Source organism: Hyla sarda, chromosome 4 (assembly GCF_029499605.1).
Source record: "Hyla sarda isolate aHylSar1 chromosome 4, aHylSar1.hap1, whole genome shotgun sequence".
NCBI lineage: Eukaryota > Metazoa > Chordata > Amphibia > Anura > Hylidae > Hyla > Hyla sarda.
The window spans coordinates 400,465,813-400,537,901 of record NC_079192.1 but is presented as its reverse complement, the minus strand read 5'-3'; the positions used below and the strand labels follow the sequence as shown (position 1 = coordinate 400,537,901).

Genomic DNA, 72,089 nt, shown 5'->3' with positions numbered 1-72,089 from the left:
TCGGAGATGTCTGGACTGGACCTGACCTCAGCAGAAAGTAAAAAACAAGAGAGAGATGGTAGTACCTCCCCCTCTTATAAAGGGGGGCTGAGCAAGGAGACCATAGGCCAAATGCGGGTCACCTGGTGCTCTCTGGGTAACAAAACATATGATTTGAACATGTGACAACCCTTTTCATGTGACTAACAATCATGTGTTAGTCAAAGGTCCTTTAACCTTAATATATAACTTATACACATTATGGGGGAACACTGCAGGTGAGCCCTGAGGACGTACAGGGACTCAACCAGACAGGACTGTAGGAGCATATCCCGTACTGGGACATAAAAAAAACCCTACTTAAGCAATGTTGCCCTCGATGTCCATCCTGGAAGGCTTTGAGGAGCGGAACGGCCACGGGGCCACATGCACTCCTGGGGCATTGCAATTAACGTCCATATTCAAGCTGTTTGTTGACAAGAACTGATAATGCAATAGAGTCTCTGTAACATGCTCTGTTAGATTTGTATATCTGAAAATAGCCATGGATTACTGGAGAATAAGGACTATGTATAGTAATGACAACATACCTATGACTATGGTATAAACATGACTTATGGACTATGACTACGCATTTTATGACATTCGACTATGCATATTATGACAGCTGACTGTACATATTACATTTGATTATACATATAACACTCTATACATGACTATACATGACACTGGCAGATTGGATTGCCGGAGACTCTCTGCCCAATGCCTTGGCTACTGGGGTCTCTTGGCATTACACACTTCTCCCCAGAACACTAGATATATTTAGACATTTATTAGATAACATTTGTTACCTCTGACTTTTGAATTACGTGCTTTTGTGGGAACAGGAATACCTTCTGGCCATCAAAGTATCCTGAGCACGTGGACAAAAGAAATTAGATTAGACACTTTAGACATATAAAACATTTGCATGGACTGTGTAATTGAGAGTGTTACAGCCATAAAGTACAGTGGATATGTATACATGACTTTATCTGTACTTGTGGATTATGTGTAGTACATGACTTTACTCTGTACATAATGGCCCTCCTTTACTATTGCAAACCTGACATGTTTTGTCGGGTTGTGCTCCATGATTCTGGCGCATTGTACCAGAAATTCTGTCTGTGCCAGATTTTGTACCAGAAATTGACAAAACCCGGAAAGGGGGCGGAAAGGGGGCATGGCCATTGGGAAAAGGGATCATGGTCACCGAAAAGGGGCTTGTTCCCGACATTTTCACAAAAACCCAACATATTTACTGAGGTTTCCACAGAAAATGTGGTGGATTTCAGCTGAGGAAAACCCGACAGATCAGAACATGTGTAAAAAAAAAAAAAAGCAAAATGTAAGGAAAGAGGAAAATGTAGGGAAACGATAGTAAATACCGAGGGAAATAAATTGTAGGGAATTAAAATCCACAAAGAAACCTACACAACACTCTTAGTAAATAAGGGCCAATGTTAGCGATGGGGTGATATGTGGCTTCTCCTGATTGGTTCACTACTAAGTTAACTTTCTGAGTCTTCAAGGCCAAAATGGGCTGTGTCCTTAATTCTATGAAGGGTTTGTTACAGTTTGTTATCAGAAAGGTAATTTGTTACAGTGTGTGCTCTTGAGTGACATTCACCCAGGGCCGTCACCACCACATTAGGAATGCAGCCGCCCACTACCACTTTAACAGGGCAATGGCTGCTGGGAGTAGACGTGCTGACACTGAGTCACATTTACTAGAATACATCGGGCCCTCCGCTGCCCACCAATGAGGAGCAGAACAGCCACTACTGTGGAGTCGGACAGTGATGGTAACTAACTTTGGTTGGGGCCCACTGCCATATAGGGGCTATACAGGAGGGCTGGTAATCTCTACAGGGGGACATTATTACTGTTTGGGACACTATAGGTGCTGTAAAAGTGCGGAGCCTAAAATGTTTGTCTTGCAGGTTCTGTGGAGACGAGTTGTATCTGAAATTAATCGTCATGACATTCTGGGTCAGATGGAGAAGAAAAAGGAAAGTAACCGACTCAGAGATCAGAGAAGACGTCACGTGCGAGTCACCTGATGTAACTGTATGTAATCGCTTATATGGTCTGCAGAGCCTGTGTGCAGCTGATATCTACCATTATATGGTCACCAAATGTGGGAATATTTGTAGAAGTGGGATAGGGGGCAGTAGTTACCTCTGTTCTCTCCTTCTCTGGTTCCTATATATGGTCCTATATATTCACATCATAATTTAACCTTACACTTAGGGTATATATTCTGTCAAACAGAGATGTCAACATATACTGCAGTGTTGTGGCAATGCCCCCATTTACTTTAGTGCCCTAAACATAGTCAAGAGCTAGGGTCTATGTTTAGTCCATTTACTGCATGTATGATTATTTATTGTGACTAAAAAGTGTGGTCTGTTGTGCTTTACAGTGCTGCAAGGTAAACATATATGTGGTGGACCACCGGTGTATGGCGGGACCATGGGTGTAGCAGTGTAAGTGGTGGGGTCAGATGGTATTAACCCCGGGGGCAAGATGTTATTAACCCCTTGTGTTCGTGACGCCAGAGTGGTTTTTGGTACCGGAACCACACGAACGGTATCTCCGCTATTCCAATGGCTAGTTAAGGAAAGGCGAGTCCACAATCAGTTGTGGTTTAACGGAGGCTTTGCTGAGTTTAAGACAGATGGTATTATCTTCACAGCTAGGCCAGAATCCCAGAGAGGTGGCCAGGAACTCAGAAGACCTCGCAGCTTTCTGGGACGATTTATACTTGTAATAAACTTGAGACAACAATCTAGATGCTTGACTATATGCAGGACTTGACTATTTGTAGTGACAGCAGGCATAGACTTTTGACTTACTGGAATGACTGTAGCTTTTGGGGACCTCCAGATTCTGATCACTTGCACTGAGATCTGTACTGTTAGGCTCTCAGTAAAAGAAGAGAGTGAATTATAATGGCCGCCCCTTTATATAGTGGGGGGCTGGATTAAGGCCCATTGGTCAAGCTGCAGGTCATAGGTTAAGCTGATGCTCTCTGGGAGAACATGTGACAACAAATCATGTGACAGCATAACATAACATGTGACAGACTTACACCGTTCTTTTGTACTACCTATACATAAGGATACTGTCTAGGCATTAAAGTGATATATACAACATTCTGGAAACAACAGGGGGAGGCCCTGCAGGGGTCACTGAGGGTCTAAACCTGACAGGGTCAAAGGGTAGTACAGGACCATTAGAAATCTTGGGTGAGTTCCCACACTTTTTTTTCCTGGACTTGACCCCTGGATATGAGGACGGGATATGAGGTTAGCATATGAGGACAAGATATGAGGACAAAATATGAGGATGGAGATATGAGGACGGGATATGGTTGCTTTTCCTCTCCCACAATGTATAGGTAGAAAGATCGGGCTATGCTGGGTACTCTACTAGTATATATGTATTTGTGTGTACAGTATTAGTGCACATTATATAGCACTATTATTTATTACATACTGCATATGTCTAATACCCCCATGTGCATGAGTCCTTACTATTGTGATCTTATCCCAGTTTTATAAAGAAAAATATTTTGGTTATGTCATAGGTGGAAGGGGGGGGGGGGGGGGTTAGGGGCGCAAGCTACGGCTCAGTTGCTAGTTCAGTAAAGATTGGGATATTGGATAAGAACACATTGGAGTCTTTAGAGATCGGAATGCAGGGAACAGGCTATTTGGCTGCATCACAACTCAACTCCTCTCCTATGTTTTCGTTCGGCCCCCACATAGTCCTAGGAAATTGAAGATGAAATAAGAGGCCACGTATTGCTCCATGGTCATAAACTTCTGCAAAAAAGGAAGTGAGTGTGGTGGCGGGGTGTGTGGTGCAGGGCAGATGTTGTTACCCTAGGGGCAGATGGCATTAACCCCTTGTATTCGTGATGCCAGGGCATGGTTTAGCCTAAAACCACCCAATGGTATACCGCTGTATCCTGGGGTAGGCACGGGGGCAATAAAGACTCCGACGCCAAGTTACAGATAACGGTGGCTTTACTGAGGGTAGACAGATGGTAAAGTCTATACAGTTCAGCCAGGGCCCAAGGAGGTGAATAATGATGCAGAGACCATAAGGGCTTGCTGGGACTTGTAGTAGGACTGGACAATTGAATGCAGACCACGCTGACTTGACTTGACTCATAAAGCTGTGACTTTATCTTACTTGACTTGATGGTGGCTGCAGGACTTGACTTTGAGGTCTCCAACACTCTGGATACACACACTAGGGACGACTGCACTGGACCTCAGCAAAGACTTGTAAGGAAAGAAAGAGAGAGAGCTAGCTCCATCCCGGGCTTATATGGGGGATACTAGCACTCTTGGGATCACCTTGTCACTGGTACCTCCTGGGTAGCAATCACATGACATATCACATGGTATAACTCTTAAAGCAACATTACATTTTATAACACTTTACATGGTAAAACATATTTACAATGGGGAAACAAGTGCAGGGGGCCTTGGGGACACTGAAGGAGGCTGCCTGACCAGACAGCAGGAGCACGGGGTATCATCTCCAGTACTGGGCCACCACAAACTCCCCCTCTTAATTAAAGCCATCCTCGATGCCCAGTCCTGGAGGGCGGAGGACTGAAGTGGCCACAGAGGCATAATGACAGTTCCTGGGGGATTTATGCACAATGTCCTTCTCAGGTCTGGATTATAAAACAAGATAAGGATGAGTCCATGTGGCATGGTGAATGTCCATACATGCTCTTTAAACATATTGGGTTAATTTGACTTTGTAACTGCTTTCTGAAGACACTCAAGACAACAATATACATAGATTCACAGATTGGGCTGCCATGGTTGCTGGGGGCCCTTGGTTCTCAACTCTTCTCCCCAGAACTCAATATACGTTGTTACACTATACAATAGTGTTACCTTTACATATATCAATTCTCTCACTCTACGTGCATTATCTAGATATCAGGTGAACCCTCTGGTCAGTAGAGAACCTGTACACGTAGACAGGAGAGAAAACATTAGACACATAACTGTATATATTTAGAACATGTGGACTGGGATGACAAATAATGTTACAGTCCTATCTTAACTATTTGCATATGTGTGGACTACTTTAACTATATGTGAACTGACTATGTGTGGTACATAACTTTACTTTATGAGTTAATATTTGTACCTGGTGGGAATTTGTCCTTGTGTTGACCGTTGGGACCTACGCAACACCACTTCAGGGGAATCTGGAACTCTTCGGGAGCCCTTGGAGTTTCTGAAGCTGCAGCTAACTCCTCGACGAATTCAAGCACAGGTATTGGTCCAGGGCTGGTGGGACCCAGAGATGCTGGCTTCTGCACTGGAGAGGCTGGAGACTGAGTTGGTACTCTAGAGACTGGCGTATAGGCCAGAGCCAATAGTGACCTGACTGGGACCGGTGTGGAGACTAGTGTTGGTTGAACCGGCCCCGGGATTGATGAGACACAGAAGATCGCAGGTTGAGTTGGAGAAAACATGGGGAAATCCATGGATTGGAGGATTTCCTCACATGGGACATATTCTCTCACAGGTCTGACAGCTGGAGGAGATGGTGCTGAGAGCACTGACAGATCTTCTTTCAGATTCAACTTGATTCGGTTTCGGTGAACAACTTTTGCTCATACCCAGACTTTTGTACTTCGTATACATCAGAGTCCGGATAGGGTACGGCCGTCACCGTGTACAGTTCTGTCTCCCAGATAGAGTCTAACTTGTGGGTCCTTGGAAACTTCCGCAGCCACAATATAGTGCCCAATTGAAGTGGTTTGGCAGAGGCATGACGGTTATAGTCCTCTTGTCTCTGCTGGGCCTCGCCCATCTTCTAGCTTGGATTCTTCTCTGGTGGTCAGAGATGCACTCCAGGGAGGCTTGCGGAGAGTTGTTGAATGGAGCTTGAAGCCCAAATGTTCGGTCTTTAGGCAGCTGTCCATGGTGCCCCATCATTAAGTAGAAAGGGGTGTACCCCGTAGAACAGTGGACTGTGTTATTATAGAACTCCAATAGTTTGAGCGGCAGTCGGGGCCACTCTTCTTGTCTTGACACAGAAGCTGCTTGCAACATGTGGATAAGGGCTTGATTGATGCACTCACAGAGCCCGTTCCCCTGGGAGGTGATCAGCAGTATTCCGGAGTTTTCTTGCAGGCATGGAATTGACACAGCTCTTGCAAGAGTTGGGCCTCGAAGGCCATTCCATGGTCCATTAGGACAGACTCCGGAAACCCATGGGTTCACACCCAATTGGAGTAGAACATCTGGGCCGCTGTCTTGGCTGTAAGATCTTTGACGGGGACAACAACAACCCATTTAGAGTAGTGATCCACCAGGGCTTGATGGGACTTGTAGTAGGACTGGACAATTGAATGCAGACCACGCTGACTTGACAGATGACAGGGACTGACTTGACTTGACTCATAAAGCTGTGACTTTATCTTACTTGACTTGATGGTGGCTGCAGGACTGGACTTTGAGGCCTCCAACACTCTGGACACACACACTAGGCACGACTGACCTCAGCAAAGACTTATCTCCAAGAGAGAGAAGCTCCACCCAGGGATTATATGGGGGAGACTAGCAGGGAGCCCATAGGTCACTCTTGGGATCACCTGGTCACTGATACCTCCTGGGTAACAATCACATGACATATCACATGGTATAACTCTTAAAGCAACATTACATTTTATAACACTTTACATGGTAAAACATATTTACAATGGGGAAACAAGTGCAGGGGACACTGAAGGAGGCTGCCTGACAGGACAGCAGGAGCACGGGGTAACATCTCCCGTACTGGGCCACTACATGAGGATCATCGAAGGTCATTATAAACAAATACTATGACAGATCTGCTTTCCCATTTTAGGAAATGGTGTAATCATAGCTGAGCTCATGGATGAAATCTGCTTCACTGATGTGGAGATATTATTTCAGCATAAAATATCAACTGAGTAGTTATTTAAAGGGGTAATCCAGGAATAGAAAATCAGAGTAATTTTTTTCCAATAACAGCACCACACCTGTCCTCGGGTTGTGTGTGGTATTACAGCCTGGCTCTATTTATTTTAACACCTTAAGGCAGTGTTTTCCAAACAGTGTGTCTCCAGCTGTTGCAAAACTACAACTCCCAGCATACCTGGCTGCCTGGGCATGCTGGGAATTGTAGTTTGGCCGCAGCTGGAGACACTGGGCCACTCCGCTGGAAAAAATTTATTTATTTATTTATTTTATCAACTGGTGCCAAAAAGTTAAATAGATTTGTAAATTACTTCTATTTAAAAATCTTAATCCTTCCAGGACTTATCAGCTGCTGTATGCTCCACAGGAAGTTCTTTATTTTTTTAATTTAATTTCTGTCTGACCACAGTGCTCTCTGCTGACACCTCTGTCCGTGTCAGGAACTATCCAGAGCAGGAGAAAATCCCATAGCAAACCAATCCTGCTCCGGTCAGTTCCTAACATGGGCAGAGGTGTCAGCAGAGAGCACTGTGGTCAGACTGAAAAGAACCACACAATTTCCTCTGTAGTATACAGCAACTGATAAGTACTTTTTAAATAGAAGTAATTTACAAATCCAGCTATCCCCTACCCACCAGTTATATCATGAAAGGGATGATGCACCAAACTTGGTTCCCAACATGGTGCCCTATAAGTGAAAATTCTCCAATTGGTGCTCTGTTTCTCCTTGTCTATGAAGCCACTAAAGGAATCCATACACATTAGGAAATGTTGGTTTCGGTAGTATAAGTTGGCTAGGGGGCTTCCCACCTGATGCGGGAGAGAAGCATTGGGCACATTGGATTTTACCTGCTTAGTCATTTTATTTTTAGAGAGATAAGACATTACCAAAAGTCTGGCAGCAGTTCACCCCTCCTTTCTCCAATAAGACCACGTGAACGCTCGGCCGAGCTGAACATTTGTGTGTATTGAGGGATCGGGAGAGAAAGCAGTCGGCCGAATGAGCGTGTGTTAATACCTTTCGTGTAGAACATCGGCCTGAGAGAGTAGTAGATGGAGGTTAATGGACATTTCTCAGTATAGTTCCCAAATACCGTATTTACGTACATACGTATGGGACGATGGGCCATTTGCAATGGGAAAAAAAACACTATGAAAACTGCTTGACTGCACAAAACAATGATCATTGTTATATCCATGTATGGTGTGTATTGTTTGGTATCACCTCTGATGGTGGACAGAAGCAGCAGAATCAATAACCAAGGTGTTGCACAGACCTCCCTGCCTTCCAATCTAAACATTCCAGTATTAGTAAATGGCAATGAGCCTACATAACACATGGTGGGTCATCATAGGCCGCAAATAACATAATAAAAAGTACAATACAAATAGAGAAACACAGCCGCACATCCACCATTTGTATTTGATCTACTTGCTTCTCAGCATAATTTAAAAAACTAACAGGTTGTCAGTATACATTTTGATCAAAAAGTACAAGCCCACTTGCCACGTCAAGGCCACCTGGTCAGAGTGAGTCCCTAAACTAACACTGGCATAGCGCCGGGGGGCGACCACCGCCTCCTTGACACCATGCCCACAGGGATAACGGCCCAGTGGCCAGGCAGCCCCACTGCGACCCGACCAAGCCCCTGGCTCTGGGCCGCACCACCCCACAGACAAAGCATCAAGGAAACAATGGCCACCACAGACAACCACACCAGTGTGAAACCTACCATGTGCTCCCTGCCAGAGGGCTAGGAGAATGTAGGAAAGAATGGCCATGGCCAGCACTCCACTCCACCCATTCGGCCCAGGTATTTTTTAATTAGCAGGAGACTGCATAAGGGTTTCTTCCTTACATTCTCTCAGTCCTCTGGCAGGGAGCCCATGGTAGGGGTTCACACTTGTGTGGTGCTCTGTGGCAGCCATTATTTTTGTGATGCTTTGTCTGTGGGGTGGTGCGGCCCAGAGCCAGGGGCTTGGTCGGGCAGCAGTGGGGCTGCCTGGCCACTGGGTTGTTCCCCCTGTCGGCATGGTGTCTCAGAGGCAGTGGTCGCCACCCGGCGCTACGCCAGTGTTAGGTTAGGGACCCACTCTGACTAGGTGGCCTTGACGTGGCAAGTGGGCTGGTACTTTTTGATCAAAATGTATACTGACAACCTGTTAGTCTTTTAAATTATGCTGAGAAGCAAGTAGATCAAATACAAATGGTGGATGTGCGGCTGTGTTTCTCTATTTGTGTTGTACAATAATAATAAAAAAACCTGTTAAAAAAAAAAAACAGAATGTGCGTCTTTGCCTGTGCGTACAGGAATGATCTAACTCCTGACTAATCATCCATTCCCGCCTGGTTACTGGCACAGTTAGGCGAAACTGCTGATTGTACAAAGAGACCCTGAAAACGTATCCCCTTAATATTTTATGAGGTAGGATTATGAGATTGTTCACGGGTATTTGGATAGATGCAGTTTAGTGCTCTCCGTATAATTCCCCTTCACTTCTCTATGCGGCGAGATCATTGTTGGGAGACAATTCCACCTTTCAATCAATGTTCCAAGGCCACCTAATGTGAGTGGGTCCCTAAACTAACACTGGCGTAGCGCCGGGCGGCGACCACCGCCTTCTTGACACCATGCCCACAGGGATAACGGCCCAGTGGCCAGACAGCCCCACTGTGGCCTGACCAAGCCCCTAGCTTTGGGCCGCACCACCCCACAGACAAAGCATCACAGAAACAATGGCCGCCACAGAGAACCACACCAGTGTGAAACCTACCATGTGCTCCCTGCCAGAGGGTTGGGAGAATGTAAGAAAAAATGGCCATGGCCATCAATCCACTCCACCCATTTGGCCCAGGTATTTTTTTTAATTAGCAGAAGACTGCATAAGGGTTTCTTCCTTACATTCTCCCAGCCCTCTGGTAGGGAGAACATGATAGGTATTCACACTTGTGTGGTGCTCTGTGGCAGCCATTGTTTTTGTGATGCTTTGTCTTTGGGGTGGTGCCAGGGGCTTGGTCGGGCAGCAGTGGGGCTGCCAAGCCACTGGGTTGTTCCCCCTGTCGGCATGGTGTCTCGGAGGCAGTGATCGCCGCCTGGCACTACGCCAGTGTTAGGTTAGGGACCTACTCTAAATAGGTGGCCTTGACGTGGCAAGTGGGCTGGTACTTTTTGACCAAAATGTATACTGACAACCTGTTAGTTTTATAAATTATGCTGAGAAGCAAGTAGATCAAAATACAAATGGTGGATGTGCGGCTATGTTTCTCTATTTGTGTTGTACAATAATAATAAAAAGATCTGTTAAAAAAAGCAGAATGTGCGTCTTTGCCTGTGCGTACAGGAATGATCTAACCCCTGACTAATCATCCATTCCCGCCTGGTTACTGGCACAGTTAGGCGAAACTGCTGATTGTACAAAGAGACCCTGAAAACGTGTCCCCTTAATATTTTATGAGGTAGGATTATGAGATTGTTCATGGGTATTTGGATAGATGCAGTTTAGTGCTCTCCGTATAATTCCTCTTCACTTCTCTATGCGGCAAGATCATTGTTGGTAGACAATTCCACCTTTCAATCAATGTTCTTCCTCCGTTCTAATGAAGACGTGAAGCCGAGATTGCAGGGCGCACTTTTCCCCCTATAAACAGGCAGCTTCATGGGAATAATGCAAATATCCTGTTATTATGTTATTGGGTCCTGCGTTGACTTACAGGAAATAGAAATCTTCTGATACTTATCACTAAAATTAGAAAATGCACTAAACAATAACAAAATAGTAATAATAGCGCCAATAGAATAGCACCAGCATAATCTGCAGTGCTTTTACATCTTTATAACTCACGGTTTTAGTGGCTGCTGGTTCCTTAGGCTTTGGCCTAGTTGAGATGAATTGAGAAATGCTGATTGTGCTTGCTTTGTATCCGGGAGATAAGAGAGTGCAGGAACAAGAGAGTGAATTTAGAGACTGCAGCCCCTTATATACTGAGGAGGCTGGACAACAGCCCATTGGTTAGAAAAGCCTGTAGGTCCTGAACCCAGAGAACTCTGGGTACATTACATCACATCATCACATGACCCAGGAAGGTCCTGAACATTTGTACTACCTCTATATACAGACTGAACAATAAACAGGAACACATTTATACGAGGCGAACAAAGGGCAAGCCCTGCAGGAGAGCCCTGTGGAATGGAGGGACTCTAACTGAGGGGACTTAAGACAGGGACAGGACAAGGTCCTGTACCGGGACACCACAACTGCCGTGGGTGCACCCTCTATGACTGCCATGGGTGCATCCGCAGCATGACTCTTACCTAAAAGAAATAAATAAAAGTTTACTCTGTATATGTATTTACTCTATATCATGGAAAACATAACAAATGGAACTATTAACATAATGTCCCTGATTTACTAAGAGTGGGGGTTTTTTCTGCGTTTTACTAAGGTTTCTCTACATTTTGCACTTTTTCCTACATTTTGCTTTTTTTTTTTTTTACACATGCTCTAAACTTTCGGGTTTCCCTCAGCTCAAATCCACCACATTTTCTTTGGAAACCTTAGTAAATATGTTTTGATATGTCGGAGACCCTTTCCCTGGTGGAGACACCCCTTTTTGGGGGTTTTATGAATAAAATGGTGAGTTGGTTGGGTTTTTACTTTTTTTTGCCGCCAAATTCTGGCGCACAACCTGACAAAACATGTCAGGTTTACAATAGTAAATCAGGGCCAATGTATAGATATTTTAGTATTCCAAGGTTTTCCTGAGACATTGCGGCAAAAGTTGGATAAAATTTAAATAGGAAAAAACTAACAACAGTCAATCTGAGACATAGTTACTATGGAACTATTGTTAGGAGTTTATCTAGTGTAGGATCCGCAGGGGCGGAGCATAATACAGGAATAGGAATAGTAAGATAGGAAACAGAAATAGATTTTGCCAATGTTTTTTTAAGTTCTTTTCTCACACAATTGCCATACAAGTGACCACAGAACATGATTTTTACCCTAAAACAAGCTTTCTTCTTAGCCATCGGTCAACATTTTTTATGACAAAAAGAATTTATAGGAATTAACTCTAATAGGAATATTTCTCAATCTGAAAAGTGGCTACAGCCTACTGCACCAACAATATCTATCCTTATTCTTCTCTCCATGGTGTATTTTCCTGTCGGTTTGGAATTTCCCTTTAAATCTAGCATAGCTCCACCCCTGAAGATCTACCGAAGGAAACTTTGATCATTATATAGCCCTACTGTCATTGGATTTCAGTTCAACAGAACTGTGTGGGTGTCTGTGTGTCCCGGCCATAAAACTAAATGTTAAAATGCACAAGTATTGCATCCATGTGACGCCAATTTTATATTATTGGGAAAAAGGGGGTCTTTGTTGCAAAGCGTTAACCACTGGGCCTGCCTGAGAATGCAATTTGAACACACGAAAAGTGGACATACTGTACATTGACCGAACACTGTTTCTTGTTCTTGCACCGATGCAGGCAGCGTCTCTTCTGATGTCTCCGTAAATCACTGTTGTCAATGTGAACAGATGAGTAGATGTCTACCGCAGGCTATTTCTTCTATGGTCACCTCTTGGGAGATCTCAATACAGTTCTTGCTATCCATAAACGTATCCATCTTGTCTACAAGCAGAGTCTCATATTTGACTGATAGGTCACTATTTCAGGATTCACCAATGAATACATCATTCACCATAGGTAGGACAATTTACGTAATAAACGTTTAATATCGCCACCTCTTCTTGGACGTTGTACCTGATTGATTACTTGATACCGTAACTGAGAGATATTATGGCCCATTTTATCAAAATGGTGCGGGATGGGATACAATAAGTTTACACCTGATGGACGATTTATGTCTATTTATGCGGTCTCCTACACGCTGGGTGGTCTCCCCAACTTATAGGAGACCGCACGGACACTTAATGGTGTAAATCACATTCTTGGAATAACAGGTACTGAAGTGTTTGATGATCTCACCAGTGTGTGGATGTTGTATGCTGTGTCCCCTTTAATGCAAGCACGCAAATGTACCCTTAAAGGGGTTATCCAGGAAAAAACTTTTTTTATACATATATCAATTGGCTCCAGAAAGTTAAACAGATTTGTAAATTACTTCTATTAAAAAATCTTAATCCTTTCAGTATTTATGAGCTTCTGATATAAGGTTGTTCTTTTCTGTCTAAGTGCTCTCTGATGACACGTGTCTCGGGAACCGCCCAGTTTAGAAGAAAATCCCCATAGCAAACTTCTTCTAAACTGGGCGGTTCCCGAGACAATTGTTATCAGATAGCACTTAGACAGAAAAAACAACCTTAACTTCAGAAGCTCATAAGTACTGAAAGGATTAAGATTTTTTTAATAGAAGTTATTTACAAATCTGTTTAACTTTCTGGAGCCAGTTGATATATAAAAAAAAGCTTTTTCCTGGATAACCCCTTTAAGTTGGCTCTTAGGGTACGTTTACACGAGCGGATTTACAGCATATTTTACGCTGTTGATCCGCTGGTGAAGGCCCGCTCTATGCTGTCTTTACATGTGTCTGCTTGTAGCGGCAATACGCTGCAACGAGCAGACACCCTGCAGCGATGTGCGCGCGTACTGGCACATCGTGGCTACTCTCCCTGCACTGAGCTAGGCAGGGAGCTCCCGCAATGTGCGAGTATACTGCAACTCGCACATCGCAGTGTGTCTGCTCGTAGCGGGATATTGCCGCCACGAGCAGGCACATGTAAAGACAGCATAGAGTGGGCCTTCACCAGGACCCTTAAGGATCGTTTGTCTCCATTCTTTTTTTTCTGCGTCCCCACATCTGCCCAAACAAGTTTGTCCCTTAAATTGGGGGCCCTTTTATTAAAGATAAGTGGGGGGGTCCTGAACTCCGGAATGTTGGGGTAGGATCTGGTTAATATCTGCCAGTGGTCTCTAATCACTGCATCAATCTTTTGTGTAATGGGATGGAACTGTCTTATGAATGGTATCCTAGGTGGCTTAACCTGGGTTCTTTCACTATTCTGGGGGGTTCTAGCTGCTTCTCGTATCCTATCCGTATAGCCTCGCTGACGGAATTTAGCATCCAACTCACCAAGTTGCTATTCTCTGACCACCGGATCTGATACTATCCTTTGTATACGTTGTGACTGAGCACGTGGTATAGATTTTTTTTTATAGACATAGGATGTAAGCTGGTATAATGTAACAAGCTGTTCCGGTCAGTAGCCTTACAAAATAAACCCGTCTGTAGGCCTCCCGTCATCTTTTTGTACCATTGTATCAAAATAATTTCCTTGTTTTTGATCGAATACTAATGTGAATTTTAATTCCTCCCTTACATTATCCAGGTAGTCCATAAACTTTAAAAGGAGAGAATGTGGCCCCTCCCAAAAGCAAAAGACGTCGTCAATGAACCTTTTCCATGTTTTCACATTCCATTCCATAGCGAGCCCTGCAATACAAGTCGTAACCTCTGGACAGGTGTTGGGCTGTTTTCACAACTGTGGATTCTATAAAGGTAACGGCGTACCAACCGTGGAGGAAAACCATGGTATGGCTACGGTTTCTGTGGCAAAAAAATGGGCCTGGCATTGGATGTATAAAGTATTATACAGCTTTCAATGATTTTAGATAGTAATCGGCCAAATTAGTTATCTCCCCCCCCCACCCCCACCTATGTACATGCATGCTCAGCTAAGTTGAGCATGCTTCTACTGTGTACAGAGAGAAAGCCACTGTCAGACAGCTCTGGCTGCAGTTTATTCAACTCAAAAACAAAAGAATCACACAGGCCAGTTGCCTTCAAGCTGTAGTAAAAGTCCAACTCCAAGCACGGCTGGGCATGCTGGGAGGTGTAGTCTTGCAACAGCTGGAGGGCCACAATTTGGAGACGACTGAACTAGACCAGCCAGTCGGGGCAGTGGCGTTGCTAGGGTTGGTGTCACCCAGTGCGGTAGAAAATGGTGTCACCCCCATACCTACCCCCTCCCCCCAGTAAGTTTTTAGCCTGTTGTGACAGACACCACTGTTGTAGCGCATTGTGAGAAATTCCAGTATAATAATCAGATATACCAGTTGCTACAGAATGGGAAAGTGTTAAAGAAGTTTTCACCATTTAACCCCTTAAGGACCGTTTTTTTTTCCGTTTTTGCATTTTCGTTTTTTGCTCCTTGCCTTTAAAAAATCATAACTCTTTCAATTTTGCACCTAAAAATCCATATGATTGCTTATTTTTTGCGCCAGGAATTCTACTTTGTAATGACATCAGTCATTTTGCCCAATAATCTACGGTGAAACAAAAAAAATTATCATTGTGCGACAAAATTGAAAAAAAAACGCAGTTTTGTAACTTTTGGGGGCTTCCGTTTCTACGTAGTGCATTTTTCGGTAAAAATGACACCTTATCTTTATTCTGTAGGTCCATATGGGTAAAATGATCCCCTACTTATATAGGTTTGATTTTGTCGGACTTCTGGAAAAAATCATAACTACATGCAGGAAAATTAATACGTTTAAAATTGTCATTTCTGACCCCTATAACTTTTTATTTTTCCGTGTATGGGGCGATATGAGGGCTCATTTTTTGCGCCGTGATCTGAAGTTTTTAACGGTACCATTTTTGCATTGATAGGACTTATTGATCATTTTATTCATCTTTTTATTCATTTTTAAATGATATAAAAAGTGACCAAAAATGCACTATTTTGGACTTTGGAATTTTTTTGCGCGCACGCCATTGACCGAGCGGTTTAATTAATGATATATTTTTATAATTCGTACATTTCCGCACGCGGTGATACCATATATGTTTATTTTTATTTACGCTGTGTTTTTTTTTTATGGGGTGATTCAAACTTTTAATAGGGGAGGAGTTAAATGATATTAATTCACTTTTTTTTTTGTAGTGTTATAGCTCCCATAGGGACCTATAACACTGCACACACTGATCATTGTTATCCCATAGGGACCTATAACACTGCACACACTGATCATTGTTATCCCATAGGGACCTATAACACTGCACACACTGATCATTGTTATCCCATAGGGACCTATAACACTGCACACTCTGATCTTTATCATTGATCACTGGTTTCTCATAGGAAACCAGTGATCGACGATTCTGCCGCATGACTGCTCATGCCTGGATCTCAGGCACTGAGCAGTCATTCGGCGATCGGACAGCGAGGAGGCAGGTAGGGGCCCTCCCGCTGTCCTGTAAGCTGTTCGGGATGCCGGGATTTCGCCGCGGCTATCCCGAACAGCCCACTGAGTTAACGGCAGCTTTCACTTTCGGTTTTAGCCTGAGCGCGCGGCTAAAGGGTTAATAGCGTCGGCGCTGCACGCTATTAGCGGCGGATCCCGGCCTCACTATGACTCCGGGCCCGCCGTGATATGATGCGGGGTTACCGTGTAACCCCGCGTTATATCACGGGAGCAGGACCAAGGACGTACCGGTACGTCCTTGGTCCTTAAGGGGTTAAATATACAGCTCCCAGAATTACTTAAAGTGGTGCTCCACTGGAAAACATTTACTTTTATATCAACTGGTGCCAGAAAGTTAAACAGATTTTTAAATCACTTCTATTTAAAATCTTAATACTTACAGTACTTATAAGCTGGTGTATGCTTGACAGGAAGTTGTGTAGTTCTTTACAGTCTGACCACAGTGCTATTTGCTGACACCTCTGTCCATGTCAGGAACTGTCCAGAGCAGGATAGGTTTGCTATGGGGATTTGCTCCTACTATGGACAGTTCTTGACATGGACAGAGGTGTCAGCACAGAGCACTGTGGTCAGACAGAAAAGAAATTAAAAAAGAAAATAACTTCCTGTGAATCGCTTATACAGCAGCTAATAAGTACTGGAAGGATTAAGATTTTTAAATAGAAGTAATTTACAAATCTGCTTAACTTTGTAGCACCAGTTGATTAAAAAAATGGTTTCCAGTAGAGTACCCCTTTGAGCAGTGGTGAGGTTATGCTGGGAGTTGTAGTTTCACTGACCTAACTGTAGAACTGACAATTGACTACAGCTCTGATAGGACACAGAGAGGAGAATGTACAATGATATCAGTGACTACAGGTGATGTCTTCTCTATAGTCTTTCATTATCTAATTCAGATGGTACATACCGCCAGGACTTGTTCCAGCTAAAACTTCTCTCTGCAGAATGTGATGCCCAGACGTCTCCTCACTATGTCAGTGCATTCTCAGCCTCTATATGAAAACAAGTATTATTATAAACCTTCCATACACCATACCCACTGAATATAATACTACCACACACTGTACATTCTGAATATAATACCAACACATACTGTACACTCTGAATATAAATCTGCCACATACTGTACCCCTGAATATAATACCGCCACACACTGTACCCACTGAAGATAATACTAGCACATACTGTACCCTCTGAATATAATACTACCACCCACTGCACCCTCTGAATATAATACTACCACAAACTGCGCCCTCTGAATATAGTACTACCAGATACTGTACCCTCTGAATATAAATCTGCCACATACTGTACCCCTGAATATAATACCACCACCCACTGCACCCTCTGAATATAATACTTAGAGATGAGCGAACTACAGTAAATTCAACTCGTCACGAACTTCTTGGCTCGACAGTTGATGACTTTTCCTGCATAAATTAGTTCAGCTTTCAGGTGCTCCCGTGGGCTGGAAAAGGTGGATACAGTCCTAGGAGACTCTTTCCTAGGACTGTATCCACTTTTTCCAGCCCACGGGAGCACCTGAAGGCTGAACTAATTTACGCAGGATAAGTCATCAACTGCCGAGCCAAGAAGTTCGTGACGAATCGAATTTACTGTAAGTTCGCTCATCTCTAATAATACTACCACAAACTGCGCCCTCTGAATATAATACTACCACCCACTGCACCCTCTGAATATAATACTGCCACAAACTGCGCCCTCTGAATATAACGTTGCCATACAGTGCACCCTCTGAATACCACAACCGCAGTAACACCCCTCAACATCCGTTAGCTGATGCTATTACCACGGGAGGGGGGTATTGGTGGTGTTGCTAGTGGATGATGGGGGTGCTACTACTGGGGGGTGTTGCTGGAGGATGATGAGGGTGCTACTGGCCATCCCCCCTGGCAGTATCCCCCCATCATCCATCGGCAGGATCTGCTGATGGAGGTGCTGCTGCTGGGGGGGGGGGGGGGCAGTTGATGGTGGATGATGAGGGTGCTACTGCCAGGGGGGGGGGCATTAGGTAGGCAGCAGTTCCCCCACATTAGGTAGGTAGCAGTTTCCCTACATTAGGTAGCATCTTTTCCCCACATTAGGCAGCATAGATTCCCCACATTTGGTACCAGTTCCCCCACATTAGGTAGGTACCAGTTACCCCACATTAGGTAGCAATTTCCCCACATTAGGTAGTGCAGATTCCCCACATTAGGTAGCAATTTCCCCACATTAGGTAGCACAGATTCCCCACATTAGGTAGCAGTTTCCCCACATTAGGTAGCATAGATTCCCCACATTTGGTAGCACAGATTCCCCACATTTGGTAGCACAGATTCCCCACATTAGGTAGCATAGACTCCCCACATTAGGTAGCATAGACTCCGCACAATTGGTAGTAGATTCCCCACATTAGGCCGCAGGTTCCCCACAATGGGTCAAAGTCTCCCCACATTAGATCGCTGGTTCAAACCCCCCCCCCCCCCCCACACACACACAAAGAAACACATACAACACAGAGAGACACACACACACACAGTCAGAGAGACACACACACACACACACACACACACAGAGTCACACACTCAGAGTCAGACTGTCACACACACAGAGTCACACAGAGTCGCACAAACACACACACAGAGTCACACACACAAACATAGATAGATAGAGACAGACACACACACACACACTCACCCATCCAGCGCAGCGCTCCTTCTCACCGTGCGCCCTGCGAGCGACGTAACTGACGTCCTCCTGCGCGGCCATGCAGTGTGACGTCAGGCCGACGCAGACGTGGGAGCGGAGGCCGGGCACAATGCTGGTGAAAGCGAGGGGGGGGGGTGATGACGGACGGGCGCACAGTGCAGGTGAAAGAGGGGGGGTTTCTGACGGACGGGCGCACCGCACACACAGCGCAGGGCAGGGGGGTGCTGACGGATGGGAGGCCGGGCACAGATGGGGTGTCTGTGTAGCTGGGGGGAGGGGGGTGCTGCGGAGCATCTTGGTGTCACCCCATTAGGTTGGTGTCACCCGGTGCGGGCCGCAACCCCCGCACCCGGGTCGCAACGCCACTGAGTCGGGGCACTCTCATACACACTTGATAGTGGGTGGATCCCAATGAAATTGTCTGGTCAGCTGACTTTACCCTTATGTGTATGTCTGGTGTAAAAGTGGTGGTCCAGTTTAGAGAATTAGGGTATCCTGAATTAATAATAGGGGGGCTCAGTTCAGGATCCTCATTTCATGGCCGGAGTGAAGGGACGTTACAAAGATACGATTACGCAGATAGCACAGTGATGTGAATAAAACCCTTGTAATGCCTCATTTCACCTGTGGGAGCACTGCAGGGATACTAAACACTTGCTGCCAGGTTTATCCCACAGATTAACGCGACACTTTGTGATCACTTTCTTGCTGTGGGATCCTTTTATATATATATATATGTGTGTGTGTAGAGTATTATCCAAAGTGGAGAAGCCCTTTAACCTATATGTAGGTAGGGGCACACTTCTCTGCGTATTTTACTTTTAAATGTAATTCCACAGTTAGGCAACTTTGTACATAAATTAGGAACATAGTAAAATAAACAATTGCGTCATTTACACTCATTACGGTTTTCTCCATCACCTGAAGCTGCATCCCTGGCTGCAATAAAATAAAGGATTACATAAAAACCACTGGTGCCCTAAAGTCACAAACAAGCCGAGAGTTAACAGGAAGAATTTTTGGATTACTGTGACCGCAATGAAACAGATGAGCGACAATGACATAAAACTAGAAATCTCGTGTACGTGACAGGCGCTTTGTCATGAGGTCCTTCTGTAGTACAACACCACCATCTAGTGCCAGTCTTTTGGTATTACATCTCCAGCAGTATTCTGCTTGCCTTACCTTCTGTCATGGTGATATACTCTTTAACAGTGGTCTCCAAACTGTGGCCCTCCAGATTTTGCAAAACAACAACTCCCAGCATGTACTATACATGTATTTATGTATAGTATATGTTTATATACAAAACATGGGGGCACAGATCCGCCCAGGGGCCTGTAACTATATAATATATGTATAATATATATTTATATGCAAAATATGGGGGCACAGAGCTGGGGCCTATAAATATATAACATATTTTTAATATACAGTGACCTACGATGGCCCCGACTAGAGATGAGCGAACTTACAGTAAATTCGATTCGTCATGAACTTCTCGGCTCGGCAGTTGATGACTTATCCTGCATAAATTAGTTCAGCTTTCAGGTGCTCCGGTGGGCTGGAAAAGGTGGATACAGTCCTAGGAGACTCTTTCCTAGGACTGTATCCACCTTTTCCAGCCCACCGGAGCACCTGAAGGCTGAACTAATTTACGCAGAACAAGTCATCAACTGCCGAGCCGAGAAGTTCGTGACGAATCAAATTTACTGTAAGTTCGCTCATCTCTAGCCCCGACATACGATCATTTCCCCATACGATGACCTCTCAGAGGCCATCGCATGTTGAAGGCAGCATCAACATACGATGCTTTTGTATGTAGGGGACATCGCATAAACGGCTATCCGGCAGTGCAGACTGCTTCAGCTGCTGCCGGATAGCCATTTAAAGGATAACTCCGCTCTGGAAAATAAAAAAAATAAAATTTCTCATATTAAAGATATTGCTCTTACCTCTCCATGAAGCTTCATATTGCGAAAATCGTCCAGCCGTTCATTCAGAATCGCCGCCGAAAGTGCCTGTGACATCATCAATATGGCCGCCACGTCCCATCATTCCCTGCATTAGCTTCCTGTAAGAATTTCACCACCCTCCTGCTCTTGCTCACTTGAAAACCGCTGTAACATACACCCTCCCCGCTCCCCCGTCCTGTACAGCGTTCTGTACTCAAGGCACAAAGCTCCGGGAGATGTCTGAGAAGTTTGGAAGCAGCTTGCTTACAGAGCGCATGCGTCTGGGGAGAAACCTGATTGGCTCACTGCTCTTACACTGACGTAAGAGCAGTGATCCTTGTGCGGCTGCGCTGCGGCGCCACAGCCATTGGACAGGGGGTAATTTTCTTATCCTGGAGGTCTCCTTTAAGGTGCCCCGTGCCTCCCCTGTCCCCGACGTTCCGGACCGTCCTCTTCAGGATCCCCTGCATGGCCGTCGCTCCCCGTTGACGTCATCACGCTGCCGCTTACGCCGTCCCATCATCCAATAGGAACAGCACGCGCAGCGACGTGATGAAGGCGAAGAAGAGCGACGATCCCAGCAGAGACGGTCCGGAACAGCGGGGACACCCCGGGGACGCGGTGACAGCGATTGAGGGCGACATCCAGGGCAGCGGTGACAGTCCGGAGCGGCGGGGACAGGTGAGTATAACTTCCTATACTTTACATTGCACGGATCCCTCAACAAACGATGGTTCATTTGGAAGGAATTACCATCGTATGTTGAGGGACCACTGTATTATGCTGTTACACAGTTAATATTCTCATTATTGTAGATGGAATTCACAGTTTATTCTTTGATCCATTTCCTATGGATTTTTCTATGGTTATTTGCTGCCACCTTGTGGCCTTTTTGGTAATGCTCATGTTTCTCTCTCCTGAAAGCGATGACTCATTTCCCTTGTAGGTAACCACACCCCTGCTTAGTGCATCACTTCCTGTGTCATGGCTGCCTGCATCTGCCACATGTAACAGGGACTCATGTATTCTGCATGCTAAGCTAAGGAAAGCATCAACTTTTGACCGCATAATACTGAATTCCATTAATTCTGCTGTATTCCTGTTTGGTGTATAGAATAAACCAGCTTGTGGATGAAAACAGTATTGGCGAGTTCAGTTATCTGATCAGGATCGCTATCACAACAATCTGAGTCAGAATAGTCAAAAGATGCGTAGAATTCCTACCGCCTGCTGTGTACATGTGTGCGCCTAATCTGCAATCCAGCTCAGTGCCATCCGCCATCTTGTGGAGCACATGGTTGCTGCACTTCACGTGAATGTTGAAAACTGTTTCTCTACACTGAACTGTGTTACCTCACCTGTCTAAGCTGCTGTTCGTCTTCTTAAAGGGGTACTATGGCGCTAAGACATCTTATCCCCTATCCAAAGGATAGGGGATAAGATGCCTGATCGCGGGGGTCCCGCCGCTGGGGAGCCCCGTGATCTTGCACACCGCACCCCGTTTAAAATCAGTCCCCGGAGCGTGTTCGCTCCGGGTCTGATTCCTTTCGACCATGGGAACGGAAGATCGTGACGTCATGACTCCGCTGCCGTGTGACGTCACGCTCCGCACCCTCAATGCAAGCCAATGGGAGGGGCGTTACAACTGTCACACCCCTCCCATAGACTTGCATTGAGGGAGCGGAGCGTGACGTCACGATCTTCCATTCTCATGGTCGGGAGCCAGAACCTCCAGCGCTGCCGGAAGCAGATACAGGTGGGTGCTTCGTGCTATACTGCGGGGGTCCCCAGTGGCGGGACCCCCGCGATCAGACATCTTATCCCCTATCCGTTGGATAGGGGATAAGATGTCTAGGGGTGGAGCACCCCTTTAACCCCTTAAGGACCGGGGGGTTTTCCGTTTTTGCATTTTCATTTTTTGCTTCTTGCCTTTAAAAAAATCACAACTCTTTCAATTTTGCACCTAAAAATCCATATGATGGCTTAATTTTTTGCGCCACCAATTCTACTTTGTAATGACGTCAGTCATTGTGCCCAAAAATCTACGGTGAAACGTTAAAAAAAATCATTGTGAGACAAAATTGAAAAACAAAAACGCCGTTTTGAAACTTTTGGGGGCTTCCGTTTCTATGTAGTACATTTTTCGGTAAAAATGACACCTGATATGTATTCTGTAGGTCCATACAATTAAAATGATACCCTACTTATATAGGTTTGATTTTGTCGGACTTCTGGAAAAAATCATAACTTCATGCAGGAAAATTGATACGTTTAAAATTGTCATTTCTGACCCCTATAACTTTTTTATTTTTCCGTGTATGGGGCAGAATGAGGGCTATTTTTTTTTGAGCCGTGATCTGAAGTTTTTATCGGTACCATTTTTGCATTGCTAGGACTTATTGATTTTTTCATGATATAAAAAGTGACCAAAAATGCACTATTTTGGACTTTGGAATTTTTTTGCGCGCACGCCATTGACCGTGCGGTTTAATTAACGATATATTTGGACATTTCCACACACGGTGATACCATATATGTTTATTTTATTTTTTTGGGAAAAGGGGGGTGATTCAAACTTTTAATAGGGAAGGGGTTAAATGATATTTATTCACTTTTTTTCCACTTTATTTTTTGCAGTGTTATAGCTCCCATAGGGACCTATAACACTGCACACACTGATCATTTTTATCCCATAGGGACCTATAGCACTGCACACACTGATCATTGTTATCCCATAGGGACCTATAACACTGCACACACTGATCATTATTATCCCATAGGGACCTATAGCACTGCACACACTGATCATTATTATCCCATAGGGACCTATAACACTGCACACACTGATCATTATTATCCCATAGGGACCTATAACACTGCACACACTGATCATTATTATCCCATAGGGACCTATAACACTGCACACACTGATCTTTCACATTGATCACTGGTTTCTCATAAGAAACCAGTGATCGATGATTCTGCCGCTTGACTGCTCATGCCTGGATCTCAGGCACTGAGCAGTCATTCGGTGATCGGACAGCGAGGAGGCAGGTAGTGTCCCGCTGTCCTGTAAGCTGTTCGGGATGCCGCGATTTTGCAGCGGCTATCCCGAACAGCCCACTGAGCTAACCGGCATACTTTCACTTTAGACGCTGCGTTAAAAGTTGAAGGCCGCGTCTATGCTGCACGCCATCAATGCCACGCGATATTAGCCACGGGTCCCGGGCAGTTGTTAGAGGCCGGGCCTGGCCCGCTATGACGGCCATGGCCCTGCGTTATAGATCGGGAGCGGACACATGATGTTCCAGTACGTCATGTGTCCTTAAGGGGTTTACCCCTTAAGGACTCAGCCCATTTTGGCCTTAAGGACTCAGACAATTTAATTTTTACGTTTTCATTTTTTCCTCCTCGCCTTCTAAAAATCATAACTCTTTTATATTTTCATCCACAGACTAGTATGAGGGCTTGTTTTTTGCGTGACCAGTTGTCCTTTGTAATGACATCACTCATTATATCATAAAATGTATGGCGCAACCAAAAAACACTATTTTTGTGGGGAAATTAAAACGAAAAACGCAATTTTGCTAATTTTGGAAGGTTTTGTTTTCACGCCGTACAATTTCTGGTAAAAATGACATGTGTTCTTTATTCTGAGGGTCAATACGATTAAAATGATACCCATTATTATATACTTTTATATTATTGTTGCGCTTAAAAAAAATCACAAACTTTTTAACCAAATTAGTACGTTTATAATCCCTTTATTTTGATGACCTATAACTTTTTATTTTTCCGTATAAGCGGCGGTATGGGGGCTCATTTTTTGCGCCATGATCTGTACTTTTTTTTGATACCACATTTGTATATAAAAAACTTTTAATACATTTTTTATAATTTTTTTTTTAATAAAATGTATTAAAAAAGTAGGAATTTTGGACTTTTTAAATTTTTTTTCGTTCACGCCGTTCACCGTACGGGATCATTAACATTTTATTTTAATAGTTCGGACATTTACGCACGCGGCGATACCAAATATGTCTATAAAAAAATGTTTTTTGCGCTTTTTGGGGGTAAAATAGGAAAAAACGGACGTTTTACTTTTTTATTGGGGGAGGGGATTTTTCACTTTTTTTTTACTTTTACATTTTTTTTTACACTTGAATAGTCCCCATAGGGGACTATTCATAGCAATACCATGATTGCTAATACTGATCTGTTCTATGTATAGGACATAGAACAGATCAGTATTATCGGTCATCTCCTGCTCTGGTCTGTTCGATCACAGACCAGAGCAGGAGACGCCGGGAGCCGCACGGAGGAAGGAGAGGGGACCTCCGTGCGGCGTTATGAATGATCGGATCCCCGCAGCAGCGCTGCGGGCGATCCGATCGTTCATTTTAATCGCGAACTGCCGCAGATGCCGGGATCTGTATTGATCCCGGCACCTGAGGGGTTAATGGCAGACGCCCGCGAGATCGCGGGCGTCGGCCATTGCCGGCGGGTCCCTGGCTGCGATCAGCAGCCGCGATCAGCCGCGCATGACACGGGCATCGCTCCGATGCCCGCGGTTATGCTTAGGACGTAAATGTACGTCCTGGTGCGTTAAGTACCACCTCACCAGGACGTACATTTACGTCCTGCGTCCTTAAGGGGTTAAAGGGGTACTCCGGTGAACTTTTTTTTTTTTTTTTTAAATCAACTGGCGCCAGAAAGTTAAACAGATTTGTAAATTACTTCTATTAAAAAATCTTAATCCTTCCTGTACTTATTAGCTGCTGAATACTACAGTAGAAATTATTTTCAGTTTGAAACACTGAGCTCTCTGCTGACATCACGAGCACAGTGCCCTCTGCTGACACCTCAGTCCATTTTAGGAACTGTCCAGAACAGCATATGTTTGCTATGGGGATTTCCTTTTACTCTGGACAGTTCCTAAAATGGACAGAGATGTCAGCAGAGAGCACTGTGCTCATGATGTCAGCAGAGAGCTCTGTGTTTCAAACGGAAAAAAATTTCCACTGTAGTATTCAGCAGCTAATAAGTACAGGAATGATTAAGATTTTTTAATAGAAGTAATTTACAAATCTGTTTAACTTTCTGGCACCAGTTGATTTAAAAAAAAAAAAAAAAGTTTTCACCAGAGTGCTCCTTTAACCCCTGAACGACGAAGGACGTATATTTACGAAGACTGCTCGGTGCCTGGGATCCAGGCAGGAGCAGTCAAGCGCCGATAAAACTGATACACGCCAGTGATCAGCATGAGAGATCAGTGTGTGCAGTGTTATAGGTCCCTATAGGTGTTAATAAAGGTCATTTAACCCCTTACCTAATAAAAGTTTGAATCACCCCCCTTTTCCCATAAAAAAAAAAAACAGTGTAAATAAAAATAAACATGTGGTATCTCTGCGTGCGTAAATGTCCGAACTATAAAAATATATTGTTAATTAAATCACACGGTCAATGGCGTACACGTAAAAAAAATTACAAAGTAAAAAAAAAAAAAGCATTTTTTAATGGTATAAAAAGTGACCAAAAATACGAATAAAAAGTGATCAAAAAGTCCAATAAAAATAAAAATGGTACCGATAAAAACTTCCGATCACGGCGCAAAAAATGAGTCCTCATATCGCCCTGTACGTGGAAAAATAAAAAAGTTATAGGGGTCAGAAGATGACATTTTTAAACGTATAAATTTTCCTGCATGTAGTTATGATTTTTTCCAAAAGTGCGACAATATCGAACCTATATAAGTAGGGGATCATTTTAACCGTATGGACCTACAGAATAATAAGGTGTAATTTTTACAGAAATATGCACTGCGTAGAAACGGAAGCCCCCAAAAGTTACAAAATGGCGTTTCTTCTTCGATTCTGACGCACAATTTTTTTTTCAATTTCGACGTGAATGTCTGGGTAAAATGACTAATGTCACTGCAAAGTATAATTGATGACGCAAAAAATAAGCCATAATATGGATTTTTAGGTGGAAAATTGAAAGGGTTATGATTTTTAAATGTAAGGAGGAAAAAACAAAAAGTGCAAAAACTGAAAAACCCTGCGTCCTTAAGGGGTTAAGGCAGAACTCCGCATTTCTGAACTGCTGGAGACTAGTTCTCATAGATCCACCTCAACCAAGCGCACTGCACTTTCTTCTAGATCCTCTCGTTCCAGAAATTCAACATTAAGCGACAAGCTAATAGAGGCCCGCACTGATGCTGAAGCTAAAAAGGCGCAAAGCTCTTTTAGCAGAAAGCAAGCAGAGGTAGAAGCACAGCAGATTCCCAAATAAAGATTCTGCAAATGGAAAGGGAGGAAGCAGCTTCCCTGGCAAGGCTGAAAGTCCTTGAACAAGCATTGGGACAAAGCACTAATTCGGACTGTCTTATCCCAGCAGAAATGGAAGATCCAGTTGAACGCACCAGTGAATACGTACTAAGGCATAACATTTGCAAAGAGATACAGAGTCATCTCCTACTAACAGTGTTCTGAATCTCAACGCCATATGCCTGAGCCTCTTCCATTCTGCAACACAAGTACATCTATGCAGAAAACCACATCTACGCCTACTAATAACAACGTGACTTCCGGTGACAAGCTGCAACTCAAGCCACAGCCATCACAAGTCTTAGAGACTACACCACAGTTAAAAGGGTACTCCAGTGGAAAACTTTTTTTTTTTACATCAACTGGTGCCAGAAAGTTTAACAGATTTGTAAATAACTTCTAATAAAAAAATCTTAATCCTTCCAGTACCTTTTGGGGGCTGTATACTAAAGAGAAATCCAAAAAAAGAAATGCATTTCCTCTGATGTCATGACCACAGTGCTCTCTGCTGACCTCTGCTGTCCATTTTAGGAACTGTCCAGAGCAGGAGAAAATCCCCATAGCAAACATATGCTGCTCTGGACAGTTCCTAAAATGGACAGCAGAGGTCAGCAGAGAGCACTGTGGTCATGACATCAGAGGAAATGAATTTCTTTTTTGGATTTCTCTTTAGTATATAGCCCCTAAAAAGTACTGGAAGGATTAAGATTTTTTAATGGAAGTGATTTACAAATCTGTTTAACTTTCTGGCACCAGTTGATTTAAAAAAAAAAAAAAAAAGTTTTCAACGGGAGTACCCCTTTAAATGCTTATGCTACATCATTTCACCCCGGTAAACCTCACCCTACAACACCAGAGAACTTTCACCTTCAAGGGGTTCCACAAGTTACTTTGGTACTAAAGAGTGAGAAATCAGATTTGAATGACTTTGCCAGATATATGGTACGCCATGAGCTTGTTAACACTAGCCTCTCAAGGTTTGACGAGTGTGCAGAGAGCTACAGGGCCTGGAGATCAACCTACAAGGCTGCTATTGCTGATCTCAACCTTACTGCTAAGGAAGAACTTTATTTGCTCATAAAATGTCTGGGACCAGAATCTGCAGATCGTGTTAAAAGACTGCAAACAGTACACGTTGTCCACCCAGATGCAGGTCTTACTGCTGCATGGGTAAGACTTGAGCAAACCTATCTCTGAAGCCATAGAAAGCGCTCTATTCAAGAGACTGCAAAACTTCACAAAATTAGTAAACAAAGACGGAAGCTGCAAGATCTAAGTGACCCCCTCATGGAGCTAGAGTTGGCAAAGACAGATCCACGTCTACCTGGACTAAGCTTCCTGGACACCGCTCATGGTGTCAACCCAGTGGTGTCTAAACTGCCATACGGCCTACAAGAGAAATGGGCACAACAGGGCTCAAAGTATGAGACTATAACATATCTTTTCCTCCGTTCTCATACTTTTACTTAAGAAATGTCGTGGGCTTAGGGCAAAGACTTTACAAGAGCGCGTGGAGATTCTCCAGAAACCTGGAATATGGTTCAAGTGCTGTGCTTCTTATAGCCATCTTGCTAAAGACTATAAAGTCGTCATTAAGTGCACAGAATGCAGTAGCGACAAACACTTTACAGCTATGCATTATACTCCACTTCCAGACAAACTACAGCAGTCACCTACCTCCTTCCCTCCCTCAAGTCATGGTGGGGAGCAACAAGGTCATGCTCCAGCCAAAGATAATGTTCCCTCTTCATGCACAGAAGTCTGTAGAGAGGGCTTGGATCACAAATGCTGCACCAAGGTATTACTAGTCAAGATATACCGGAAGGACCACCCTGAGAAACCTACTAGGATGTATGCCATAATAGATGAAAAGAGCAATAGATCCCTGGTTAAGCCTAAATTCTTTGAGATCTTTGGGAGAGAGGGTCACGCCACACCGTATACTCTCAGAACCTGTTCTGGTCGTGTAGAGACCTTTGGCAGAAGGGTCGATGGGTTCATGGTCTCTCACATCAAGGGGGAGAGGGCATACCCCTACCAACATTAGTTGAGTGTGACCAGATATCAGACAAAAGGGAAGCGATTCCGACTCCAGAAGCCGCAGATCACCATCCTCACTTAGAGAGATTCCTACAATGGACACGAGTGCTGAAATTTTGGTCCTGCTAGGAAGAGACATTTTCAGAGTACATAAAGTACGTGACCAGTGTGATGGACCTGACAGCGCCCCCTTATGCACAAAGACTTGACCTAGGCTGGGAAATAGTGGGCGATGTATGCCTGGGCAGGAAGCGTACATCATCTGATATCCGCTCCTTCAAAACTTACGTGTTGGGGAATGGACATGCCTCCCACTTCAAATGATTCCCTCACCATTATGAAGTAAAGGAGAAGCCTCTTGACATCATCCAAGTACAGCATGTTACTCCTGTCCTTTGTTATGACAACCTAGGTGCTGCAGTGTTTAGTACTACAAGTGATGACAACAAAATAGCCTTGTCAGTTGAAGACAGAGTTCATCAAAATAATGGACAAAGAATTCTTCCAGGATGAGTCTAACAGCTGGGTCGCGCCATTACCTCTTCGTGCTGAAAGGGCCAAACTCCCAACCAATCGCGAACAGGCTCTATCCAGATTCAATTCACTTCAACGAACACTAAAGAACAGATCTGAAATGATGGATCACTTCATAACCTTTATTTAAAGGATTTCTGACAATGATCACGCTGAACTAGCGCCACCACTTCAAAGACACGATGAGAGCTGGTACCTGCCTTTCTTCGGAGTGCATCACCCACGCAAGCCTAAACAAATCAGGGCAGTATTTGACTCCAGTGCCAAGTATCAAGGGGTATCCCTGAACGATGTTCTACTCGCGGGCCCAAATCTAACAAACAACCTGGTAGGTGTACTTATGAGGTTTAGAAGAGAGCCAGTTGCAAAAACTGCCGACATTGAGCAAATGTTTCATTGCTTCATTGTACACAACCATAAGAACTTCCTAAGGTTTCTGTTGCACCGTAACAACAAGGACAATGAGATCATGGAATGCCACATGAAAGTACATGTATTCGGGAATAGTCCCTCATCCGCTGTTGCAACATATGGTTTAAGAAGGACTGCCCTTGTTGGAGAAAAGGAGTATGGTGTGGACTGTCGACACTTTGTTTAGAGAGACTTTTATGTAGGTGATGGACTTAAGTCTTCACCTACAGATGAAGAAGCCATAGATCTGCTCCAAAGGACACAAGATATGCTCTCTGAGGCTAACCTCAGACTACACAAGATTGCCTAAAATAATGTTGCCATTATGAAAGCCTTTCAAATTGACAACCATGCCGCAGGGTTTAAAGATCTAAACCTGGGGATGGACATGCCACCTGAACAGAGTAGTCTGGGCCTATGATGGGACTTATGAAAGGACACCTTCGGCTTTCAAGTCAGCTCTGCAGACAAGCCATTTACCAAGCGTGGTGTTCTGTCAGTAGTGAACAGCCTATACGATCCAATGGGATTTGTGGCTCCCATCACCATACAAGGCAAATCCTTGCTTAGACAGTTCTCAGAGACTATTAAAGATTGGGACACTCCACTGCCAACAGGCAAGCTTTCCAAGTGGGAGTCCTGGAAACAATCTCTACGTGCCTTAGATGGAATCCATATACCACGCTGCTTCACCTCAGCTTCCCTTGCTACAAGTCAGAGAAAAGAGCTTCACATCTCAGATGAATCTACTGAGGCCATGGCAGCTGTTGCCTACCTCAAGGTAAGAGACTCTTCTAATCAAACCCACATAGGGTTTCTGTTTGGGAAAGCTAAGTTAGCACCTTAGCAAGAGCACACAATCTCTAAGCTTGAACTTTGTGGGACTGTTCTATTTGTAGAAATTGCAGATTTTATACTACGTGACCTGGACATACTGATAGAGGACACCAAATTCTACACAGACAGCAAAGTTGTTCTGGGCTATATATATATATACCAGACTAAACGTTTCTATGTGTACAAAGAATCAGGAAATCATCTAAACCCGAACAATGGCATTATGTCCCATCTGAAATGAATCCTGCAGATCATTCCGCCAGGCCAGTGCCTACAAGTGCCTTCACTATTTCTTCTTGGATAACAGGTCCTGAAGTCCTGTTGGATCATCCAGAAGAAACCACAGCTGATGTCTTCAGTATTCTAGAACCTGACAAAGATCCAGACACCCAAACTATCCGTACCCCAGCTACTCTGCTTACCCAGAAGCTTGGGTCCAATCCTGTTCCACCTGGAAACTTTAAATCAGGAAATCTTTGCTATGACCAGTGGAAACATGTACAACACCTCGCCAACTGCTTCTGGAATCGTTGGAAGATGGAGTATCTTTCTACTCTGTAAGGACACAGGAAATGGCAACGCCTGAACCCTAACATAACAATTGGAGATCTCATTCTGCTCAATGATCAACAAGCCAAAAGAATACAGTGGCCTATGGGCTTATTGTAAAGAGCGTTCCTAGTGATGACAGTAAAGTACGCAAGGTGGAGGTGAAAGTTGCAAGTAAAAGACTGTAAAGACTTTCATCAGACCTATCACGTTGCTTATTTTGTTCTTGCCCTTTGGAGAATGAATTTGCTTGTGTATGCTGCTGGTTCCTACCGTTGACTTGAAGAAAGTATTGAACTTTATTGTTATAACTTTAAGTCTTGTTGCATTATTTGCATGTTCTTCTTTATGTCTTCCAGGTTCTCAAGACATCAAGCAAATTGCACTGTTTATTTTCAATTGTAAAACTACGGTTATGGTATAAAATAGTGACATTTAAAATGCCAGACGGGGAGTGTGCTGTTACACAGTTAATATTCTCATTATTGTAGATGGAATTCACATAGTTTATTCTTTGATCCATTTCCTATGGATTTTTCTATGGTTAGTTATTGTGGCCTTTTTGGTAATGCTCATGTTTCTCTCTCCTGAAAGCTATGACTCATTTCCTTTTAGGTAACCACACCCCTGCTTAGTGCATCACTTCCTGTGTCATGGCTGCCTGCATCTGCCACATGTAACAGGGACTCATGTATTCTGCATGCTAAGCTAAGGAAAGCATCAACTTTTGACCGCATAATACTGAATTCCATTAATTCTGCTGTATTCATGTTTGGTGTATAGAATAAACCAGCTTGTGGATGAAAACAGTATTGGTGAGTTCAGTTATCTGATAAGGATTGTCCACAGTGGTTATATCTGCTTATACAGGCCAGACATAGAGGTCTTACAAGGGATAGATCAATATCACAACAATCTGAGTCAGAATGTATATACGTGTGTGTGTGTATGTATATATGTATATATATATATATATATATATATATATATATATTTATGAAATATGAGGCATAGAGCTGGGGGGCCTTTAACTATATATGTAAAGTACAGGGTGGCCATTTATATGGCTACACCTTAATAAAATGGGAATGGTTGGTGATATACTAATGTGCCACAAACAGGAAGTTAATATGTGAGAGGGGGGGGGGGGGGGGGTGACCATGGCGGTCAGATCGGGAGACCTTGGGGGCCATTCAACTGGCCCACGATGACCAATCCACTTTCCAGGAAACTGTTCATCTAGGAATGCTCACACTTGACACCCATAATGTAAGCAAGATGGTGACCACCACATTATGGGTGTCAGGTCCGAGCATTCCTAGATGAACAGTTTCCTGGAAAGTGGATTGGTCGTCGTGGGCCAGTTGAATGGCCCCCAAGGTCTCCCGATCTGCCCCTCTTAGACTTTTATCTTTGGGGTCATCTGAAGGCAATTGTCCATGCTGTGAAGATACGAGATGTGCAGCACCTGAAACTACGGATACTGGAAGCCTGTGCTAGCATTTCTCCTGCGGTGTATATAGTAGTATATAGCAGTGTATACGGATACTGGAAGCCTGTGCTAGCATTTCTCCTGTGGTGTATATAGTAGTATACAGCAGTGTATACGGATACTGGAAGCCTGTGCTAGCATTTCTCCTGCGGTGTTGCTATCAGTGTGTGAAGAGTGGGAGAAGAGGGCTGCATTGACAATCCAACACAATGGGCAGCACATTGAACACATTTTATAAGTGGTCAGAAACTTGTAAATAACTCAAGAAAGAATAAAGTTACGTTAAAACCAAGCACATCATTGTTTTTCTTGTGAAATTCCCAATAAGTTTGATGTGTCACATGACCCTCTTCCTATTGAAAAAAGAAAAGTTGGTTTCAAAATAGCCGACTTCAAAATGGCCGCTATGGTCCCCACCCATCTTGAAAAGTTTCCCCCCTCACATATACTAATGTGCCACAAACAGGAAGTTAATATCACCAACCATTTCCATTTTATTAAGGTGTATCCATAGAAATGGCAGACTGTGTGCTGATAATTTGTAGGAGCATCACGTTTATTAAATGGTCGCTAGGCTTTTAGTTTTTTTTTTTTTTTTTTCTGAGTAGAGACACATTTACTGAAATTTCACTCTACACATACACACCAAAAAGCTAAGATAAGTCTGGGCTGATGGATTTTTGTGACTTTTTGGTGGTTTTGTGGAAAGGTTGGAAAAGTAGGCAAAAAAATAGGAACTTTTATAGCGCTGGATCCCTTCCAAAGCAAAAAAAAAACTTGTAGGATGAAGCAGTTTATAATATAATCTATATTCATAACACATGCACGCGTTTGTGGTCCGAATTGGCCCCTTTCTCAAGATAAATGATGCACTTTTATCCTGAGAAAGGGGCCAATCCGGACCAGAAACGCGTGGATGTGTTATGAATAAATAGATTATATTATAAACTGCTTCATATCCTACAAGTTTTTTTTGCTTTGGAAGGGATCCAGCGCTATAAAAGTTCCTATTTTTTTTGCCTACTTTTCCAACCTTTCCACAAATCACCAAAAAGTTGCAAAAATCCAGCAGCCCAGACTTATCTTAGCTTTTTGGTGTGTATGTGTAGAGTGAAATTTCAGTAAATGTGTCTCTACACTTAAAAAAAAAAAAAAAATGTAAATAAAAAAGTCAAATGCCCTGCGACCATTTAATAAATTTGATGCACCTACACATTACGAGCACACAAAAAAAGTGGACAAAAATCTCCAGGTTGTGTGTGGTATTACAACTTGGCTCCATTCACGACAATGGAAATGAGCCGCAGAACCACACCCAACCTAGAGACAGACGGGGAGCGGTTTTGTAAGAAATTAGTTCTGTTTTTCTATTCCTGGATAACGCTTTTAAAAGGGGTACTCCGATGGAAAACTTTTTTGTTGTTGTTTTTAAATCAACTGAAGCAAGAAAGTTCCTTTGAATTTCCTTTGTAGTATACAGCCGCTAATAAGTACTGGAAGGGTTAAGAATTTTTAATTGAAGTAATTTACAAATCTGTTTAACTTTCTGGCACCAGTTGATTTAAAAAATAAAATAAAATAATAAGTCTTCCACCGGAGTACCCCCTTTAAAGGAGATGTCCTGCCCGGGCTGCAAAAAAAGACAAAACAAACTTTCACTTACCTCCGTATGTTGCCCCGGAGCTCCGCAACAGCTGATCGGTCGGCCGGGCTGTTTACTTCCTACTTCCTTTAGCCCGGTACATCACACGGCGCTTCAGGCCATCCCCGGTGATCACCGTGTGACGGCTATTAGAAAATCCCATTATAGTCTAGTCTATGGGATTTTTCTAATGGACGTTTAATGGCCGATTTAAAAGATTTTTATGATGGACGTTCATTACGGATGATTTTTTATAGTGAATTTTTATAGCAGGCTAAATGAAAAAATGTCTTTAAAAAAACATTAAAAAAAAAAAAAAGGTGAATATCATTCACGCTCATGAACTTAAGAACAAATGACAATATACTTCAGAACAAGCCCTGCGGCATGTTTAAATATAATTTATTAAGACATTCAGCTATGTCTGTCAGTCTACATCCAAATGTACCACTTTAAAAAAAAAAAAAAAAAAAAAAAAAAAAGCCAAATAAAATCTCTAAAAACTCACATCAGTGAGGCCGACAGCTCAGCCTCCCGTCACAGCCAATGTATGCTAGTATAAATTAATGCTTTTTCCTTTTTTTTTGTATTTTATATCAAAATTCACATAAAAAAATGTTTTTATTTTATCTTTTTTCTTTTTTTTTTTTCCCCACCTAAAGCCATAATCAAATGTTAAAATGTTAAAAACACAACATTTTCTGGCCAGGGCAAAATAAAGAAAAAAAAAAAAAAAAGAAGAAACGAACAGAAAAACAAAGCAAAGCTATATAATCAAAGTGCTAGCTCTACCTTACTATGGCAGCATTTGCCGTATTTGATCGTACACCCGAGGCGCGTACTCATTTCCAAAAAGTGCAAATAATCGCCATTGTTTTTAACACTGTTTTTTCATAGACTGCAGAAATGTGATTCGTGCGCCCCCTTTTCGGTGCAGTGGAGCTCATCCCATAGTCACATGATCACCTGAGCTCCAGTTATACTTCATATAAAGGGCTGTACAGAACTGCAATGCAATACTACAAAAAATAAAAAAACAACCAAGAAATAAAAAATATTTGCAGGGTCCATCATTTTAAAATTCCAGTGATGCCCCCATTTTTTTTTAAAGATTTTCCCAGATTGTGTATATTCCGAGTGCGAGCAAGTGAGCATGCAAGCGTGCAGCCTCCCTTTTTTCACACCAGCCGAGTCAACCTTTCCCCCTACCCCCGCCATGCTTTTAGGTTACTTCTCAGAAAGCCAAAGAATGATATTTTTTAGAGATGAGCGAACTTACAGTAAATTCGATTCGTCACAAACTTCTCGGCTCGGCAGTTGATGACTTTAGTCTGCATAAATTAGTTCAGCTTTCCGGTGCTCCCGTGGGCTGGAAAAGGTGGATATAGTCCTAGGAGACTCTTTCCTAGGACTGTATCCACCTTTTCCAGCCCACCGGAGCACCGGAAAGCTGAACTAATTTATGCAGGAAAAGTCATCAACTGCCGAGCCGAGAAGTTTGTGACGAATCGAATTTACTGTAAGTTCGCTCATCTCTAATATTTTTTTTGCCTGTGTAAACGTTGATGGCCTAATATCCTCCCGAGTTGGAAGAATTATTTTCCAAAATTTTGAGAAAAATTAAAAAAAGGGGGAAAAAAAATTCCCGCACCATGGAAAGCACCCAGCGGCGTAAGCAGTACTCTGTGTGTCCATTGGCAGTGGCTGACAGCGATGAGAATTATTCTGTTCGCTTTACTTCTCTTCTTCAGATACTGAAACGTTAAGAGAAAAAATAAAAATAAATGTACATGGGGGCGGGGAACACACACACACAAAAAAAAATTTTTTTGCATACGCTTTTGATGAGTGTCAGTGCTAAAGTCCTCACATCCTCTCCGGGAACTGCAGAACGCCGCACGTGGCAAGGATGGGATTTTGGCTTAGAAATGGCAAGTCCCAGTACGTGGATGACATTCAGATCCCTGCACGGACCTCACTGCCTTTGGAAAAACTGTTCTCTCTGAAGTCCTCGGCCTGCTCCTCCCTGCTATCAGGCCTGCTCCCCCCCGTGTCGTTAGGTAGACTGTTCTCTGTCTGTTCTGGATTTGTCTCTGTAGGTTCTGTGGACTGAGTGTCTCTGTTCTGTGCAGACTCTGCACTGCTGTTTGCAGGATCTGCCTCTACGGGGACCACGTTGTTTTCAACGCCCCTAGAGGGGTTTTCGGGTTGTGGATTGGGTGCGCTGGCATCTGGTGCGGAGTTGACAACGGTTCCAGACTCGGCGCCCGGTTGCTGAGACAGGGATTTTAGCTGGCAGTGACATAGGGGACACGACTCCTGCACGTACAGCCACTTTTTAAGGCATCCAGCATGGAAAATATGGCTGCAGGGGGTGATGACCGCAGAAGTCATGTCCTGCAAAACACAGAGAAAACACAGTGAGAAGAGGTCTTAAATGGGTACTCCGCTGCTCAGCGTTTGGAACAAACTGTTCCGAACGCTGGAGCCAGGAGCTCGTGAAGTCATAGCTCCGCCCCCTCAATGCAAGTCTATGGGAGGGGGCGTGACGGCAGTCACGCCCCCTCCCATAGACTTGCATTGAGGGGGCGGGTGTGACGTCATGAGGGAGCAGGGCTATGACGTCCCGAGCTCCCGGCTCCAGTGTTTGGAACAGTTGGTTCCAAACGCCGAGCAGCGGAGTACCCCTTTAAGAGCTGGAAACAAATATTTTTCCAAATTCGTAAATATTTTACGCCCCATCCACATCATTGTCTGGCTGCATTTTTGAATATACAACGCATTTGGTAAGTCACATTTTGTTACGTTGCTGCCTTTTTACATGCTAAAATGGTTGAAGTTAAAACTAATATTATGTATGGTCATAATGGACTACGGTTAATCCATTTCCTGAACTCCAGCACTTTTTAAGCCCTGCACAGAAGAGTATACTTTCGGAAAATGGACCATACAAGTCTCCAGTAGCATTCAGTTTATAAAATACCATAGTACAGTGACCCCCCGACCTACGATGGCCCCGACATATGATCAAATCGACATACGATGACCTCTCAGAGGCCATCGCATGTCGATGTCAGCATCGACATACGATGCTTTTTTTATGTCGGGGCCATCGCATTAAGTGCTATCCGGCAGCGCCAAATGCTTAAGCTTCTGCCGGGTAGCAGCTTAATGTTCCCCGTGTGGTGCGGTAGGTATTACTTACCCCTCCACGATGCACCGGGGTGCCCTCCGGGTCCAGCGCTGGTCTTCCGGTGTCTTCTCGGCCCTCTCCGATGACATCAATACGCTGCTGCGCACGCCGTCCCGTCATCCAATAGGAATGGCGTACGCAGCAGCGTAATGACGTCGCTACGTAGGCCCAGTAAGGCCTTGTGGGAGACAGCAGAGGACCGGAGAAGACAGCGGAGGACCGGAGAAGACCAGCAGAGCCCAGCGGAGGCCCGGGGTCACCATCGGGAGCGGCGGGGACAGGTGAGTACATCTTTCTATACTTTACATTGCACGAATCCCTCAACATACGATGGATTCCACAAACGATGGCTCGTTTGGAATGAATTACCATCGTATGTTGAGGGGCCACTGGATCATGATAGAGCTTCTGTTCACAGGAGGAGGAGGGACACATGACCAAGTTGTGCTCTGAAAGCTTGCCCCCCACAGGAGAAGTGAAACATTACATGCCACCCACTGAAATGTACCTGTAATGCTCATCTCCCACCTGACTTTCAGATTGGGCAATCGTATGACGCCCAGCAGGATTTAAGCATGGGTCCCATTCACGGCTATTAGGACCCATTCATAAAATTAGCTTGGGAGTCGTATGATTGTGACCGAATTTCCAGGAAAAATAAAGACTGGTCACCTCTCTAGTTTCTTAATTGAAGGAACATTTCCTCCCTTAATCTCCTTCTTTCCTTTGATCCTATTTTGGCTCACATTACAAGTAAAACTGCGCTCACTTCTATGATTCTTGTAGCCGATGCACAGGCAAGTATGGCATATATACCAAGTAACCGATGCAGACAAAAATAATAAAAGTAAACTAGGATTTATTAGTAAAACAAACGGACTACGCTTTTCAAGGGGCTTGGTCCTCTCTTCCTCAGGACCTGAGGAAGAGGGGATAAGCCCCTTGAAACGCGTAGTCCGTTTGTTTTACTAATAAATCCTAGTTTACTTTTATTATTTTTTTAAGTGAGCGCCGGAACGAGGTTCTTTTGCCACGCCGTGCATACGGATTACCTTCAAGCTTCTGACCACCGTATTGAGGCACTCCGATACGGGAACACCTCGGGCAGCTCCTTCCCTCCTACCCCGGAATCGAGTGAACATGCTATTAGATGTTATGCTCTCAGCATAACACTACCAGGTGAGCACAACATTGCTACTCACATATTTGACTAATTATACATCGGAGTAATGGCACAGGTTGCGCCGTTTGTCTGTCTCCCTCTTTTTTTTTTCCTATCTTCAACTCTACAAGTAAAACTGAGAATACTTATAAAAGAAATCCTCTGTGTGCCCCAGGAGCTTAACCATGTCTCCTCTCCTCCTCCTCTCTGTCCTGCATCTGGCTGTAAGTCAACTGGCTGCAGCAGGAGCCTCCCCCCCTTGTTCCCTGCTGCAGTATAAAGGGGTATGTTCACTTCTGTATGAACATACCCTGTCAGTGTCTATTATTTCTGAGGATTCTGCTCGGAAACGCATTGTGGTCTATGAGAAAATACACATTTCCGAGCGGTTCTAGCACCTGCTGGATCATTCAAAAGTGCCGAATGTCTGTCTGTCATGTTTTTCTGGGGTGACATTCTACACATTTTCAGCCATGTGAACCCGACCTAAGGGTATGTTTATACTACAGAATTTTAGGAATTCTGCTGCATGGACCTTTACATTAGTGTGAATGGGTTTTTTGCTGACCCATTCACGCTGCAGAATTTGGGCAGTAGAAAATGATCCGCTAGAAAAAGGAGCATTTTCATTCTTTTGGCGGAATCCACAAACAGAATTCCTTTTTTAAAAGTAGAGACTTCTCTGCCACTTAAAAAAAAATAAAAAATAAAAATTATATTATATATATATATACATACACAAATATACAGTGACCCCCTCAACTTACAATGGCCTCAACATACAATATTTTCACCATACAAGGGTCTTTTCTGGACCATTGTAACTTGAACCCAGACTCAACATACAATGTACAGACAGTCCAGACCTGTGAAATGTGTCAATAGCTGGAAGATCTGACCAATCAGAATGGGGCATTTCACTGATAAAACCCCTGTATTACTGAAGCGTATGCACTGAATTTCTGTCTGGTAGCGCCCCCTACAGTACAGGGAGGTATTACATGTTCTGTACTCTTTACCTGTACCAGGGTTAGCTGCTCCATGTTACTTTTTTTTTAAGACTATGCATGCACTGTACAGGACCCTGAAGAAGCTCCTGTCCTCTACATAGACAGTGAATACAGCTCCCAGCAGATCTTTCTTAGGCTGGGTTCACACCACATTTTTGCAATACAGTTCCCGTATACGTTTTCCATTTGAAAACTTTATGGAACTGTATGAATCCGTTTTGCATCATACGGTTTTGTCCTTTTTCTCACCGTACCCAAAACCGTAGCCTACCATGGTTTTTGGTCCAGGTGAAAAACCGTATTGAAATGTATACGTTTTTTTTCTTTTTTAACATGGGAGTCAATGGGAACCGTACGTACAGAACAGTATGTGCGTACGGTTCCATCCGGTTTATGACTTGGAAATTCCAAGAAAAAAAACTATGCAAACAAGTGAAACTTTATTCATAATGGAATGAAAAGTTAAAAACGTATACTTTACTTTTTTTTTTTTCTTTAAAAAAAAACTAAAACGGATGCAACCAGACATCATTTTTCAAACCGTATGTGGATTGTAATTTGGACACACGTTTTGATACAGTTTAGTCAGGTTTTGAGGAATCCGTTTTTTTCCTTTAAATCAAAAACCTAATACAAGACCTGTATTGCAAAAACGTGGTGTGAACCCAGCCTAACTTTTATATGTAATAATTTGCTTTATCTATATTCGTTATCTACTTGTTTTTCTTTAATCATCACTTTTTCCTATTTTTTGGATGACATTTTGGTGGCTTCAGAACCAATTACCAGGTTTCCATAGAGTTATGGTCTCAACATACAATGGTTGTCCTGGAACCGATTGATATTGTAACTTGAGGGACCACTGTACATAATATAGCTCCTGTAGACTTATAGTGCTGCTGATGAACTGGAGGTGGTGGTTTCCCTGGGCCACTCCTGTCTTCTACTGTAACCCAGCCAGAGTCGCCTCTCAGCAGTGACGTAGAGCCATGTGACTGTTACGTCACTGTTGAGTGGCAGTGTGAATGGGTCAGCGGAAGATCCATTCACACCAATGTTTAATTTCATGCAGCGGAAATTCTGTAGTGTGAACATACCCTTATATTGCAAAAGGGAATGAGGGGGGGAGGCTCCTGCTGCAGCCAGTTGACTTACAGCCAGATGCTGGACATAGGAGTGGTCAGGGCGACTTCTCCCCAGTACACCAATGGGACTGTAACCATGCAGGATAACTAAAGCTATACTGATTGCAGCGGAAATAAACGCTGATTCTGTATAATTTCTGCTCCATTTACCATGAAGCACAAAGGTGTGAGTCTCAAGAGGAATTCTCTATACAGTATCCAAAGTGGTTCCCTAAAAGCCTCTTATAGGTTAGTGGTCTCAAAACATAGCCCTCTGGATGTTGCAAAACGACAACTCCCAGCATGCCTGGACAGCCGTTGGCTGTCCGGGCATGCTGGGAGTTGTAGTTTTGCAACATCTGGAGGGCTACAGTATATTACAATATTCTACAGTCTGTCTGGTACCCACCTGATAGCATATAGAACAGATGTCATTGTGTTGCAACAGTTGTACATTGGTGGCAATGGGTAAAGACTTGATCTTATTGACCGCATCCCTGCGTAAAAGGAAACTCTTCCATCCGAGCTGAGCCCGCAGCCAGACGTTATAGTACGAGTGAATGAAGATTATCATGGATCCCATTACGGTCCACTCTCCGAACACTGTCTCCGAGACCCCGTAGGCCACCACGCACAGAGCCACGAGGAATTCTAGCAGGCGGTAAGTGCCGTTCACATAGTAAATGACGTCGTCCATGTTTTCCACTGGCTCCTTGCGAAACTCCTCAATCATAAAGAGAACGTAGATAAAGAGCGTGCCCAGTACCTGTGGGGAGAGGGTGCAATGTTACCAACATTGGTTACAGCAGGGGAAGAAAAAAAAAAAAAAAAGGTAAGCTGGTCTGAGGTGAATCTTCACCATGTGTCATTAGAGAGCATAAGCATAGAAAGAACAACTATATGAACGTATGCACAAAAAACTACATGAGCATATGCACAAAACAAACTATATGAGCGTATGTCCAGAACAAACTATATGAACGTATGTCCAGAACAAACTATATGAACGTATGTCCAGAACAAACTATATGATCGTATGTCCACAACAAACTATATGAGCGTATGTAGAGAACAAACTATATGAACGTATGTCCAGAACAAACTATTTGAACGTATGTCCAGAGCAAACTATATGGGGGAGATTTATCAAAGGATTTAGACTGGTTTTTCCTGTCTAAATTTGTCTCTCAGAAAGTCGCAGTCTAAATATGTGCGACTTTTCAGCGACTTTTGCTCTAGAGTATTTTTAGAACATGATGCATGCAAGTCTATTTTTGCAGAAATGCATTGGAAAATGCATTGGTGCTGAATTTATCAAGTGCGACTTTTGGGCGACAAGTCGCATCTGCCCAAAATACGCTGAAATGTCAGACCATGTTGGAGCAGGTCTAAATGCAGTTTAAGCTGTAGACCCTGAAGTCTGAGCACAGAATTTATCAAGGGCTGTGAGACCTTTGATAAATTAGGAGCACAAAAGACAGGAGACTACCACATACGCTGGTCTATAGGCATACCCAGAATAGACTAGATTAGGAAATGTCCCCCTATGAGCGTATGTCCAGAACTAACTATATGAGCATATGTCCAAAACAAACTATATGAACGAATACACAGAACAAACTATATGAGTGTATGCACAGAACAAACTATATGGGAGGAGATTTATTAAAACCTGTCCAGAGGAAAAGTTGCTGAGTTACCCATAGCAACCAATCAGATCGCTTCTTTCATTTTTCACAAGGCCTCTGCAACTCAGCAACTTTTCCTCTGGACAGGTTTTGATAAATCTCCCCGAGTGTATGCACAGAACAAACTATATGCACAGAACACATTATATGCGCGTATACACAGAACAAACTATATGCACAGAACAAACTATATGAGCGTATGCCCAGAACAAACTATATGCGCTTATGCCCAGAACAAATTATATGCGCTTATGCACAGAACAAACTATATGAGCGTATGCACAGAACAAACTATATGCGCTTATGCACAGAACAAACTATATGCGCTTATGCACAGAACAAACTATATGCGCTTATGCACAGAACAAACTATATGCGCTTATGCCCAGAACAAACTATATGCGCTTATGCCCAGAACAAACTATATGAGCGTATGCACAGAACAAACTATATGCGCTTATGCACAGAACAAACTATATGCGCTTATGCACAGAACAAACTATATGCGCTTATGCACAGAACAAACTATATGCGCTTATGCACAGAACAAATTATATGAGCGTATGCACAGAACAAACGCTTGTACAGCATAACTGCTATGGGCGTATGTACAGTATAGACTGAGTGTATGAACAACATTAATGCTACGAGCGTATGTACAGTATAAATGCTACGAGCATATGTACAGTACAAAAGCTACCAGTGCACGTACAGCACCAACCCTACAAACGTATGCACCGCACAAACGCTACAAGTGCATGCCCAGCAAAAATGCAAGACACTCCCTGCCTGCAAGCAGGAGAGCCATGTCGTATCTCCAAACAAACTAAGAGCATATGCACCGAATAACTATATGACCGTATACATGAAACAAACTATGAACATATGCAGAGAATCAACCCTCATAGCTTATGCCGATGTCATGAACTAAGAATTCCATATCCATGACAATAAGAGCGTGGTAAGTCTGAATAGATAGTCACTCCCCTCTTGCAGAGGACTGATGCTACTACTGCGAGGATGAAAGAAATATAACATACAAAAAGGAGGGGAGAGCGAAGATAACAACCCCCTGCGACCCTGTAATATCTCTACAATAGGCTATAAAAGAAGCAATGTGTACATCAGAATGCTTAACCCCTGACACAGACAGGGGGCCGAGCCAGTCTTGCCCATGAACAGTGATGGAGACCCAGTGGCGACAGCATAGACCCATAAGGATACGTGCCGGATCTGCACCGCCGCTGCCCAGGACCCAGCCTCTTAACCCCAATAATCACCTGCTCGTCCAATACCACCTACCCTCTGCCTGTGCCGGCTCAAGCTGAACTTTATGTTGGGCTCTGAAGTACGCACCCGCTGTACGTAAATACCGACAGCGCAACCGGCGGGCCGAGGCTGGTGCAGAACGAGGTGTTGAATACATCCGCCCGGCTCCCGGTCTCCACCGTAACTCATACTTACCACCCGATGATCGTAGTTGCGGGAATCGGGAGCGCAGACAGACATACTCACCACCCGGATGGATGCCACTTCCTCCTTCCCATCAGCTGACTTGCGAACATCATGTGACGAACGCACCGTGTGGAGTACTAGAACAGCCGCGGGTTCTTAAAAGGTACATCCGCCCCTCCCACAAATACAGGCTAACGAATTAGTATAATTAATATATATATATATATATATATATATATATATATATATATATATATATATATATATTATATATAATATATATATATAAATATATAATAAATATATATATATATATATATATATATATTTGAGGTATACATATATACATACACATATATATTTTATACATAAAAAATCTACTGCAGTGTTTCCCAAGCAGGGTGCCCCCAGCTGTTGCAAAACTACAACTCCAAGCATGCCCGGACAGCCAAAGGCTGTCCGGGCATGCTGGGAATTGTAGTTTTGCAACAGCCGGAGGAACCCGGTTTGGACAACACTGATCTACTGTATAATGTAAAAAGTAACAGACACAGAGAGGAGTCTCCTCTGCAAATACATTGTCCGCAATAAAGAATATTGTTTCCTCTATCACTACTGCTCGTATGTGATCCAGCTGTACTGCAATAACCTTGGTTCAAGGAATTCTGCCAGATTCCCAGTCCAGCTTTCTATTACCAGTATCAGATTATTGAGGTTTTCTACCGTTTAGCTAAAAGGGGCTGTGGTGCTCCAGAAAGAGAGTGTCCTCTTTGTTCAAAAGGCACAGCACCAAACCTCTACATTTGAGTACTGCAGATGAGTGCTATTAACCTAAATAGGACTGAGCTCCAGTACCAGGTAGTTACAAGCAAATGAATGGCAAACAGCAAAGAATGTGCAGCATCACAGCCCCATCCATCAGCTGATCAGATGGGGTGCCGGGAGTCACACTCCCATCTGTCGCACATTTATGATGATAGGGGGAATACAGTAATCCCTCAATTTACAATGGCCTCAACATACAATAGTTCCAACATACAATGATCTTTTCTGGACCATTGTAACTTGAAACCAGACTCAACATACAATGATACGGACAGTCCAGATCTGTGAGACATGTCAATGGCTGGAAGAACCGACCAATCAGAATGGGCATTTCACTGGTAAAACCCCTGTAATTACTGAAGTGCATGCACGGACTGGTGTCTGGTAGCGCCCCCTACAGTACAGGGAGGTATTACATGTTCTGTACTCTTTACCTGTATAACTGAAGTGTATGCACTGACTGGTGTCTGGTAGCGCCCCCTACAGTACAGGGAGGTATTACATGTTCTGTACTCTTTACCTGTATTACTGAAGTGCATGCACTGACTGGCTGTCTGGTAGCGCCTCCTACAGTACGGGGAGGTATTACATGTTCTGTACTCTTTACCTGTCCCAGGGTTAGCTGCTCCTTTGGACACCAGGTGGGGGCGGCTCCATGTTATTTTTAGGACACTGTGTTCTGTACAGGACCCTGAAGGAGCTCCTGTCCCCTACATAGACAGTGATTACAGCTCCAGCAGATCTTTATTACTTTTATATGTAAGGATTTGCTTTATCGCTATTAGTGATCTACTTATTTGTCTTTAATCCTCACTTTTTCCTATTTTTGGATGACATTTTGGGCTTCAGAACCAATTACCAGGTTTCCATAGAGTTATGGTCTCAATATACAATGGATTCACCATACAATGGTCGTCCTGGAACCAACTACTATTGTAACTTGAGGGACCACTGTAGTTTTTCACTGGAAAACCCCTTTAAAGTGTTACTCCAGAGAAGTAACTAATGCCAGAAAATTATACAGATTTGTAAATGACTTCTATTCAAAAATCTTAATCCTTCCAGTACTTATCAGCTGCTGTATGCTCCAGAGGAAGTTGTGTAGTTCTTTAGTCTGACCACAGTGCTCTTTGCTGCCACCTCTGTCCTTGCCAGGAACGGTTTGCCATGGGGATATTTTCCTGCTCTGGACAGTTACTGACACAAACAGAGGTGTCAGCAGAGAGCACTATGGTCAGACAGAAAAGAACTACACATCTTCCTCTGGAACATACAGCAGCTTATAAGTACTGGAAGGATTAAGATATTTTTTTAAATAGTAGAAGTAATTTATAAATCTGTACAACTTTCTGGCACCAATTGATTTGAACTTAACTTTTTCCCCCCTCCAGAGTACCCCTTTAAGGATCGCAAATTCCAATTCCTTTCAGGGTCGAAGACCCATCCGGGACAAAGACCCCTATAGTGTCCTATACCTTGATAAAGCTGGGTCTCTCCAGCGAAACATCGGGGGGATGCTAGGGAGTAATTAATTGTAACTAGCAATATTGGGAATTGGTAGATATAGAATATAGGAAGCTCTATGTGGTGTGGACCGTTGAAATTGGAGTCTTGGGACCCAGATAAATGGGATAAAGAGTCCCTAACATAGAAGCCTGAGTGAAAATTAAATTAGTGGAACCATTATTGGACCAATCCAATCCCATATATTGTGCTTTAAAAACACACTTCTTTTTGTATTACTTTTGCACTATAATTTGGTTTAATTTTAATATAATAAATAAAAGTGAAGTTTTAAAAGGGTGATCCTAGTTGGGGGGTCTTTGTCCCGGATGGGTCTTCGACCCTGAAAGGAATTGGAATTTGTGATTTAAATACCCTGGGTACCCTATGGGGGATTTTTGTGTATATGAGACCTTTAAGGATCGCACACAGAAAAGACATTACCTGTAGAGAAGTAAGGATACTGCTGGAAATGATTATCAGGAGCCAGAAATCCATATGGAAGAACTGACAGATCATGTAGGCCATGTAAGAAGGGAAAATCAGGAGGAACAAGCAGAGGCTGACCGCTCGGAAATGCTTCCACAGACTCCTACAGGATAAAAATAAAACATAAAAAGGCGCGTAACTCAGCCTGGCACTTACCAGACATAAGCAGAAAGTAACTCTACTTACTTGTCTCGAGACGCTCCCAGGGCCAGGACAATAGGATCGGCAATCTCCAGCATAGACTGCAGAATGGAGGCCACCACTATGAAGAGGATAATGCTGAGGAGGAAAGCACGATGGACCACCTGTAACTCGATCAGTCCGGTCTGTACAGCGAGGATGAGCAGGGTCACCCCCTCAGTCATTCCTCTAGAGAAAGAGAAGTAATGAACAATCATGAAGACATTCCCCTCAAACAAACGTGCGACCCCATAGTACTACCCCCTAATGGTGTAACAATGTAAAGCAGGGTTTCCCAACCAGGGTGCCTCCAGCTGTTGCAAAACTACAACTCCAGCATGCCCGACAGCCTTCGGCTGTCGGGCATGCTGGGAGTTGTAGTTTTGCAACAGCTGGAGGCGCACTAGTTGGGTAACACTGATGTAAAGAGACACAAGATGGAAGGGCACCGTCTACTCACCTGTTCATTGTAGGATCATTCATAAATGCACGATATCCTTGCAGATAAAACTTGCAGAGGGTCAGCACTCCAAGAGCCATGAAGGAAACGGTAAAAACCAAACCGAGGAGAGAGTACGGAGTACTACAACACTCAGCAATACTGTCAGGACACAAAATGTAGAGATTATTAATAATAATAATAATAATAATAATAATAATAATGGTGATAATAGAGATGAGCGAACTTACAGTAAATACGATTCGTCACGAACTTCTCGGCTCGGCAGTTGATGACTTATCCTGCATAAATTAGTTCAGCTTTCAGGTGCTCTGGTGGGCTGGAAAAGGTGGATACAGTCCTAGGAAAGAGTCTCCTAGGACTGTATTCACCTTTTCCAGCCCACCGGAGCACCGGAAAGCTGAACTAATTTATGTCAGGATAAGTAATCAACTGCCGAGCCGAGAAGTTCGTGACGAATCGAATTTACTGTAAGTTCGCTCATCTCTAATAATAATGGTAATAATAATAAATGATGATGATAATAATGATAATGATGATAATAATGGTAATGATAATGATGATGATAATAATAATGGTAATAATAATGATGATAATAATAATGATAATTATAATAATAATGGTGGTTATAATAATGGTGATAATAATGATAAAAATGATAATAAAAATGATAATAAAAATAATGATTAGAGATGAGCGAACTTACAGTAAATTCTATTCGTCACGAACTTGTCGGCTCGGCGGTTGCTGACTTTTCCTGCATAAATTTGTTCAGCTTTCCGGTGCTCCGGTGGGCTGGAAAAGGTGGATACAGTCCTAGGAGCAACCGCCGAGCCAAGAAGTTCTTGACGAATCGAATTTACTGTAAGTTCGCTCATCGCTAATAATGATGATAATAATGATAATTGATAATGATAATAATAATGATAATAATGATAATGATGATAATAATGATGATAATAATGATGATAATGATGATGATGATAATAATAATAATGATAATAATGATAATAAAAACACACACACACACACACACACGTTTATTAGAAAGTTGTAGAATTGGGTGTCCAGAAATTGGAGTAATTTATTACCATTATAAGATCTCTGCTGTCAGTGAACTGAAACATTTACATGATAAAGCCGAAATAAAAACCCCTACAGAACAGAATGACTTACAGCTAAAGTTTTGTACAATTGGATCCAGTCCAGACAATCCTGCACTGAATATATATATATATATATATATATATATATATATATATATATATATATATATATATAAACTGGCTCCAGAAAGTTAAAGGGGTATTCCAGGCAAAAACATTTTTTTATATATCAACTGGCTCCGGAAAGTTAAACAGATTTGTAAATTACTTCTATTAAAAAAATCTTAATCCTTCCAATAGTTATTAGCTTCTGAAGTTGAGTTTTGTTTTCTGTCTAACTGCTTTCTGATTACTCACGTCCTGGGAGCTGTCCAGCTCCTATGGGGATATTCTCCCATCATGCAAGGGATATTCTCCCATCATGCACAGCTCCCGTGACGTGACATCATCATTGAGCAGTTAGACAGAAAACTTCAGAAGCTAATAACTATTGGAAGGATTAAGATTAAGAAGTAATTTACAAATCTGTTTAACTTTCCGGAGCCAGTTGATATATATATAAAAAAGTTTTTGCCTGGAATACCCCTTTAAACAGATATATAAATTACTTCTATTAAAAAATCTTAATCCTTTCAGTACTTATGAGCTTCTGAAGTTGAGTTGTTCTTTTCTGTCTAAGTGCTCTCTGATGACACGTGTCTCGGGAACTGTCCAGTTTAGAAGCAAATCCCCATAGCAAACCTCTTCTACTCTGTGCAGTTCCCGAGACAAACAAACAGATGTCAGCAGAGAGCACTGTTGCCAGACCGAAAAGAACTACTCAACTTCAGCAGCTGATAATTACTGAAAGGATTAAGATTTTTTAATAAAAGTAATTTACAAATCTGCTTAACTTTCTGGAGCCAGTTGATATAAAGAAAAAAGTTTTTTCCTGGAATACCCCTTTAAGACCATTGTCTAGACCAGGCGCAGGCAACCTTAGGCATTGCAGATGTTTTGGACTACATCTCCCATGATGCTTCGTCAGCATTTTGGCTGAAAGAGCTTCATGGGAGATGTAGTCCAAAACATCTGCAGTGCCGAAGGTTGCCTGCGCCTGGTCTAGACCAGCATTTCCAAAAAGTGTGCCACCAGCTGTTGCAAAACTACAACTCCCAGCATGCCCGGACAGCCTCCCACACATAAAGATGACTATGAAATAAAACTGGAGATATTTTCTATGATAATAATAATAATCAGAATGATAATCTAAATTATTATTATTAGTAACTAATAATTACATTAACCCCTTAAGGACTCAGCCCATTTGGACCTTAAGGACAATTTTATTTTAACGTTTTCGTTTTTTCCTCCTCGCCTTCTAAAAATCATAACTCTTATGTTTTCATCCACAGACTAGTATGAGGGATTGTTTTTTGTGTGACCAGTTGTCCTTTGTAATGACATCATTCATTTTACCATAAAATTTATGGCACAACCAAAAAAAATACTACTATTTGTATGGGGAAATTGATAAGAAAACCGCAATTTAGCAAATTTTGGAAGGTTCTGCTTTCATGCTGTACATTTTACGGTAAAATGGATGTTTTCTTTATTCCGTTCGGATATTTAGGCATGCATCGATACCAAATATGTTTGTTTATTAAAAAAAAAAATTTTAAATACTTTTTTGGGGTAAGATGGGGAAAAAAGGACAATTTACATTTTTATTGGGGGAGGGGATTTTTAAATTTTTTTTCACTTTAATTTTTTACTTTTATTTTTACACTTTAATAGTCCCCATATGGAACTATCTATAGCAATCATTTGATTGCTAATACTGTTCAGTGCCATGCATAGGGCATAGCACTGATCAGTGTTATCGGTCATCTTCTGCTCTGGTCTGCTCGATCTCAGAAGACCTGTTGAAGGCAGCGGAGGCAGGTGAGGGGACCTCCGGCTGCCATTTTAGATGATCGGATCTGTATTGATCATGGCATCTGAGGGGTTAATGGCAGACATCTGCTCGAACGCAGATGTCCGCCATTACCGGCGGGTCCCTGGCTGTTATCAGCAGCCGGGACCTGCCACGCATGACCCGAGCATCACTCCAATGATGCAGTTATGTATAGGACGTAAATGTACGTCCTGGTGCGTTAAGTACCACCGCGCCAGGACGTACATTTACATCCTGCGTCGTTAAGGGGGTTAAAGTGGCACTGTCATTGTGAAAAACTTATTATTTTGTAGTACTACTGATTAGATTAATTTTTTTAAATCTATATTTAAAAAAAATGGAAATAGCCGCCACTAGGGGTCATCTGTCTTTATGTAGACAGACTATTCTGTATTTTGCAGCATACTGGATACCGGCCATATAGTGTTTTGGTATCCAGTATAGGAGATCACCTTTGTACCAGTACAGGATTTGTAGTTTTGCAACAGCTGGGGGTACAATCTTTGTAAAACTGTTTTAGAGCTGTGTATTCTCCAGCTGTGTGCCTCTAGCTCTTGCAAAACTACAGACAAAAGGATGTGTGGGCATGCTGGGAGTTGTAATTTTGCAACAGCTAAAGGAAACACTGCTATAACAGTGCTTTACAAGCACTGCAGCTCCAGCTGTTGCAATGCAAAACTACAACTCCCAGCATACTTGAACAGACAAAGCTTCCTCTGACTCCTGAATGACAAAGAAGCTGATCAGAGTCTGTGAAAGCTGAATGACACACACAATGACAGCTATGTTGAGTAGCATTCAGCTTTACTAGGAACAGATAGAAATGTAGGCATAAAAACTACTGTGCAGTGATTTGCAGACTGCCAGGCTGCTCCCAGACTCAGAGCAGATGAGTCATCACAGTGAGGGAGAGAGATGGACACGCCCCCCTCCACAAGGCAAGACAAAAAAGCAAGTGAGCAACATATAAATGATATTTGTTAGGCATATATTAGTCCAAGACATAAAATTATATGCACATGATCAGGATTGGATACTGGATAAGCCCTTTTTTTTGGCAATATGACCGTACGCTTTAAATAGATATAGTAAAACCATAAATAAAAATAAATAAGTAGTAATGATTAAATAAATACATTACATAAATACATTAAATAAATACATTAAATAAATACATTAAATAAATCTTAAAACAAAAGCACGATAGATGCATCATAGAAATGTAGAGGCCGGCCTGACAAAGTGCTAAGCGGCGTGACACGGTCCGTGGCCAGTGTCTGAACTCCCCCGTTACCATCTACCGCCTCCCTGCTAACATCAGAAGATGATAGAATTCGGATTTTAACTGGAACAAGAAGCGACCGGGTGAGTGCTCCATGCTACTTTCTGTATGTTTTCTAGTTTCAGTGGTAGTATAGTCTTTATTGCGGGCGTACAAGTGAATCCCAGGTGCATTCAGGCGTATTACTATTGCAGGAGCGGCTGCAGTGCCGGTAACCTTTCTTTTTTGGATTAGTTTGCATCATAGAAATGTATTTGCAATATAACAGGTCTGACTCTCTCGGTTCCCATCTGGTTTGTCAGATGTCAGAATTTTTAGGTGGAAAATGAGTGAACATTTGCTGAACAGTAAATGGGTCACGTACAGCGCGTAGCGCATGGAAACCAGGACTGTTTACTGTCAAAACCCAGGACCACACAACAGATTTGAAGAATTTATTGCTGGAGCTATGTTGAATCTTACAAGATAAGATTCTGTGAATCCCTGTGGTGCAATACAGCATGTGAGGTGGGCACTGACTGGGGGCGAGCGTTTCAGAAAAATATTATTAAAAGTCAAGACTTTTACTAAGGATCACATCAATCACAGAATATAAATATATATATATATATATTTATTAGTGCTGGGCGATATGACCAAAAATGAGTATCACGTTTTTTTCTAAAGTATCACGGTATTTCACGGTATTTTTTTTTTTTGTACATTGAGACTTGCATTGAGGTGGCGTAGCGGAACTAAATGGGCTTTTGGAACTAAATGATCTGAACACTGGGGCAGTGGAGAACCCTTTTAAATAGATGTAACAAACAACCCTACAGCCCCAGCTGTTGCAAAACTACAACTCCCAGCATGTTGGACTATATAGTAGTGTATATTATATGTCAGTGTTTCCCAACTAGGGGTGCCTCCAGCTGTTGCAAAACTACAACTCCCAGCATGTTGGACTATATAGTAGTGTCTAGTATATGTCAGTGTTTCCCAACTAGGGGTGCCTCCAGCTGTTGCAAAACTACTACTCCCAGCATGCCCGGACAGCCGTTGGCTGTCCGGGCATGCTAGGAGTTGTAGTTTTGCAACAGCTTGAGGGCCTCAACAGGTGGAGGGCCTACTGTAGGTATAGTATATTATACAGACCCCAGTCCATCCCAGACCTCTGTCCATCCCAGAACCCTGACTCCCCTTCCCAGTTGCTGCATTCCGGGTGGAGGGTGAACCGATCCGGGCTGTCCTTCTCCGGGGGTCCTCTTCTCCACTCCGGGCAGGCTCTGGCCTAGTAACGCTGCATAGACGCTGCTGCGCAGTGACGTCCGTGCGCAGCGACGCACCTGACGTAGACTGCGTCTATGCAGCGTACTAGGCCGGAGCCTGCCCGGAGTGGAGAAGAGGACCCCCGGAGAAGAAGGACAGCCCGGACCGGTTCACCCTCCACCCGGAATGCCGCCGGACACTACAGGAAGGATGGATGGCCCGGACCACCCCCATTACGGGTAAGTTTAATTTTTTTTATTGACTCGGAGGGTGGGGCAGGGGCCCGACCGGTATAGCGGTATGGGCAAAAATTCATACCGTGTGAGAAAAAAAAAAAAAAAAACGGTATCCGGTTCATACCTGTATACCCCCCAGCACTAATATTATATATATATATATTATATATATATATATATATATATACACACACACACACACACATACATACATATATATATATATATATATATATATATATACATACACATACATACATACACACACACACACCAACATCTGCAGAATCTACCGCAGGGTGGCAGAGAAGAGTCACGGGCTACCGCACAGTTCTTGACCCTCTAAAAAGATAGTAAAATTCAAATAAAAGTCTATGCCCTCCTTCTAGAACAATTTTACATATAATTTACACAACATGTTAACTAACTTTGTGCATTGCTATTGTTTTAATCCTAAATTACAGCTTGTATTTGACTTCAGAGCTACAATCACAATTCTGTCAGCTGTCAATGGAATCGGTCAACAAGTATGCTGTTATGCACACCCCCTAAGGCTATGTTCACATGATGGAATTTCCGTGCTGGATTTCAATGGGATTTTGCTGCACTGTTCACATAGCAGAATTTCTGCGCTGGAAACATCTGCTGCTGTAGAAATTCAAATTCCAGACTCCGCAGAAAAAAGGAACATGTCAATTCTTTCTGCGGAATCAGCTCAGAAATGCATTGCCATCTATGGAGACAGCGCATTTCCAAGTGGTGTTCAAGGACATCTGCATTGATATGACACTTATCCCCTATACACAGGATAGGAGATAAGTGTTTGATCGCGGGGGTCCGACTGCTGGGACCCCCCGCGATCTCCGGCACTGGGCCACAGCCCTGCCACCTACTCCATGTAGTTCTATGGGAGATGCCTCCCCGCCTCTCCCATTGAGGTGTATGGGGAGGGGGGCGTACATTAGCCAGCGCACAACGAGGCAGTGCCGGGGCCCCGTTAGTCTGTGGATGAAAATATAAAAAAGATTTATGATTTTTTGAAGGCGGGGAGGAAAAAACGAAAAGGTAAAAATAAAATTGTCCTTAAGGCCCAAATGGGCGGAGTCCATAAGGGGTTAAAGGTCCCTGTTGGATGATCCAAGCCACAAAACAAGCTAGATCAGTAAATCTCATAGATCTGCATTCATTTAAAGAGCCTAATAAGGCTGCACAAACAATTACTAGAGTCACTGGATGCAACTCCCCTATTACATAGTAAGATGTGTGGGCAATGAGCGATGATGCTCATTTGTCGGCTGAACACTGACCCTATTACACAAGGTGATACCAGCCTGTGTGCCCGATAATCATCTTGTGTAATAGGGCCCTTAGTTTTGTAAATTATAATGTGCAACCTCCATGTAATGGGCCAACATTCACATAACTGCCAGGGCCCATGGTTTCCTAGTAGAAAATTGTGCATCCTGGTGTCATTTCTTCTACAGGTTAGTGACGTACAGGTACCCAGCCGTCCACATGATGTAAAGGAAAACGTGATTGATCAGACCGGGCCACCTGATATGGCTGAACTGTAGGATATGGTGTTCAGAGCCCCTGCTGCGCCTCAAACAGACTGTAAAAGCCGAGCGCCGATATCACTGATCATTGCTATGCAATTGCATAACCCTGAACAGTAAATGTAATTAAATGATTGCTAGTAATGATAAATAACCAACCAACCAAATAACCAACCAACCAACCAAATAACCAACCAACCAACCAACCAAATAACCAACCAACCAACCAAATAACCAACCAACCAACCAAATAACCAACCAACCAAATAACCAACCAACCAAATAACCAACCAACCAACCAAATAACCAACCAACCAACCAAATAACCAACCAACCAACCAAATAACCAACCAACCAACCAACCAAATAACCAACCAACCAACTAACCAACCAACCAACCAAATAACCAACCAACCAACCAAATAACCAACCAACCAAATAACCAACCAACCAAATAACCAACCAACCAACCAAATAACCAACCAACCAACCAAATAACCAACCAACCAAATAACCAACCAACCAAATAACCAACCAACCAAATAACCAACCAAATAACCAACCAAATAACCAACCAACCAACATGCCAACCAACCAACATGCCAACCAACCAACATGCCAACCAAATAACCAACCAAATAAACTAACCAACTAAATAACTAAACTAACTACATAACTAACGACATAACTAACTAAACAACTAAAGCTAACTAAACAAACAAACTGTTTTAAAAGTAAACCTCTGGTATAACCTACCAGGGGTGCACGCTAATATATACAAAAGAAAAATAAACCCTGAAATAACATGTAAGAAATATTAGTAGGATAATGTTCCTGTGTATGTTACCATTGAATGACTGCATGTACTTAGGTCCTGGTTAGTTTATAAGTCGTCGTGTAGGTTCATCTCCTGGATATTTCTGGAATGTGAGAAGTAGCATTCCAGGCCGGGAACTGAGGTCGGTGTCTGACAGGTCACTTATGTTATCTGCTTTACATCAGCTACACCTTAGCAACTAATATAAATATAAGGCAAATTATCCGTGATGGATATGAGGAGTGACATCAGAAGGACCCCTCACCCATCTTCTGGATAGATTAATATCAACACACAGAATACCAGGCCTATTGGATATATAACTTATGAAGAAACTATATGGCCGTGTCCAAATTGATTTCTTGCATGCATACACACACATACATATATACATACATACATACATATATATATATACACACACACACACACACACACACACACACACATATATATACACATACATACATACACACACACACATACAGTGATCCCCAACCTACGATGGCCCCGACGTACGATCATTTCCCCATACGATGGTCTCTCAGAGGCAGCATCAACATACGATGCTTTTGTATGTCGGGGCCATCGCATAAATGGCTATCCGGCAGCGCAGACTGCTTCAGCTGCCACCGGATAGCCATTTAAGGTGCCCCGTGTGCTCCGGTGATGATAACTCACCTGTCCCCGACGTACCGGACCGTCCTCTTCGGGCACCACTGCATCACCGTTGCTCTCTGTCGTCATCATATCACCGCGCACGCCGTTCCGTCATCCAATAGGAGCGGCGTGCGCAGCGACATGATGACGGCGATGAAGAGCGACGATCCCGGCCAGCAGAGACAGTCCGGAGCGGCGGGGACACCCCGGGGACGCGGCAACAGCGATGGAGGGCGACATCCAGGGCAGCGGTGACGGTCCGGAGCGGCAGGGACAGGTGAGTATAACTTCCTATACTTTACATTGCACAGATCCCTCAACATACAATGGTTTCAACTAACGATGGTTCATTTGGAACGGATTACCATCATATGTTGAGGGACTAGGGCTGGGTGGTATACCGGTTCATACCGAATCCTAAAATTTTTGTGCTGCACAATATGAATTTTTCCCATACCGCAATACCGGTTGGGCCCCTCCCCCTTGGGAATGAATTAGCAGCCCAGCGCTGTGCTGTCCCCACATCGGGGAACTAATTCTATGTGACCTGCCAGCGCTGTTCTGCTGCCCCCAAATCATGTTACCTGCCAGCGCTGTTCTGTTCCCCCCCCCCCAATTAATTATCAGCCCAGCGGGGTACTACTCACATGTGTCACCCACAAGCACTGCCCTCCTCCTCTTTGTTGTTGGAACTCTATACTGGCGCTGGAACTCTATACTGTACGTCAGTGGTCTCCAACCTGCAGACCTCCAGATGTTGCAAAACTACAACTCCCAGCATGCCCGGCGCAACAGCTGGAGGTCCGCAGGTTGGAGACCACTGCTGTACGCTGTATCCCTATGCCCGGGCTGCAAAAGATAAACAAAATAAACTTTTACCTACGTCGGCCTCCCGCTGTTCCTGGGGACTGGAACGTCTGAGAGCCGTCAGCCTATCACCGGCCACAGCCACGTCCCGCCCCGGCCAGTGATAGGCTGAGCACACTGTCATGTAAGGAGCAGAACAGCGCTGGCGGGTAACATGATTGGGGGGTGAAAGAAATACTGCTATATACCGTGGAACCGCCATAAGTTACAAAAATACCGTGATACACATATTTGGTATCACGGTATTTATGAGGGACCACTGTGTAATATATATATATATATATATATATATATATATATATATATATATATATATATATATATATATATATATATATATATATATATATATATATCTCACAGGTGACTGGATCTCAGCGTGGACGCATGATGGTTGCGCTCAGAGGCAACGCCAGCAGTTTTGCACGTGAGTACGTGCTTCTTCCGGCCTCGGAGCCCGGAAGAAGCCCCGCACTCACGTGCTAAACTGCCGGCGTTGTCTCTGGGCGCTACCATCATGCGTCCACGCTGAGATCCGGACCTTGGAATGCAGTGACAAATACAGTGTGGTGGGTGAGTGTGTGTGTGTGTATCTCAATATCCTAAATTCCAAGGGGTACTCTGGTGGAAAACATTCCCATCAGAAAACAAGTGACTGTATACCTTTTCATTACTTTTCAACCTGTATTATACTCCAGAGCTGCACTCTTAATTCTGCTTGCATTGGAAACAGTTGACAAGCTTGTTGTTAAAAAGGAGTTACCCAGGAATAGACACACAGAGCCAACTTCACCTGTCCTCATGCTGTGTGTGGTATTACAACATGGCTCCATTTACCTCAAAGGAACAGTGCTGCAATACCACACATAACCTGAGGCCAAGAGTGGGGGTGATTTTTAAGAAATCAGCCCGGTTTATCTAATCCTGGATAACCCCTTGGGACCGGAGGGTTTTTCCGTTTTTTGCACTTTCGTTTTTTCCTCACCTTTTAAAAATCATAACCCTTTAATTTTTGCACCTAAAAATCCATACGATGGCTTATTTTTTGCGCCACCAATTCTACTTTGTAATGACATAAGTCATTTAAACCAAAAATCTTTGGCGAAACAGAAAAAAAAAATCACTGTGCGACAAAATTGAAGAAAAATCGCCATTTTGTAACTTTGTGGGGCTTCCGTTTCTACACAGTAAATTTTTCGGTAAAAATGACACCTTATTATTCTGTAGGTCCACACGATTAAAATTATTCCGTGCTTATGTAGAATTGTTTTGGCGTACTTCTGGAAAAAACGACATGCAGGAAAATTTATACGTTTAAAATTGTCATTTTGACCCCTATAACTTTTTTATTTCTCCGGTATGAGGGCTCATTTTTTGCCTCGTGATCTAAAGTTTTTAGCGTTACCATTTTTGTATTGATCGCTTTTTATTCATTTTTTCATTATATAAAAAAAGTGACCAAAAATACGCTATTTTGGACTTTGGAATTTTTTGCGCGTACGTCATTGACTGTGCGGTTTAATTAACTATATATTTTTATAAATCGGACATTTCCTCATGCGGTGATATCACATATGTTTATTTTTATTTACACTTTCTTTTAAATGGGAAAAGGGGGGCGATTCAAACTTTTATTAGGGAAGGGGTTAAATTATCTTTATTCACTTTTTTTCCCCTTTTTTTTTTTTTTTTTTTTTTTTTTTTTTGCAATGTTATAGCTTCCATAGGGGGCTATAAAACTTCACACACTTTTTTACATTGATCAATGGTTTCTCATAGGAAACCATTGATCAGTAATTCTGCCGCTTGACTGCTCATGCCTGGATGAGGCACAGAGCAGTCATTCGGCGATCGGACAGCGAGGAGGAAGGTAGGGGACCCTCCTGCTGTCCTACAGCTGTTCGGGATGCTGCGATTTCGCCGTGGCGATCCCGAACAGAACCCTGAGCCAACTGGCATTAGTGTACTTTCACTTTAGACGCGGCGTTAAACTTTGAACGCCGCGTGTAAAGGGTTAATAGCACGCGGCACCGCGATCAGTGCCACGAGCTATTAGTCTGGAGATGCCGTGTAGAACGTTCTGCTGCCTGCAACATCCTCCAGCATGACCAGTTTGGCGGTGGGTCAGTAATGGTGTGGGATGGCATTTCTTTGGGGGGCCGCACAGTCCTCCATGTGCTTGCCAGAGGTAGCCATTAGGTACTGAGATGTGATCCTCAGACCCCGTGTGAGACCATATGCTAGTGCGGATGGCCCTGGGTCCCTCCTAATGCAAGACAATGCTAGACCTCATGTGGCTGGAGTGTGTCAGCAGTTCCTGCAAGAGGAAGGCATTGATGCTATGGACTGGCCGCCCGTTCCCCAGACCTGAATCCGATTGAGCACATCTGGGACGTCATGTCTCGCTCCATCCACCACAGACTGTCCAGGAGTTGGCGGATGCTTTAGTCCAGGTCTGGGAGGACATCCCTCAGGAGACCATCCCCCACCTCATCAGGATCATGCCCAGGCGTTGTAGGGAGGTCATATGGGCACTTGGAGGCCACACAGACTACTGAGCCTCATTGTGACTTGTTTTAAGGACATTACATAAAGTCGGATCGGTCTGTAGTGCGGTTTTCCACTGTGATTTTGAGTGTGACTCCATATCCAGACCTCCATGGGTTGATAAATTTGATTTCCATTGATAATTTTTGTGTGATTTTGTTGTCAGCACATTCAACTATGTAAACACGAAAGTATTTCATACGATTAGTTCATTCATTCAGATCTAGGATGTGTTATCTTAGTGTTCCCTTTATTTTTTTGAGCAGTGTATTAACCCCTTAGGCACCATCAACAGTACATTTAAAAGTGGTACTCTGCTTGAAAACATTTTCTTTAATGAACTGATGAGACAAAGTTTTTTAATTTGTAAATTACTTCTATTTAAAAATCTTAATTCTTCCAGTACTTATCAGCTGCTGTATGCTCCACAGGGAGTTCTTTTCTTTTTGAATTTCCTTTGTTTGACCACAGTGCTCTCTGCTGACACCTCTGTCCATGTCAGGAACTGTCCAGAGCAGGAGAAAATCCCCATATCAAACCAATCCTGCTCTGGACAGTTCCCAACATGGACAGAGTTATCAGCAGAGAGCACTGTGGTCAGAGAAAAGAAATAAAAAAAAAAGAAAAGAACTTCCTCTGTACTATACAGCAGCTGATAAGTACTGGAAGGATTAAAGGGGTATTCCAGGCAAAACCTTTTTTTATATATCAACTGGCTCTGGAAAGTTAAAACAGATTTGTAAAAAATCTTAATCCTTCCAATAGTTATTAGCTTCTGAAGTTTTCTGTCTAAATGCTCAATGATGATGTCACATCCCGGGAGCTGTGCATGATGGGAGAATATCCCCATAGGAACTGCACAGCTCCCGGGATGTGAGTCATAAGAGAGCAGTTAGACAGAAAACAGCAACTCAACTTCAGAAGCTAATAACTATTGGAAGGATTAAGATTTTTTAATAGAAGTAATTTACAAATCTTTTTATTTTTAGCCAGTTGATATATAAAAAAAAAGTTTTGGCCTGGAACATCCCTTTAAGAGTTTTACATAGAAGTAGTTTACAGATCTGTATAACTTTCTGACACCAGATGATTTATAAAAAATATATTTTTTTTAACGGAGTACCCCTTTAACCACCATTGTATAATAAAAAAGTATAAAGTGTCTTCTAAACCTACCTTGTAAGAAAGAGGAACAGCAGCCTCTCACGGGAAGTTGGCTGGTCCCGTGTACTGAAGTACGTGTAGATCTGAAGTGCGAAAAGGACGAGCCAGAACACCATAAACAGGACTGGGACCACAAGCTGATTCCATAGAGACATTCCCAGAGCAAGGAGGCCATAGACCTCTACAACCTGTAGGGTTACAACACAGATGAAATCACTCGTCTTACACAGTCAAGATAAGAAGTACAGCAGCCTGCAGCAGCCTGCAAAACTACAACCTGATATTGTAGGGGAATGTTGGGAGTTGTAGTTTTACAACAGTTAGAAAAAGAGATTGCAACTTAATAAATAGAGCTTACATAGGTTTTCCTACCACAAATATTGATTTGATATGAATTAAAGGGGTTCTCCGGTGGAAAACTTTTTTTTTTTTTTTATCAACTGGCGCCAGAAAGTTAAACAGATTTGTAAATTACTTGCATTAAAAAAATCTTAATCCTTCCAGTACTTATTAGCTGCTGAATATTACAGAGGAAATGGTTTTCTTTTTGGAACACAGAGCTCTCTGCTGACATCACGAGCACAGTGCTCCCTGCTGACATCTCTGTCCATTTTAGGAACTGTCCAGAGCAGCATATGTTTGCTATGGGGATTTTTTCCTACTCTGGACAGTTCCTAAAATGGACAGAGATGTCAGCAGAGAGCTCTGTGTTCCAAACAGAAAATAATTTCCTCTGTAGTATTCAGCAGCTAATAAGTACTGGAAGGATTAAGATTTTTGAATACAAGTAATTTACAAATCTGTTTAACTTTCTATCATCAGTTGATTTAAAAAAATAAAATAAAATAAAAATACCCCTTTAAACTGGACATCTATATCTGACAGGTGGGGCTCTGAACACTTAGCATCCCACCAATGACTAGAATAATCTGTTTATAACCACAATCTTGTTTCCTGGGACCCAATGGGATCTGCTGTTAATGCCAGGAAAGCTCTATCTGGCCAGACACTTCTGCTTTAGCAGCTGCTGCGGAAAAAAATGTAGAATTACTTGACGTAAGACAGAGACAAGCCAGGTCTGATAGAACAGGAGCTGCTTCAGCTTATAGAGGGGTCTCCGTATGTGAAATCTATACATCCTAAGGGAGCAGATTGACAGATGATGTCTTTCGGAGACAACCTCTTTCCTCAATGGGCACTAGTGTATGCAGGTTACAGCCTAGAAGTCAGGGGTGGCCAATCGGTGACTCTTTCCTAGGTGCCATGCAGCTCACTTCCAGACCCATATCCATCTTAAAGTTCAAGGCAGGTCACTGCTTTAAGAACCAACGCTGCTTTAAAAACATAGCTGCTGCTGGGTGCAGATGTGCCACATGCAGGGACATCTGATACGACCCGTCCCTTCCTGCCAGAGAGAAGGGAAACGCATAGCTGTGGTGCACTGGTAAGCAATGCAGATGGGGGCCTACTGCTATATATGGGGATGGGGGTCTGCTGCTATATATGGGGATGGGGGCCTGCTGCTATATATGGGGATGGGGGCCTACTGCTATATATGGGGATGGGGGCCTGCTGCTATATATGGGGAATGGGGGCCTACTGCTATATATGGGGAATGGGGGCCTACTGCTATATATGGGGAATGGGGGCCTACTGCTATATATGGGGAATGGGGGCCTACTGCTATATATGGGGAATGGGGGCCTACTGCTATATATGGGGAATGGGGGCCTACTGCTATATATGGGGAATGGGGGCCTACTGCAATATGGATACTGTATGGGGCCCAACTGTTATACGGTTGAAGCATGGGGGGTTTACTGGTTTTCCATTGCAATTATTAAAACATTATTATTAATAACATTTATATTTATTAATATGCAGTTGCATAGTACACGAATAAGTTCTACTATCTACAGGTATTTCTTTTCTTTTTATGTAAGTGAATATCTTGTGGCTCTCAAACAACTGAAGTGTATCACAAGTGGCCCTTACGCTGAGCAAATTTGTCCATCCCAGTTATAAGTAAATGATTACATTTAGACTAAAAACATTGCCCCCGCTTAGACAGCTGTAATTTTAAGTTAAAGGTTGACAGGAGGACGTGGATATTTTACCTGAACGAGCTCCCTGTATGCAGACTTAGCGAGATTAAAGGGCACCAGCAGGTTGGATGCCAAAAAGTACAGCACTTCAAGTCCGGTGAAAATCATAGCAAACTTGTTAATGACGACAATGGTCTCGATGGGGACGAGGCAGAGACGAGCCAGTAGGGGGAGCATGTGAGCTGAGAACAGCCAGATCTGCTTGGTCTTCATCACACAGGAGCACAGGGTGCACACAACCATCTGGCCTGCAACACAAAGGTCAACATGACCATCAGGTTGACCATTTACACAATAATTGAACATTACAAGTAGAGATGAGCGAACTTACAGTAAATTCGATTCGTCACGAACTTCTCAGCTCGGCGGTTGCTGACTTTTCCTGCATAAATTAGTTCAGCTTTCCGATGCTCCGGTGGGCTGGAAAAGGTGGATACAGTCCTAGGAAAGAGTCTCCTAGGACTGTATCCACCTTTTCCAGCCCACGGGAGCATCGGAAAGCTGAACTAATTTATGCAGGAAAAGTAATCAACTGTCGAGCCGAGAAGTTCGTGACAAATAGAATTTACTGTAAATTCGCTCATCTCTAATTACAAGTCTACAGCCCTGTGTGGGATTAAAGGGGTACTCCACTGGAATTTTTTTTTTTTTTTTTAATCAACTAGTGCCAAAAAGTTAAACAGATTTGTAAATTACTTCTATTAAAAAATCATAATCCTTCCAGTACTTATCAGCTGCTGTATTCCCTACAGGAAGTTCTTTTCTTTTTTAATTTCCTTTCTGTCTGACAACAGTGCTCTCTGCTGACACCTCTGTCCATTTTAGGAACAGTCCATATTAGGAGCAAATTCCTCATTAAAAAAAAAAGAAAAAAAAAAAATCTATCTTACTTTGGACAGTTCCTAAAATGGACAGAGGTGTCAGAAGAGAGCACTGTGGTCAGGCAGAAAGGAAATTCAAAAAAGAAAAGAACTTCCTGTGGATCATACAGCAGCTCATAACTACTGGAAGGATTAAGATTTTTTTAATAGAAGTAATTTACAAATCTGTTTAACTTTCCGGCACCAGTTGATTAAAAAATAAAATGTTTTCCAGTGGAGTGCCCCTTTAATAATTCCCCGACCCCAAAATAGATCCTCATCCGATTATTTAGCTGATCGGGTGCATTCACACCACGTTTGTGAGATACGGTTGGGAAATTTCAAAACCAGGCGCTCCCGTATCCCAGCCGGACCAGTGCCGAATCTCATTCATTTAAATGAGCCAAACGGAGTTAGACTGACTCCGGTCGGCTCATTTTTGCGGCCAGACGGGCACCAGATCTCACAAACGTGGTGTGAACGCACCCTTATTTATAGAGGCAGCAGCTGCAGGAGAGTGCAGTATATATGCTAGACCAGTGGTCTCCAACCTGCGGACCTTCAGCTGTTGCAAAACTACAACTCCCAGCATGCCCGGACAGCCGTTGGCTGTCCGGGCATGCTGGGAGTTGTAGTTTTGCAACATCTGGAGGTCCGCAGGTTGTTGACCACTGTGCTAGACGTTCAAATGTATGGCAGAGGAGAAATATAGAGAAATATATAAATATAACTTATCCCCCAAGTTATTTTTCACTAGACTACTCTTAACTATAGACTTAAAGTCTAAGGAGCAGTTCTTACCTGTCTTATGACTGCAGAGTAATTCATAGTAATGATGGATTCCGGAAGACTTCTTACTATTGAACATCCACTCCTGAATATTATAAGCGTTGCATGGGGAGCAGAAACGGTCTTACCTGTTGTGATCTCCAGCACTCGCTTCCATCCCCTGAGAAGTAATGGGTGCTATATCGACAAGTATTTTGTGACACTAGTGATTCTATTAACATCAGTATCAGCGCTTTGTACCTCCAGCGATTCACAATCACCAGCCGGGGATCGATCAGCTGACTGGCGACGCCAGACGCCGACTCTGCCGAGACTCACCGTCCACGCTTTGGGCTGCGGACCGATCGGTGTGACCGGATGCTGTCCGCACGGAGGCTGCTTGCACAGTGCCAGGAACAATCAGCGCAGCTGACGATCGGCATACATGTGATGAGGTATATAGTGAGTCACTGATTTACATCTGCACCTGAAGCGGTGAGCGGTAAATAGTATATAACTTTATGTATCATATTTGGTTATGCTGCTCTGAATTACATTGCTGTAGGTCGCATCCTATTATGAACTGGACACTCAGATGTCAGAAGTATAGACTTACTAAATAATCCAAAAGCAACTAAGACTATTATACCATCATAGGACTTACTTTTTATTACAGGACTATATGATTGCTAGTTCACTGGGACATTTTTTTTCCTTTGCAGGTTGTATCCAGGTCCCCTCCCCCTTTATTTATTTATTTATTTTAAACATTATGGGGGGCATTTATCATTGTAGGTGTAAGTGAAGCATGTATCATTGTAGGTGTAAGTGAAGCATGTATCATTGTAGGTGTAAGTGAAGCATTCCTCATTGTAGGTGTAAGTGAAGCATTCCTCATTGTAGGTGTAAGTGAAGCATTCCTCATTGTAGGTGTAAGTGAAGCATTTCTCATTGTAGGTGTAAGTGAAGGATGTATCATTGTAGGTGTAAGTGAAGCATGTATCATTGTAGGTGTAAGTGAAGCATTTCTCATTGTAGGTGTAAGTGAAGGATGTATCATTGTAGGTGTAAGTGAAGCATGTATCATTGTAGGTGTAAGTGAAGCATTTATCATTGTAGGTGTAAGTGAAGCATTTATCATTGTAGGTGTAAGTGAAGCATTTATCATTGTATGTGTAAGTGAAGCATTTATCATTGTATGTGTAAGTGAAGCATTTATCATTGTAGGTGTAAGTGAAGCATTTATCATTGTAGGTGTAAGTGAAGCATTTATCATTGTAGGTGTAAGTGAAGCATTTATCATTGTAGGTGTAAGTGAAGCATTTATCATTGTAGGTGTAAGTGAAGCATTTTTCTACATTTTTTGTGTGTGCTGGTAACAGAGCATTTAATAAATTTCATAAATTTTGTGCAGGTCACATTTTCTGAAATTTTGCTCTTCACATACACCAAAAAGCTAAGTCTAGTTTAGAGACTTTTCAGTGGCTTTGCACTTTTTTGCGCCTTTTCACAAAAAGGTGCAGTTCATAAAACCTGTCCATATCATGTGTATTGCATAAATCAGTTGATTGCAACTCAAAATCAGCAGAAATGTGTAATCCAAAAGGCGCAAAAAAAAAAAAGGTGCAATTAAACCCTGCTTACGCCTTTTTTGCGCCTTTTCTAGAAACAAAAAAAAAAACAGTCTAAAGATAATGATAAATGTCGGCCTATATGTCTGAATTGGATATCTGTATCACATGGGCCCTGTGACTGATCATATGTACATAGGACATTATTTTATATTACCATAAAACTATTTTTTAACCAATTATCCATTGTACATCCATTTTGGTTGAGGCATTTGAGAACTGGGATTCTCTTCCATATTGTTCCTAACTTTTTCTCACACCTGCGGGTACAGGTGTGCCCAGTTAACCTCGTAGAGTTTTTGTTGTTGCGCTGTCCATACTGTTTTTAGTTGTTATGATTTTACCCACACGCCATCGTGACTGGAAGGTATACTTCTAAGTAAGCACAGGGGGAGCAGGACAGGTAAGACCTTTTCTCCTCCTCAGACAAACCCATTAACATAAAGGAAATCTTGATGAGGAATGAATGTTCAATAGAGAAGAGTCTTTCAAAATCCATCAATACTTTGATTATTGATTCAACACAGTCCTGCCATTAGACAGTGCAGCCATATATTTAGGTCACATGACTGTGACCGTAGTACAGATCTGCAACTATTGTACCTGCTCAGCTCAAAAGATCAAATAGTGCTGCTATATATTTTGTTTACTTTTATAACTTTCCAGGATGTGGAGTCTGTGCTGGTTGGATGACAAGCTGCAGATTAAAGACACTTCTTACACATCACATGCTGCATTGCATGTGCTCAACGTCACTCACCTACTAGCGCTGTGATGAACCTGTTCATAGACAGGGGCTCTAGATGCATAGGTCCCTCATAGCCAGACTCCAGCTCACTGCGGACATAGTCCCTGAAACACAAACACAGAAAAAAAAACCCAGCCATTTAGTCTTGAAGAACAGGCTCCGTGCTGCTTGGTCTTTATTACAGACAGAAGACAGTGGGGGAAGATTTAAAGGGGTACTCCGGCGCTAAGACATCTTCTCGCCTATCCAAGGATAGGGGATAAGATGCCTGATCGCGGGGGTCCTGCCGCTGAGGACCCCCAGTGATCTTGCATGCAGCACCCAATTAGAATCAGTCCCCGGAGCACGTTCGCTCCGGGTCTGATTACTGGTGATCACGGGGGCCGGAGCATTGTGACGTCACGGCCCCGCCCCCCGTGTGACATCACGCTCCGCCCCCTGAATGCAAGCCTATGTGAGGGGGCGTGACAGCTGTCAGTCAGTGGTGCATGAACCTTTGCACAGGCGTCAGACGATGTAAGGCAACTGCTCCAGTTATGTGTGTATTAGGGCTGCACGATATGGGAAAATTGTGCAATTGCGATTATGGAGGTAAATATTGCGATTTCGATATGCGATTGCGATATAATAAACAAATGGTGAAATCCTCCCTATTTTAATGTCCAATCCCTCTATTTCATAAAGCCAACTCGCCTAATTTCCTGTTCATTGACAGAACAGAAAATTAAGGGGATTGAATATTAAATGGGGAGAAATTAGCTTAATTCCTCCTCTGGATTTCATGTGCCTGGCCTGCTACAGTGTAGTCCGCACACACTCCTGGCCTGCTATAGTGTAGTCCGCACACACTCCTGGCCTGCTATAGTGTAGTCCGCACACACTCCTGGCCTGCTATAGTGTAGTCCGCACACACTCCTGGCCTGCTATAGTGTAGTCCGCACACACTCCTGGCCTGCTATAGTGTAGTCCGCACACACTCCTGGCCTGCTATAGTGTAGTCCGCACACACTCCTGGCCTGCTATAGTGTAGTCCGCACACACTCCTGGCCTGCTATAGTGTAGTCCGCACACACTCCTGGCCTGCTATAGTGTAGTCCGCATACTCGCCTGGCCTGCTATAGTGTAGTCCGCACACACTCCTGGCCTGCTATAGTGTAGTCCGCACACACTCCTGGCCTGCTATAGTGTAGTCCGCACACACTCCTGGCCTGCTATAGTGTAGTCCGCACACACTCCTGGCCTGCTATAGTGTAGTCCGCACACTCTCCTGGCCTGGTATAGAATAGTCCCTGTATTCTCCCGGCCTGGTATAGTGTAGTCCGCACACTCTCCTGGCCTGCTATAGTGTAGTCCCTGTACTCTCCCGGCCTGGTATAGTGTAGTCCCTGTACTCTCCCGGCCTGGTATAGTGTAGTCCGCACACTCTCCTGGCCTGCTATAGTGTAGTCCGCACACACTCCTGGCCTGCTATAGTGTAGTCCCTGTACTCTCCCGGCCTGCTATAGTGTAGTCCGCACACACTCCTGGCCTGCTATAGTGTAGTCCGCACACACTCCTGGCCTGCTATAGTGTAGTCCGCACACACTCCTGGCCTGCTATAGTGTAGTCCGCACACACTCCTGGCCTGCTATAGTGTAGTCCGCACACACTCCTGGCCTGCTATAGTGTAGTCCGCACACACTCCTGGCCTGCTATAGTGTAGTCCGCACACACTCCTGGCCTGCTATAGTGTAGTCCGCACACACTCCTGGCCTGCTATAGTGTAGTCCGCATACTCGCCTGGCCTGCTATAGTGTAGTCTGCACACACTCCTGGCCTGCTATAGTGTAGTCCGCACACTCTCCTGGCCTGCTATAGTGTAGTCCGCACACACTCCTGGCCTGCTATAGTGTAGTCCGCACACTCTCCTGGCCTGGTATAGAATAGTCCCTGTATTCTCCCGGCCTGGTATAGTGTAGTCCGCACACTCTCCTGGCCTGCTATAGTGTAGTCCCTGTACTCTCCCGGCCTGGTATAGTGTAGTCCCTGTACTCTCCCGGCCTGGTATAGTGTAGTCCGCACACTCTCCTGGCCTGCTATAGTGTAGTCCGCACACACTCCTGGCCTGCTATAGTGTAGTCCCTGTACTCTCCCGGCCTGCTATAGTGTAGTCCGCACACACTCCTGGCCTGCTATAGTGTAGTCCGCACACACTCCTGGCCTGCTATAGTGTAGTCCGCACACACTCCTGGCCTGCTATAGTGTAGTCCGCACACACTCCTGGCCTGCTATAGTGTAGTCCGCACACACTCCTGGCCTGCTATAGTGTAGTCCGCACACACTCCTGGCCTGCTATAGTGTAGTCCGCACACACTCCTGGCCTGCTATAGTGTAGTCCGCACACACTCCTGGCCTGCTATAGTGTAGTCCGCACACACTCCTGGCCTGATCTAGTGTAGTCCGCACACTCTCCTGGCCTGCTATAGTGTAGTCCCTGTACTCTCCCGGCCTGCTATAGTGTAGTCCGCGTATTCTCCCGGCCTGGTATAGTGTAGTCCGCGTATTCTCCCGGCCTGGTATAGTGTAGTCCGCGTATTCTCCCGGCCTGGTATAGTGTAGTCAGCACACTCTCCTGGCCCGCTATAGTGTAGTCCGCACACTCTCCTGGCCCGCTATAGTGTAGTCCGCACACACTCCTGGCCCGCTATAGTGTAGTCCGCACACACTCCTGGCCTGCTATATTGTAGTCCGCACACACTCCTGGCCCGCTATAGTGTAGTCCGCACACACTCCTGGCCCGCTATAGTGTAGTCCGCACACACTCCTGGCCTGCTATAGTGTAGTCCGCACACACTCCTGGCCCGCTATAGTGTAGTCCGCACACACTCCTGGCCTGCTATAGTGTAGTCCGCACACACTCCTGGCCTGCTATAGTGTAGTCCGCACACACTCCTGGCCTGATCTAGTGTAGTCCGCACACTCTCCTGGCCTGATCTAGTGTAGTCCGCACACTCTCCTGGCCTGATCTAGTGTAGTCCGCACACACTCCTGGCCCGCTATAGTGTAGTCCGCACACACTCCTGGCCTTGTATAGTGTAGTCCGCACACTCTCCTGGCCTGCTATAGTGTAGTCCGCACACTCTCCTGGCCTGATCTAGTGTAGTCCGCACACTCTCCTGGCCTGATCTAGTGTAGTCCGCACACTCTCCTGGCCTGATCTAGTGTAGTCCGCACACTCTCTTGGCCTGATCTAGTGTAGTCCGCACACTCTCCTGGCCTGCTATAGTGTAGTCCGCACACTCTCCTGGCCTGATCTAGTGTAGTCCGCACACTCTCCTGGCCTGATCTAGTGTAGTCCGCACACTCTCCTGGCCTGATCTAGTGTAGTCCGCACACTCTCTTGGCCTGATCTAGTGTAGTCCGCACACTCTCCTGGCCTGCTATAGTGTAGTCCGCACACTCTCCTGGCCTGATCTAGTGTAGTCCGCACACTCTCCTGGCCTGATCTAGTGTAGTCCGCACACTCTCCTGGCCTGATCTAGTGTAGTCCGCATACAATGTACTTGACACTGAAGTGTCATTTTTGTCAGTGACAGTGTATATTTTATTAGCGTTCGGGAGAAAGAAGAAAAAAAAAAAAAAAAAAAAAAATGAATGGCGTTTCATGACGTGTTCCCGTTCTGTGTCGGGTGAGTATTCTTCATACATAATAAAGTGCAGGGCGTTTGGTTGGTCCTCACCTGGATATCTGGTGTCCAGCATAGAGCAGTAATGCAGTGACAACATAGAGGTACAGCTTAGCAAGGTGTTGTCGAGGTAAAGTCAGAAGTACCACACTCAGAATGTAACCTGCAGGAAACAACATAAATAAAGCGCAAGTAAGGACAATGTGACCGGTGGGCGTACACGAGTGATTGGCTGCAAAGGGAAAGGTCCTACTGCCTGTACTAAGAAGAGAGGAAACTCCAGAGCGCATGGAGACGAATCTGCAGGGACCGGCACTAGGTGTGCAGAAGAGTTTTTTTTATTTTTCTCCCTGCGTCTTAGCTCAGTGTTGGTGCCTCCAGCTGTTGTGAAACTACTACTCCCAGCATGCCCGGACAGCCTTTGCCAGTTCGGGCATGCTAAGAGTTGTAGTTTTGCAACAACTGGAGGCCCCCTGGTTGGGAAACACTGACTTTTAGTATTTAAATTAGTTTTTACCTGCTCTGGCCGGCCCCCGCCACAGGAGCCAGCCCGAGCAGATAATCGCATGTTTTCCCAGGGGGCCATATCGCAAAAAGCAAAAAAAAAAAATCGCTATTCGATTGCTTTTGCGATATATCGTGCAGCCCTAATCAAAACCTGTGCCCAGTTGCCCATAGCAACCAGATTACCCCTTTCATTTTTAAACAAGGCCTTTGCAAAATGAAAGAAGCGATCTGATTGGTTGCTATGGGCAACTGGGCAATTTTTCCTCAGCACAGGTTTTTATGAATCTTCCCCCAGAGGAAAGACGTTTGCAGAAACGCGCATGAGGTTTTTCAGTGACGTGTGAACACGGCCTTACCAGACTGTCTCCCTCCTCCATAGATCTCTATGAGAGGAAAGAAGTTTGCAGAAATGCGCATCGGGTGACGTGTGAACACAGCCTTACCGGAATCTGTCTGTGCAGATTACACAGTTTCCCATCCTTGTACTATAGAGTTAATTACTTTATTTAATTTATTTATTTACAGTATATTAGGCCCCTTTCACACTACAAGTATCG

General features: G+C 43.6%; 1 protein-coding gene across 1 annotated transcript; it reads right to left on the bottom strand.

Annotated features, from left to right (window-relative positions):
• Positions 1 to 36,236: 36,236 nt before the first annotated feature.
• LOC130267479 (RING finger protein 145-like) lies at positions 36,237 to 71,188 on the bottom strand (the record flags this gene model as incomplete). The annotated part of the gene is given in 9 exon segments (XM_056517345.1): positions 36,237 to 37,137; positions 41,639 to 41,995; positions 47,145 to 47,292; positions 47,376 to 47,558; positions 47,830 to 47,970; positions 61,261 to 61,436; positions 63,366 to 63,601; positions 67,373 to 67,464; positions 71,080 to 71,188. Coding segments are annotated over 9 exon segments (1,883 nt in total), but the record flags the coding sequence as incomplete, so codon positions are not given.
• Between the last annotated feature and the right edge of the window lie 901 nt (positions 71,189 to 72,089).